This window comes from Emydura macquarii, unplaced genomic scaffold (assembly GCF_026122565.2).
Source record: "Emydura macquarii macquarii isolate MOO-44397 ecotype Brisbane River unplaced genomic scaffold, CSIRO-AGI_Emac_v2 contig_2457, whole genome shotgun sequence".
In the NCBI taxonomy this organism is placed as follows: Eukaryota; Metazoa; Chordata; order Testudines; family Chelidae; genus Emydura; species Emydura macquarii.
In genome coordinates, this window is record NW_027132594.1 from 1,959,903 (window position 1) to 2,027,657 (window position 67,755).

A 67,755-nucleotide genomic window follows, 5' to 3' on the forward strand; every position below is an offset into this window, starting at 1 on the left:
GAATCATAGGAACCAGGGATAAATAGCAGTGGCTGCAGAACTTTGGAATGGGGAAAGAAACCTTTTGTGGAACTATTGCCCTAATATGAGAGAGACATTTTGCTTGGATAAACGTTCCAATCAATGTGGATATGGTTCCCTGGGAGCTGGCAACCAACGATAATTATCACTCAGTGGAACATACAGTTGATCTGGGAACAGCATTAGGGTGGCCAGGTGCCCAGTTTTCAACTGGAAAGCCCAGTTGAAAAGGGCAGATCTACTGACTGGACACCAAAAGTTCGGTTACTGCAGGTGCGGGAGGCAGGGAGGTGCTGGATCATCACCTGCACCAGCCCCTACTCGGTGGTGGCCTCCTCCTACCTGCATCAGGAGGATGCAGCTCCCAGCCTCGGCTCTGCAGGCGAGTCCCTCCCAATTCGGACAGAGGTGGAGGGAGAGGGAAGAGTAGTGAATGACAGAGGGGGGAAGGAGGGAGAAAGAAGATGATCAAATGGGAGTGGGGCCTCAAGGGAAGGGGTGGGGCAGAGGCAGGACCTTGGGTGGGAAGAGGCAGGGCAGGGGAGGTTCCCGCACTCATGCTGGAGTGTTCAGTTTTTAAATATTACAAAGTTGGCAACCCTAGATAGCATGTGCTTATATGATAGAGATGTGTTTGTCAATAAAAAAGAGTCCTGCAGAGGCATGTGATCAAAATACAAAAATATCCCAGACATAATGGAAGGGTTTGAGCACCAGAGGAGTTTCCCAAACTGTGGAAATGCTACAGATGGAAGATGTCTACCCATTCTACGTTTACACAAGGAAGCATTGGAGACCAGGAATCAAAAGGGTTACTGCTCCATTGATGCAATCCCTGGTGTATCACTACAGCTGGTTCCTGTTGTTTACATAGGCAAGATGACCAAAATACATGAAGATATGAACCTTTATTAGAATTCCGGCCTGTTGAAGAAAGGGTAGAATGGCACATTGTTCTTACCCCACGCTAGTCAGAAACATGGCTACATTGGAGGTGAGAAGGGTGTCTCAGAATCTATTCCTTTGGCTTACACCACTGGGGACAAAAGTTGCTCCCACCACCAATTCAGGTGGTGCAGAACGCTAATTAAATGTGCCTTTGGAAAGCTCAAGACTTGATGGAGATGCCTCTGAGCAAATAAATCCACTGATTATAATCATTATTGCAGCAGGCTGTAATTTGTGTAATATTGCATAAAATACTTTTCCTTCTACACAACACAATTAATCTGTGAGACTCATTACCTCAAGACACCGTTTTGGCCAAGAGCTTAACAGGATTAAAAAAAATGGCTTGGATATTTATATGGATAATGATAACATCCAGAGTTAAATTAGAATGGATTAAAAATAACTTTGGAAGGGACATAAACCCCCATACTCCAGGGCATAATGCAGCCTCTGACTGATGGGGCATAGAAGGGGATATAAAAGGAAACTTCCTCTGCTGTTAAATTATTCCCTGACTATCTACTGCAAGGCTTCTGGTACCTTCTGAAGGATATGATACTTGCTGTTGTTGGTGACTGGATTCTGAATTAGATGAACCACTGGTCTGATTCAGTCTGGCCAAGGTTACATTCCTATGACTTTTGTAAGAGCATTGGGGAAATATTCCACAGAAAATATACAGAGCAAATGTAATACACTAGCGTAGGGCAACCTCCTGCCCCCCACTTAAGTCAGTGGGAATTTTGCCATGAACCACAATGGGAGTAGGATTAAGCCCTCAGTACACATGCTTGTGTCTCCCTCTAAAGGCTTCCCCAGAGATTAGAGCAGCCCGCTACATACTTATAGCTATAAAAGTGTTCCTTTAGCTCAAGAGAAGCCTGTAGTTTTGGTGCTGAAGGTTCTCATTGACAACTATGATGTCTTGATGTATACAATCAGCTACAGCTCATTACAGAAACAATGCAAGATACAGCATTTTATCAGTAAGAAGCCCATGGAGTTTTAGGAATCCACCACTGCTGTCAATAACTGGCAATGTAGTATAGTTAGGTATGACATCCACCAGTGCTACTGTGATTCCATGACTTCATTTTATTTACACAACTTGGACTGGTATCAAGGCAAGGTCCTGTGATGGGAGTGGTGATCGGGTGATTACAGACAAAGGCTCTGCAATGATAATTTTGGGCACTCACATTTGCTCACAGGGTGGGGATCACTCCAAAAAAATAGTACCACAGCATCTATTTAAAAATCCCCACAACTATTAAGGAAAACTAGCAAACAAAGCAAAACCCAAGAGAGGGGAGATTAACTCTATTGCTATTATCCAAGAGGAAGTGGGGACACAACCAGGCTGTAGTTCTGGCAGTTGTGCTAGGAGGAGGGTACAGCTTGTAGGAGTTTATTGAAGTGGTAACTGCTAGAGTAAAGCTGACTGTAGACAATATTTGGCTATATGGTAGGGAGATGCCATGACAGCATGGAAACCCTCTGTCATGTAGAGAATAACCATGACCTGATTTTCCAATTCTGTTTTGTGTTGCATGCACTCCTGGTTCTGGCCCTCTTCAGCTGGAGTTTTGTGCTCTGAAAAAACAGCTTCAAGCTGTCATTTTCCTCCTCCTGTATGTCTGTTCCTGCATCTCTCTCCTGCACCTTCTTTCTCCATATCCTTCACGTCCATCAGCTCCAAACATTTCCTCATGTCTCGCTGCAAAACGAGAAGGAAACCATCTCCTGACCTCTTAGTTTTCTTCCTCCCTCAGTTGGGTCAGTTGCTCTGGGCGACTCCATTTTCTCACTCTTTCAGCAGCTACTGGAGGGTTTGCAGACCCATCAGCATGGTCAATTTTTTATTTTAATGTGCATCTGCAGCACCTGTGAGGTAAGGAAAGTAGCATAGGTAAGCAAGAATAGTGACTGCAATGCTGTGTGTACATCCCCACTGCTTGCTACCTATATGAAAGGTGTAAAAGGGAAGTGGCACCATCATTGCTATTCTGGCACCAAAGTGGAAATCAACAAATACAATGTAATTTTTCCTGATTTCCTCTGGATAAATTCTTGAATTCATCCCAAAGAGTGAACCACATAAAAGACCAAAATCCACACCAGGAACACAAGCCATCATGGTAAATGCACCTTTGCAGAATAACTGAACACTTTTATATTTTAGGAAGGGAGGAGGAATACATTTTCCGGGTCATAGACACAAAGTATGGCCACAGCCCTGGTGCAGAGCAGCCTATAGATGCAACATAGTAGCATGCAATCTCCATTTCTATTAGTAATCAGATTCTTTCAACTCTGAAGCCCTGGCTGAGAGGGAGCAAAAGGAATGAACATGGGACCAAGAAGCTGATGGACTTGTGCTTCTGTACACACGGAGAGCACTGTCTCCACTTATTAGCAATAAACAAGAAGTGAAGATTACAAAAACTCAAAATGTGAAAAAATGCGAATAACCAGATTTGGCAGATGCTAAGATTTTAAAAGCAGGCGTATTTCCAGGGGAAAAAATCAAGACAGAATTCTGTTTGTAAACAAATATCCAATAATTGAAAATAACCTCATCTTTATCATAGGACAACCATTTCAAAGTGAGGAAATCTTTGGACAAGAAGTTCCATAAAAGAAAAACAAACCCTTAACTTTGCCCTTTATCCATGCTCATAAATGTCCTAGTGGGATACTATTATATTGAAACTTCAGAGTTACATATTAATAAATGTTCTAAATCACTGATTATGGACAAAAAACCAAAATGTTCTTACAGGTATGTTGCCTGCCTTCTCTCCTCCATGATAAATAAGTAACATCCTCACTTGGTTTGGTGAATGGGGTTCTCTGAAGTCTATGGCCTACAGGAATACAGTGGACTAGCTAGAAATATGTATCTGATGTATCTGGAGAATGGGATCTTGAACACACTGCAGGAGGCTGACTATAGAAGACACAATGGGATTTCTTGTCTAAGGTTCAGCAGCTCCAACCCATCAGATGTAGGCTGGGAAGTGGCAGTCCTTCCAGTGTAGTTCACATGACTTCTCTCAGCATGATATTTAACAGAATCAATAATTATTGGGGGCATGGAAGGGTAGAAAATACCTTTGTGGAAGGTATTTCCAAAACATTTGAATCTTTTCTTCTTTAGATTCCTTGTGAGCTTCCATAGCTTCTGTTTCATGCTCTTTTCCCCTTCTTCTTGGTCTGCTGTTGTAGTATCTTCAGGGATGTTTTTTTCTCTTAATTGCCTTGAACTGGACATGTACTTTAATGGGATTTCTCTGTCTTTAAAAATCTTCTTTCTTTGAACTGGCAGAGAGCTGAAAAACCTCCTCAATCTGGAGAAAGGCTCTGCTTCAGGCAAACAAGCTGTCTCAATATTTGTTATGGTGTCTATAGCTGCAATGCAGACTGAGGCTACAGGGTCATATTTAAGATCATCAAGAGCTGAAACCAAGAAGAAATGCAAGTCAAGGCACACAGTATCAATGAGATGACATTTCAATAGGCACCATTATTGTACTCCATTTTCCTGGGCTCCATGCCATATCCCAATCGCAGAAGCAGAAAATATATACCATTTCTAATCTGCCCTTTGTGCCAGGATGAGAATTTAGCCTTCCTCATCCCATCACCACCCTCAGGTCAGAGCACTGAGTCATCTCATTAAATGCCATAGATTGAGAACCATTGAGTTTAATTTGTGAAGTCCTCATTTCTCCTCTGTAAATAAAAAAGTTGGAATCTCTCCAGCAAACAGAACACATTCACACTGGGTACTCTCCTACTCCTAAAACTGGTGTTAAGAATTGTAAAGGGATGTGACTAGAAATAATGGGATGACATTAAGCACAAAACATGTAGGCCAAATGTGAATAAAATTACACATAGTGAAGTCTTTTAAACTGTAGTATAGTCCCTAAGAAAAGGGCTAGATGCCCTATGGCTTGACTGATGTTTACCATATGACTACACAAAACACTGTAGGAACAATCCTGAAATAGCTCTTTTTCCCATTTCTAATTTATTTTATAAACCTCATTTGAGTTGATTTTTAAATGGGAATAAAGACTGCAGAGTACTGAGAAATGGAAATGGTCTGCTATAAAGTCTTGCATTTGCAAATCATTGGTTCAAATTCAGCCTGGATCTACAATTTGGTAATTACTTTTCTATTGGCTAGCTTATGTGTAATGAGTTAGGAATATAATGGTCCACCTAGCCTAGTATCCTGTCTTGGCAGTGGCTGGTACTTGATGCTTCAGAGGAATGCAAAATAAAAACTCAATATGCCCTTAAAATGTAATAACATATCATAAGGGAAATAATATCATGGGCCTAATTCTAATCTTAGTTACATTGGTTTTACATCAGTGTGACACTACTGGGCTAGATCTTTGGCCTCTGTGTTCCACTCCATTGAGGGCAAAGGGGCCATAAAGGTGTCTTAATTGGTTTCCTGAGCACTTCCCCAGTGCAGGGATATTCCCAAAAGAGGAAGAGCCAGTAGTGGCATGATGCTATCCTCACCCCTCAACAATGGGGCCTGACCAAGGGAAATGGCACAAGATAGGAGCACCTTTGCCCCGGGGAGCTGGATGCAATTTAGAGCAGCCCAGAGACTATTCAAGTCCAGCCCAAATATCAGGGAGCAGCAGAGCTGATACAAACCACTCCTGCACTGCCTCCAGGCCTATGCCAAGTGCAGCTCAGCCAGATTGCAGAATCTTGATCACTGACTTTAATAGAGTTTCTCCTGTTTTATATCCATGTAAGTGGGAGCAGAATTAGATCTCTTATATTTAAACGATGGCTTTCATCCTGAAGGATCCCAAAGCACTTTATAAACTTAAAAATTAAAACACAAACTATATACAAGGATTCCCCTTCACCCACTGCTGAGATGCAATGTGGCAGCTATTTAGCACGGCACAACATCACTACACTCATTTCAGGACCAAAAAAAACCCAACTGCAACTCCAGGAGGGATTTAGATATGCAGAATGCAGTTGCTCCCACTGAAATCTGGCCAGAACACTAAAGTTAAAATAACTTACTAACAGCATCTTCAGTAGCCAGAAAAGATTGAGATCTCAGATTTGATTGAGATCTCAGTCCAACACAACATTGCTGGGCTTTTGTGAGAGCGAAGGCGATAACAAACCAAGATGAAACATAAAAATATGGTCGGTTATACACTGCAGAGCCAAGAAAATTAATTATCTTTAGACCACCTCAAGATAAATACAGTTATCTTTATTAGGAAGTGCTAAAAAGCTACTGTCCAATTTATCCCAGCACTTTTAAGTCTTCACTGAGCTGTTCATAATGACATCTAGGTCTCCCCTTCCTGAGGACTTATGGCCAATTCATAGCCCCTCAAATGTGCCCACTTTTATCTACACTTCTCCCTATCATGTTGCCCAGTTTTCTATTCTTATAAAATTCTTCTTCATTCTTCCAAGTCTTGAGTAATCTAAATGACTAAGTCACCAGCAAATTTTACCACCTATTCACCCCATCTTCCAGGAAAATATTAAACATATCGAAAACAGGTCCAAGTACTGATCCTTGAGAGACCCCAAAATATTTTCTATGTTGCTTTCAGTCTTTTAATTAGTTATTAATATATGCCAAAAATGTACTTCTCACTCTCTGGTTACTAAGTTTCCTTAACCATCTCTTGTGAGGGACTTTATCAAAAGCTTTTTGGAAGTCTAAACATATTTATTTCTTCCTTTATCTACTACTTCCTTAACTCTTTCAAACAATTCTACCAGCTTAGAGAGGCAGCATTTACCATGACAGAAGCTATAGTACCATTACAGATGCTGGATTATTTAGACATTACGCCTCTAAGTGCTTTATAAATTAACAATTTTCTGACCTATTTTTTTCAGGCACTGAAGTCAGTCACATCTATCAATAAATTCTCAGAATTTCCCTTAGCACCATTTTAAAAAATTGGTACAAGGTTGGCAATCTCTGAGTTCCTCCAGGGAAGAAATTCTTTCTAATGACATATTACCTATTTCTCTTGAGCTCTTGCATAAAACCCATCCATTTCTTGGGATTTATTGCAAAAATATAGGAATTATTTTACAATAAAAAATATTACCATCTCAGTCCAGTAGCATCGTGGGGCAGATTTCCAAACACAAGTATACAGCAAACTGCACCTTTCTACACAGCCTCATCAAAGATGCCACAAAAAGGGATGGCTCCTGGGGCCCAAACTCCAGGCTCAACCCTCAAGGTAGTCCCTTCCAGTCCAGGTTGAGGCACATTGGTGAGGCAATACAGGGTACCAATGTAGCATGCATGATTACAACTCATGCTATAGCAATGGAGCAATGGACTCACTCAATAGCACTATAGTCACTATAGCAATGGACTCACTCAATCGCACCCGGAAGCCGACTCCGTAAATCCACCCCAGCAACTAGCATAGCGCTGCATCGACGGGAGGACAGTCCCGTCGGCACAGTGCAGTGGAGACACCGCAGTGAGTAAAAGTTAGGAAGTCAATGGGGGATACACCAGTTACTGTACTTAGCTAGCGTATCTCCCATCGGCTGCCGCCGAAATTCACAGCCATTGTAGAACAGGCCAGAAGCATGCTGCTTAGCAACTCCTCCAGTGCTGTGCTTACTGCTTCTGCTTTTTGCCATTGGAAAAGCAGAGGCACTTCAGACCCAAAGTCAGGAAATTTGAAGGTAAGGGATGAAATTCTGTTACCATTGACTTCAGTGGGGGCAAGAGTTCAGCCAAGACACTTATGATAGTGCCCATGTTGCACACATTCAGATATACAGTTAACTTGCAATAGAAATACATATAGCGATGAGAATATAAATTCACAGGATACAGGATTAACTTTTTTTTTTTTTTTAAATGTCCATAACATTTTGTTATCCCTGATTTCACAGTAATTTTACAGAAAATTTCGTTTTCAATGAGAGATTTTCAATTTCCCATCTGCAAATTGCCCCACTAAAAAACCCTGTCCATGCTGGCCCCATGATAAGAGAAAACAGACAGTTCCCTAAATCTTCTCATGGAAACAAATAGGGGATAAGACTGTAAGCTCTTCAGTGCAGGGATTGTCTTTTATTTTGTGTTTATACAGCATTTAGCCCTTCATCCTTATAGGAACTTCTAGCTGTTACTGTAATACAAATAATAAACAGTAATTCTCCATGAACTTATCTAGTCCTTTTTTTAACCCTGTTATAGTCTTGGCCTTCACAACATCCTCTGGCAAGGAGTTCTACAGGTTGACTGTGCGTTGTGTGAAGAAATACTTCATTTTTTTCATTTTAAACCTGCTGCCTATTAATTTCACTTGGTGATCCCTAGTTTTTGTGTTATGAGGAGGAAATAACATTTCCTTATTTACTTTCTCCACAACAGTCATGATTTTATAGACCTTTATCCTATTCCCCATTAGTCGTCTCTTTTCCAAGCTGAAAAGTCCCAGTCTTATTAATCTCTCCTCATGTGGAAGCTTTCCATACCCCTAATAATTTTAGTTGCCCTTTTCTATACCTTTTCCAATTCTAATATTTTTTTTTTTGAGATGGGGCAACCAGATTTGCACACAGTATTCAACATGTGCGTGTATCATGGATGTATAATGTGACAATACGATATTTTCTGTCTTATTATCTATATCTTTCCTAATGATTCCCAACATTCTGCTAGCATTTTTGACTTCCACTGCACACTGAGTGGAGTTTTCAGAGAACTATCCACAATGATTCCAGTATCTCTTTCTTGAGTGGTAACAGCTAATTTAGACTCCATCGTTTTATATGTATCGTTGGGATTATCTTTTTCAATGTGTATTACTTTTCATTTATCAACAGTGAATTTCATATGCCATTTTGTTGCCTAGTCACTCAATTTTGTGAGTTTCCTTTGTAACTCTTCACAATGTGCTTTGGACTTAATTATCTTGAGTAGTTTTATATCATCTGCAAATTTTGCCACCTCACTGTTTACCCTTTTCAACATATTCATTAATGATCTGGAAAATAGTAATAGTCCCAGTACAGACCCCTGGGGTCCCTGCTATTTACCACTCTCCATTCTGAAAATGGACCATTTATTCCTACCCTTTCTTTCCTATCTTTTAACCAGTTCCTGATCCATGAGAGGATCTTACCTCTTATCCCATGACCACTTACTTTGCTTAAGAGACTCTCAAAGGCTTTCTGAAAATTTAAGTACACTATATTCACTTGATCGCCCTTGTTCACATGCTTGTTGACCCCCTCAAAGAATTCTAGTAGATTGGTGAGGCATGATTTCCCTTTACAAAAAACATGTTGACTCTTCCCCCAACAAATCAAATTAATCTATGTGACTGATAATTCTGTTCTTTATTATAATTTCACCCAATTTGCCTAGTATTGAAGTTAGGCTTACCCACCTGTAATGGCTGGGATTGCTTTTGCAGCCTTTTTAAAAAACTGGTGTCACATTAGCAGTATTCTGGTCATCTGATACAGATGCTGATTTCAATTATAGGTTACATTCCACAGATAGTAATTCTGCAATTTCACATGTTTTGGTCCTCTTACTATGTTCAAAACTCTTGGGTAGATTCCATTTGGTCCTGGTGACTTCTTAGTTTAATTTATCAATTTGTTACAAAACTTCCTATAATGACACTTCAATCTGGGATTGTTTCTCCAATTTGTCACCTAAAAAGAATGGTGTGGATTTGGGAATCTTCCTCACATCCTCAGTTCTAAAGACTGATGCAAGGAATTCATTTAGTTTCTCTGCAATAGCCTTATCTTCCTTAATTACTCCTTTAACATCTCGATCGTCCAGTGGCCCCACTGGTTCTTTAGCAGGCTTCCTGCTTTGGATGTACTAAAACTATTTTTTGCTGTTACTTTTTGAGTCTTTGGCTGGCTGATTTTCAAATTCTTTTTTGATCTTCCTAATTATATTTTTACACTTCACTTGCCAGAGTTTATGCTCATTTCTATTTTCCTCAATAGGATTTGACATCCATTTTTAAAGGATGCCTTTTTTACTCTAATTGCTTCTTCTACTTCGTTGTTTGGTGAAACTTTTTTGGTCCTCTTACTATGTTTTTTAATTTGGGGTATACGTTTAAATAGAGCCTCTATTATGGTGTCTTTAAAAAGTTTCCATGCAGCTTGCAGGGATTTCACTTTTGTAACTGTACCTTTTAATTTCTGTTTAACTAACTTCCTCATTTTTGTGTGGTGTTTCCTCTCCCCAGGGATGTTAAATTTGTTTATGTATTGTCACTATTACCAAGAGGTTCAGTATAGTCACCTCTTGGATCAGATCCTGTGCTCCATTTAGGACTAAATTAAGAATTGCCTCTCCTCTTATGGGTTCCAGGACTAGCTGCTCCAAGAAGCAGTCATTTAAGGTGTCAAGAAACTTTATCTCTGTATCCAGTCCTGAGGTGACATGTACCCAATCAATATCGGGATAGTTGAAATCCCCCATTATTATTGAGTTTTTTATTTTTATAGCCTCTCTAATCTCCCTGAGCATTTCACAGTCACTATCACCATTCTGGTGAGGTGCTCAGTAGTATATCCCTACTGCTACATTCTTATTATTCAAGCATGGAATTACTCTCCATAGAGGTTCTATGGCACAGTTTGTTTCATTTAAGATTTTTATTTCATTTGACTCTATGCTTTCATTCACATATAGTGCCACTCCCCCACCAGTATGACCTATTCTGTCCTTCTGATATATTTTGTACCCTGTTATTACTGTGTCTCGTTGATTATCATTCCCCCCCCAAGTTTCTGCAATGCCTATTATATCCATATCATCATTTAATACAAGGCACGCAAGTTCACCCATCTTAGTATTTAGATTACTAGCATTTATATATAAGCACCTAAAAAAATTGCCACTTTTTAGCTGTCTGCCATTATGTGATGTAATTGAATGGGACTCTTTCATTTGATTGTTTCTCATCAGATCCTACCCATATTTTATCCTTTTCCATCCTCTTCTCCTTACAAGCATATAGACAATCTCCATTAATAGATACTTCCCTAAGGGACCTCTCTGTCTGAACCACGTGCTCCTATGCACCCGTCGGCTTTCCCCTAGTCCTTAGTTTAAAAACTGCTCTACAACCTTTTTAATTTTACTTTCCAGGAATCTGGTTCTATTTTGGTTTAGGTGGACCCCATCCTTCCTTTATAGGCTCCCCCTGTATAGGCAATCACACACCACAGAAGTAGCAAATAGTGAATAATAAGTAAATAAATGAATAAATAAAAGCAAGCAGAGCAGATCAATAAGAACAGATAGATTGAATTATGTTTGTATTAAGAGTATTATTTGTAATTTTGGAATAATGAACAAAATCTGTACAAAATCTATGACTGCTCACAAATAATTTGAAGCAAACTACAGGGCAATATTTACTGAAAAAATTATTCATTGCAAATATAGTTTGCCCACCTACAGTAATAAATGAAAACAGGTGTAACAGGTGGTTATAATGGAGCTTTCTCCATTTATAGCCTTAATTATTTTTGTTTTAGAATTTACTCTGGTCTCTCCCCATTTCTATAAACTCCTCCTGCATTACTGCCCAGAGGACAAGTGGGTGGGGGAGGCAGAGGTTTTTTGATAACATAAATGAAGACACATTATAATTTGCAAAGGAACCTGAATCACAAGCAATTCCTTACCATTGAGCAGTAGCATCACATCATCTCTGTCAACTTGAATTAAGTTCAAATTCTTTACTATGAACTCTAGATGTGAGATAAAAACAAAGATCAGATAACTTTACCTAACTTCTAAAATTTCATTCTTCCGAAATGAAGAAAGTAGGAAGATGCTCCCTCGAGAAATCTGACAAATTCCCAAAACTTCCCTAAGAAGTTCCCAAGAGACCAATTTGTAAAGAAGACTAGAATCCAGATCCTCAGCTAGTGTAAAATGACGTCAGTGGAGCTGCACCCATTTATACCAGCTGAGGATCTGGTCTCTACAGGAATTCCCATAGGATCAGCGGAAGAAGAGTAAAGGTAGGGGAATTCCTCTAGAAGGAAGAAACTGGAGGGATTCTCTGGGGTAGCAGGAGAGAGGGAGTCCCCTAGATGCAGGAAGGAGAGGAGGTTGGGATATCAATTGCTCCAGTTTTTGTACAACCCTCTTGTTTGATTCAGTTCAGTAACTTAGGAGCCAAGGATGCAGATCTCGCAGCTAAAGGTAACAGAGCAGGACAATGACAAAGAAATGACTTTGAGGGAATTCATTGAAAAAGGAAAGTATTTCATTTTGTTTACCTATAAACCTGGCTGCTGCCTCTCGTAAAAGGGGCTGTGGATTCTTCAGGTAGGTTATGCTCTTGAGTAAGAAGTCCCCCACTATTCTCCTGCACTTCCTCACCTAGAAAACAATAAGAGATACACCATATGAAAGACTTTCCTTCCCATTTGGGCCAGGCAAGTGGGAGGACATGGAGCTCACCACTGTGTCTGGTGTCAAAGGACATCATCACACAGCTTGGATTTAAGTGCAGAGAGGGCCCATTAACCACCTATGATTGGGGGACTATTTTAATTATGCTTTCAAGCTCTGACATTCTGAGCCTCTGAACTTGGCAGTGTGAAATCTGATACTGACCAGTAGCTGCGGATGCCAGGAATGTCCCTACATTAAAAGGGGTGGTTAGAGTAAAAAAGACATCCTTTAAAAACTGGAAGTCGAATCCTAGTGAGGAAAAAAGAAAGGAGCATAAACTCTGGCCAATCAAGTGTAAAAGTATAATTAGGCAGGACAAAAAAGAATTTGAAGCGCAAATAGCAAAAGACAAAAACTAACACAATTTTTTGAAGTAGATCAGAAGCAGAAAGCCTGCCAAACAATCAGTGGGGCCACTGGACAATAGAGGTGCTAAATGGAGCACTAACAGAAGACAAAGTAGTTCTGAAGAAGCTAAATTAATTCTTTGCATCAGTCTTCACTGCAGAGGATGTAAGAGACATTCCCACACCTGTGCCTTTCTTTTTAAGTGGAGGAACTGTCCCAGACTGAAGTGTCAAGAGAAGTGGTTTTAGAACAAATTGATAAATTTAAATAGTAATAAATCACCAGGTCCAAATAGTATTCACCTAAGAGTTCTGAAGGAACTCAAATATAAAATTGCACAACTACTAACTCTGGTATGTAACCTAATCACTTAAATCAGCCCATGTACCAGATGACTGGAAGCTAGCTAATGTGGTGACAACTTTTGAAAAAGGATCCAGCAGCATTCCTGGTAATTATGGGCCAGTAAGCCTAACTTCAGAGTCAGCATGGCTTTTGTAAAAGGAAATCATGTCTCACCAATCCATTACAATTTTTTGACAGTGTCAACAAGCATGTGGACAAGAGTGATCCAGTTCATATAGTATACTTGGACTTTCAGAAAGCCTTTGACAAGGTCCCATACCAAAGGCTCTTAAGCAAAGTAGGCAATCATGGGATAAGAGGGAAGGTCCTCTCATGAATCAGTAACCGGTTAAAAAATAAGAAAGAAAGGGTAGGAATAAATGGTTAGTTTTCAGAATGGAGATAGGTAAATAGCAGGGACTCCAGGGGTCTGTACTGGGACCAGTGTTGTCCAACATATTCATAAATAATCTGGAAAAGGAGATAAAAGTAAGGTGGCAAAGTTTGCAAATGGTACAAAATTACTCAAGATAGTTGAGTCGAAAGCTGACTATAAAGAGTTACAAAGGTATCTCATAAAAGTGGGTGGCTAGTCAACAAAATGGCAGATGAAATTCAATGGTGATAAATGCAAAGTGATGCACATTGGAAAACATAATCCCAGTTCTACATACAGATAATGAGGTCTAAATTAGCTGTTACCACTCAAGGAAAAGTTCTTGGAATCATTGTGGATAGTTCTCTGAAAACACCTGCTCTATATGCAGCGGCAGTCCAAAAAGCTAACAAAATGTTAGCAACCATTAGGAAAGCGCCGCTAGATAACAAGACAGAAAATATGACAATGCCACTATAAATCCATCGTACACTCACGCCTTGAATACTGCATGCAGTTCTGGTCACCCCATCTCGAAAAAAGATATATTCGAATTTGAAAAGGTACAGAGAAGGGCAACAAAAATGATTAGGGGCATGGAATAGCTTGCATATGAGGAGAGATTAAAAAGACTGGGACTGCTCAGTTTAGAAAAGAGATGGCTAAGGGGGAGAATGGTAGAGGTCTATAAAATCATGAATGGTATGAAAAAGAGAATAAGGAAGTATTATTTACCCTTCATGTAACATAAGAACCAGGGGTCACCCAATGAAGTTAATAGGCACTAGGTTTAAAACAAACCTAAGGAAGTGCTTCTTCATATGGCACACAGTCAACCTGTGCAATTTATTGCCAGGGGATGTTGTGAACGCCAAAAGTATAACTGCGTTCAAAGAAGAATTAAATCAATTCATGGAGTATAGGTCCATCAATGGCTATTAGCCAAGATGGTTAGGGATGAAACCCTTATGTTATGGGTGTCTCTAAAGCTCCAACTGCCAGATGTGGGGATTGAACAACAGGGGATGGATCACTCGATAATTGCCCTGTTCTGTTCATTTTCTCTGAAGCACCTGGCACCAGCCACTGTTGGAAGACATGATATTGGGCTAGATGGACCATTGGTCTGACCCAGTATGACCATTCTTATGTTCTTATGTTACAGGTTTTGTGGGCATTTTTATAAGATGCTACTGTCAATAATTAATTATTCAACAAGCTGAGCTTTCTCTTTCATAGGAAACTGCTCTTGCTGCTGTGTGGAATGAAGAAGCCTCCGTGTAGCAGCATTACTTGTGTGGAAAGGGAACATGAGATTGGGCATCCGTGGTGATGGAAACCAGATTCTTGTATCCTCTTAGTGAGCCTGATACTGGGGGAAGAGGACGCATTATATTGTGTCTTGTGCTTCTCCAAACCCAGAATTGGGTGAAGCGCTACTTTGCTCCTCCTGGTCCCAATCCCACTGACAACCCAGAGTTCACTTACCAGAAATTTGCACATCTCTTGCAAGACTTGAAGATGGTCACTCAGTGTCATTTGTCTGAACAAGTTCTTGGGCTGGTTCCATCCCATTACCTGTGCGCACTCTGACAAAGTGTCCCCACATGCCTGCAAGATTAAGATTACAAGTGTTGGAAGTTGATGATTGATGAGAAAACACAACTGGAATGAAGAAGAAGGTCAAAGATTCCTGGGACTTGGGAAGTAAGTGAAAAGAGCGGTCAGATATCTCTTGCATCTTGTCACAGGGTAAAACTGAGGGTGTTTGAGGATAAGAACCTCCACTGGAACATAGATGTAGAGAAGAACTTCCACATGGCTGGAGGGCCTGAAAAGGTTCCATAGCTCTGACTCACCTTGATCATCTCATGATTATTTTCCTGCATGACAAGCATCAGAGGCACCAGGGCACAGTAGATTTCATTATGGATGGCAGGTCCAGGTTTAAATTTGTTCACATGTTTCAGCATCTTGCCAAAGGCAATGATAGCAGAAATGCGCACTCTCTCTCTCTCCTGTGAAGGACACAAAGATGGGGCAATCTCTCAGTGAAAGACTCGTGTAATCACCTATGAAATTATCTCCAGATAACATAAGTGACAACATCAGGAGTGCTGATTAGCGCAATCTTTAGATGTATACTGAGGCAGGGTGCAAAGCAGCATAATCTACATTTCAATCTGCACTACCACTGCATATGAATTGTCTTATGGTGGTAGACTCAGTCCAAAGGCCGTTTGGTCCAGTTTCCTGAGGTCCTTATTAGAAAAATCATGACCATAACTGGCACTCTTGCTGGCAGTCTACAAGGAAGCATCAAGAAGTGAACAGACCATGCAGACTGGACTCCCCTTACAGTCTTTCCAAGCCAGGACTAAGGCACATCAGCAGGACAATATGGAGCTGCTTGTACTGCCACACTGCTACCCCTGTTCTCTGGATAGAGGACTTCAGTCTCCAGGGTTGTTACCCAGATACACAAATTCCTATCTGTTTGACTGCAATTAAAAACAGCTGAAATGAAACACAGAAGTCCAGAGAGTGGAAGGGACAGAGTGGGGACAAAAAAAGCAATTGCATTCCTCCGCACAGTGCTCTGCCACCTGCAATCCGCTGCTTGCTTCCTAGTGAATTTTTCAAAGTCTACTTTTCCTAAACCAGCTGATAAGTCTGTGTGGGCAGTGTTGGGGACTTTATCCTGACCAAAATGCAGTCTAGGAGAAAAAATTATACCTTTTAAACTAGCGCTGCTTTCTGGTCAGGCTGCAGGAGTTTACCTAATATGAAAATAAAATATTCCATCCTGGTGAGACACAATGCTGAGTCTAAAGAAGACATGCTAAGCCGTGAGGGGGTAAAGGATGGTGATCTTTGATTCCTTTCTCACTTTCTTCCTTTCTCCTATCTGGAGAGGGCAGTGAAAAACTGTGATTCCTCAGACTGAACCAGGGAAGAAATTCCCACCAATATGGCTCTGTGGTCCTCAAGATTCAAGAGGGAGCCAGTAGCTGAATCCTCCTCTCTTCTCCCTTTCCTCCCAACCCTCACCTTGCACATGCTAGGTCCATGTAGAGAAGAGTGTGTGAACTGTGGGTGAGGAATGCAGTTTCACTGACTGGCGAGAGCTGGGTGCAGACAGAGGGAGTGCGTAGAGTGTGAGTAGTGTGTGTAGGGGGGAGAAAGGAAGCAAGGGGACAGATTAAAAGAGTGAAGAATGGATAGATTAGCAGAGGAGAAGAAAGAAAGGAAAGAAAGAGTATGTACAATGAGGAAAGATGAGGGGGAAAAGGTAAGGGTGAGGAAGGCATGAAAGGAAAGAGATTAAAAACAAATATGGGGGAAGGAAGGAGAGCTCACCAAAATACTAAAAGGAAGGGGGAATTAGAGGATGGAGGGAAAGAAAATATTATTAATCATTATAGAAAAATTAGCTTGAAAAAAAAATGCACCAAAATATACAGAAGGAAAGAAAAAAATGCTGTGAAAGAATGGAAAAAGAAAAGAGAAAGAGGAACAAAAGCAAGTGAGACCAAGTAGTAACAAGATCTTTTATTCAGTCCACAACACTCTGTTGCGTACTTGAAGTTCTGCTAGATCAGTGGATGTGATGGCAGAATTCTGTGGCCTGCTCAATACATGTTTCCTGGGCTCTGTTTATGGCCCTGCAAACAGATATAACTAAGGATAATGGGATGAAAGGACAATGTAGGCTGGCCCAATGGAAACATTTCCTAGCACCGAGAGTCTTTTGGACTGTGGAGGTTTCCCAAGAGAAATGGTAGAAATCTGTTTACTTTAATTATTTAAAATTAGACTAAAAAAAGCCCTGAGGGAACAAACCTTCATTTGCCCCCTCAGATATGGAAATGACCTACCAGTACTTTTCTATGCCCAGGCTGTAGGATTTTCAGCATTACTGCACCATCTGCTGTGCCTTGCTTATGGATTATTTAAATTCTGAAGAGTTTCTAACTCTTCATCAATCATGCTTTGTGAAAGTGCTCATCGTATAATGGGAAATGAGGGAACAGTACAGGCCCATACACTCAAAGTGAATTAAAAAAGTGAGTGAGTATTGGAGGCTTTTTGGTTTCAGCCACTCCATTAGCTGGATGCTCTGTAACTACCACACTCCTTTGTATAATATTGTGCACACGTGCAGAGTTATTCATGGCATTTCCTTACGTCAGTAATTAGCTCCGAAAGCGGCCTGACAATATGGCAGAATGCAACCTTGACCTCTTCCCCTTCCATGTAGTAAATGATATTACGTAGGGCTTTCACAGCCTGCTCTGCAATCCTCTCCTCTTTCTCTTTTAGGAACTCCCGGAGGGTTGAAAGGTGGTTTCTGAAATGTGTTGCCTGCACAGAAGCAGCAGCCTGTTAAAAACTACTAGAGCTGGTAGAATAGGATTATTCAAACTAAAAATGTAATTACGTTAGTCTTTGGGGGGGAGGTTAATTAGTAATTTGTAAACTGTTTCTCATTTTGGCAGATGTATTTGTTAAATTTGCAAATATTCCCTGGATTGTCTGAATAAATAATTTTCAGACTATGAGCAGTTTATCCACAGTTTGCCAACTGTCTGCTCCAGTTATCCATAATTTGGGATTTGGGATTGGTCACATGGCACTGCTTCTGCTTCCTGCCTGATGACAAACTATTTAACAGGATATCAACAAAAGAGGGAGTATCCAACCCTGAATAGCAAACTTCCATTACAAGTTTGTGACACTTTAAGGATTTATGAATACTTTCACACTAGCGGTCATTGTAATATTCACAATTAACCAATTGTCTGACATTATGAATGCCAGCTACTCAGTGTAGAGTAGTTTATTCACTAATAAATTAATAAACATGACTTTTCATTAACCAAGCAACTCTAAAGATTACCAACAACAGAAGAATTTACTATACAATGTCCTATCCTAGGTTTATTATATTCCTTATCCAATGTGTATTTTATGACCAAAAGATCATTTTTTCCTCTTTCCAAGACTGCATTGTCACCTGCTGGAGCTCATATAAGTGTTGCCCCCAAGCCATGATCAAGCCCAGTAATTTTATTTCCTCATCTGTTTCAATGACACCAATACCAGTGCCTTAGTTCTCACATAACTGTTCTGCATTTGGTTCTGTATTATCATAATTTCTAGTGTATTGTTCTGGGGTTTGTTTTGGAATTGAATAATGTCTCTCTCACCTTCCCTGGGTGGAGAGCTAAATTACTAATTCCTCGGAGTCCCAACAGCCTCATGATGGGATTTGGCTCTTGGATCCATTTTTTCAGTGGGGCCAAGATGTCGAGTTCCATACTCTGGGCCACAGAACGGTGCCAGAGAAGCTACGAGCAACACAAATCAAGACGTAAGCAAACAACAACAGGCTTTCCAGTTCTGTTCTCTATCATCATAACTAAAACGATCTTGTCCTGAGAAATAAACTTTGCCATTTTGAGAAAGCTCACACCTCATCAGTTTAAGCCAGACATTTTCAGCTCTCGGTTAAACAGCTGTCCTCAAGATCAGACTAAAGTTTAGATTTGAAGGAAAACCTCCCTTACTGAAAGGGTGGTAGTGATAGTTTTCACTGAGTTAGATTAGGGGTCATTTAATATAGAGGACCCCCAAGAACTGGAAAGTGAAAACCACAGATAAAATGTGCCATTTAATATGATCCCAGAGAACTAGAACCATCTCCATGGTGATCTGCCCCATCCCCATAACACCTGGTGTTGAAATCTTCTACTGCATATGCCCCATTCACTTTTGGAATAGGCATGGAGAAAGATGATCTTTAGAACCCCAGCTCTGCAAACAGCTGAAGAAACTTACTTGAGCATAGAAGGCCCGAGACATAATCTTATCATGATCATTCTCACAGTTGAGCAGTGGGATCAGCTTGTTAAAAATCCTATGCAGATGAAGAGGCTTGAAATGCTTCACCAGGGCACTGCAACAGGACACAAACGCGTGTTATCAGGTAAAAGTGAGCTGTAAAGAAATTTCCTGGGGCGAACACTCCAACGGATATCAAGCTGATGAATGAGTGGCTTTTGTCTCTTACCTTGCGATCTCCATTATTCCCCAATAGTAGTCACTGGGGCTGGAGAGCAGATCCCAACCTCTGTGTTCCTCCACATAGTCTAACACCTCAAAGTAACCAGCACCTGAGAACAGGGTCTTCACAGCCTCCAGGGCACAGCTAGATTCAAAACAATTCCGGTGTTACTGAGTGACGTACGTTAGTGCCACCCTAGGAACTACCTGAATCTATAGAAACCCCAAGACATGGATATTGTATTATAACTGTAGCCTGATTTTGTGTGTTTTTGTAATTTGAATGGGATTATATGCTCACCTATTGATCTGATCAGAAGATAATGAGGTTCTTGTCCCGGAATCAGACTCCAGAAGAGTTTATAGGGACCCCGGGGTGCATGACAGGAATGCTCACACTGATAGCCAAATTGGATAATTTTATACACTTTTATTAAGATAACAAAATGATAGACAAATGACTGATTAAAAGAAAATGAATAATCAAATGGATAATGGATAATACAGTTTTATTTTAGAGACTCATGTGATATATATATTTCTACAGTATGCTTTGTATTAATATACTCACACCTTTCCCTGACGACCTGGTTGAGAGAGATGTCCAGTTCCTCAACTCTTGAGTAGAAGGGTGGAGAGCTAGGCGATGTTCTAGGGCTAAGAACTATAAGGCTAAGACTAACACTACAAATAATACTAAGTATAAATGAAGGAATCTTAATACACTAACTAAAAGAAGCTTCAAGAAGGAGTAGCTGACAATCACCCCAAGTAACACGATTTGCCCCTTCTTATACCCTGAGCAATATGGGTCCTCCTTCTAAGTCCAAACTTGGATTCTTCACTCCCAAGTTATTAGGGTACACTTATTTATAGACTGGCAGGTTCGCGCATATTAATGCAATATACACATCCACATCCAGATGGTTCCAGACGGTTCATTTATTTCACCTTTGTTATTTCTAGCCCTTTTGTGGGTTCTGTGGTGTATCTGTGAAGTTTACTCAGGGCATAAAATGAGACAGCCCTCCTTCCCCCCGTTTTGATGACTCCTGACTTATCTAGGGTAAAGGCTATAACAATATATGTCTTATCCTTTAACTCTTCATTACTTATCTGGGCCAAAGGTCCCGAACATAAGTATGCTAACTGTCTTAGCTTTCATACAGGATGTGGCCTGTAAGGTACCTTGCATTACAGCTATAATACTTTAATATGAATCTATGACTCTCTTATAATAAAACAACACTTAAATCTATATGCAAGCAAGCAGGCTAGTCCTATAGGCTACATAACCCAACATAACCTCAATCCTCAGCACCCTGCGTAATATTTATTAACTAAAGAGAATGCAGAGACCAGAAGTGGGCAGGAGGAGCTGAGTGATTATTTAATCTAGGTGTGAATATGGAAGTAATGGGAGAGGGACTGTGGGAGCCATTTCTTTTCATCTTTGCTCAGATATTGCACTAAGTTTCTATGTGTGTGACACAGAGAATATCCATTTGCCCATTCTTTATAAGCAAGGGAGCCCTGCTGACTGCATGAAAATATAACACACAATGACATAACCACACAGGACTTTCACATGCTCATCGGAACAGAAATACTATAGGCGTGACAACCAGACTAATAAGACACTTGACTTTTCAGTCATTACCTGGAAGGATCGAATGCCTTGGGCCTGTGCCCCTGGCCACACTCTTTCCTGTAGACCACCATGTTCTCTAATGGGTTCTGCTCAATGACTCGCTGGACATGACCAAGCACTGCCAATAAGAGGCGGGGGTAAAGTTCCTGCACTGCATCTCTGCAGCCAGGGACTGAGAGCATCTCGCACAGCGCACATGTTACCTGAAGAGGATAAAAGAAAATTGTGGTACTCTTCTTTCTTAGAAAGAAATAAAAAGGGTGTTAAATTGACTCCCCAAGATGCTCAGAAACAAGGGTCATCTAGTTCTCAGGGCTTTCAGGAAAGGAGTGCAAGTATAAATCTGTAATTAAATGAGGAATTCTCCAGGCCCTGATGGGACTGCAGAGTATCCCCCCTTCCCTACAGGGCAGTCCCCCTTCAATACTACTACTAAACAAACCCAGCCCTAAAGGCTTTGCTTTTCCAGTTATACCTTTGCTGTAGAACAACCTATGAAATCCTAGGGTACTCACAGCAACAGGCTGGAGGGAAGTCTCTTCATCAGAGACACTGCTATTGACTTTTTGGACTGGCTTCTTCTCCAGGATTATTATCAGCAGCTGAAGAACATTGAGGGTGGTTTCTCTCCTGGTGCCCAGGAACCGCCATAGCTCAGTTGTGTTGCTAAAAATGTAGAAATCCAATAAAATAACACTCTGTACTTCTATAACAACTTCCATTCAAAGATCTCAGAAGGCTAGAGTGAAACGAGCCTCACAACACCTTTGTAAAGTACCGTAAATAAGCATAATTATCCCCATTTTACAGATGGAGAAACCAAATCGCAGAGCTGTAAAGTGATTTGCTCAAGGTCAAACGATGAGATGCTGACACAGCTAGGTACAGAACCCGGGGTCCTCATACTTAGCTCTGTGCTCAAACCGCTAGGTATGATGCATCATTCATGGATGTACCTCATGGATCAAATCTGTACTGCTATACCTCCTCTCCCTATCCAAATATAGTGGTGATGTCTTGAATAGAATCATGCTCCTCGTCAGAGAGCAGAGAAGTAAGAAATAATGTGTCCTGGTAAAGAAAAAAGCAAGGCAGAAGGGATTCCCCACCAAACATACAGAGGTGATATTGGTTCCATTTGCCATAACTGTGTGTTATTACACCATGAAAGTGGGCTGTCATCGCTGTTTCCAATAGTCAGCCATGTCTTTTCCCTACAATCAACAGCCACTATCACACAGTATAGATTATAACACATCAAATAATTAACAACTACTAGAGCTGGTCAAAAACTTTTTAAAAATTGATTAAATTTGTCATTAAAAGTTATCAAAAAAAGATGAAATTTTTTGTGAAAATTATATCCTATTTTTCAATTAGCTCTAATCACTACCCAGTAGAATAGGGAGAGTAACATGAAATCAGCATGCTTAAAATGCTGGGACAAAGAGAAAGAAGGAACATATATTTAGAAACCCAAGGCAGCAAAAACACCGATAAGCTTTCTACCTGTCCCATGGGAGACAATGTCCCAACAAGATAGGCACCACTTTCTTGGTGTTGTTTCCAGCCAAGAAGCACACTGCCCTCAACATTTCCTGCCTTGTGATGGGTTCATGGATCAGGCTGAGGCGCTGGTAAATGCCAGTCAGAGTGTCATCTACCTGCAGGAAAAACACAGTTAAATATTTTTCCTATGCTTGAGTCAGCGTGTTTGTATGTTTGGGCTGGGGGATAGTGTTGGTGTTTCCTCCTTCTGGTGATAAAAAAACAAAGTTCAAATCTCAGTGCCACAGTGATGACCACTAAGCAATAGGATGAGTATCTCTCTCCAAAGACGACACCTTCCTGAAGAAAAAAACAAGTCCATTTCTGGAGTGCAGGGCAGTCCCAGACAAATAGCAGACAAAACCCTTTTTAGGCAGCGCAGAGTTACAGTTGGAATTTTTTTGCATACGCATACACACTTAGGTTTTTGTACAAATACTTTTATACACACACACGCACCTCTATGCCCCCCCAAAAATAGAAAACATATTTCTGTTACATGGCTTATTTCAAACTAAGACAAAACAACAACCAACTGAGGAAATCTAAAGTCTTGTTGGGAGAGAGGACAGTATGACCCCTTTATAACGTTCTGCATCTTGAACTAACTCTTTTTCCACAGGAAGCTGCACCTCCCCACAGGCTAGGGACATACCCTTTACAATTAAAGATGCAGGAATTGGAATAAAGAATCATAATATTTCCTTTCACTTACACACACACATGCCATAAACAATAAGAATCTCATTAGAAGGTTGTGATTCATGAAAAAAATCTTTAGAAAAAGTCATGGAATTGAAGAAGTTAAGGATTCACAAATCACCTTAACTATAACCCTACATTTCCATCTAGTGTATATATTATAACTATTGCAAACCCTTAGAAACTTTTCACAACAGTTAATGACAATGAAAATGCCTCTTTTCTCTCCTTTGTGGGGATGTGTTAAGGCTTCAGCCTGTTTGCTGAATATTTCTGTAGTTAGGGTGGGATACAGTGTGTATCAGCTTTCCCCATGCCTTTTCCAGTGTCCTTTCAGGTGCAACCTTCTCTCTCCCCTGTCCTCATAAGGTCATTCAGATATCAACTGGGGACTCATTTTGTCTTTCTTTTCCCTAGCAGTATTATGGGGTCACACAAATTTTCTCCAGCATCATGGGTGGGAGGGTGTGTATGTTATGTCCCTACTGCAAAGTTTGCCATCACCTCAGTCCAATGTTATTCAATTTTGTTATTCAGTTTATTGAGTTTATCAGCTCACCAAAACCTAGTGAGAAGCTTTTAAACTCCATATACCTCACACTGCCCTCAATGGTTCAAATATTTACAGCTAATTAACAATACCACCTTCTAATATCAGTCTATGCACCAGACCTCACTGAAAACAAGTAGATAAAATGGAGTCTGTGGATCAAGTTGTTGTCAGAGACAAGAAAAGAAAAGTCAGAACACTTCCCAAAAGCAGAAAAAATATCTTTTTTTTCAAACTCAAATCAAAACCTATCTTGTCTGATTCACCTCAATCTTCCCCAAGAACATCCTCAGCCACATGCTAAATTTCAGAGCAAAAGGAGTGTTTTGGAGTAGTTGTTTTGAAGTGATGAGGCATCAAAATTAGGTGTATATTAGAAATTCTGATAATGCTTTGTCCTACCTATTTTGTGTCTCTGAAATTTAACCTTTAAAGATATCATCCCATTGCTTATAAGTCCCTTCATGTGTTTCTCAAAGAGCCTATTAAGTTTGCAGAGAACATCACAAAATTCTCAGATTTTCAAACTTGCACATCTTACAACTACAACATTTTCCATGTAGCCTTACTAAAAATTGTCCAAATCCTTTGTTTTCTTTACTTCTCAATATATAAACCAAACTGGCCCAAGTGTAAACAACAGAAATCTCTGGGAGAAAGGAGCTTCCCCCCCACCCAATAGAATTCTAGAAAGGCTTAAAAATTGAGCTTATAATAGAAATTGTTCTATAGCCTTAACTATGAAGTAATTATTGGGGCTCCATAATAAAACACCCTAATCTATACTTTTAACTAGAATATGAGGGAATGGCAGCCTCTCAGCAAAAACTATATCTGCCCTCGGATTCTGGTTTCCCAGAAAGAGGAGCCATTTCAGAACTTTCTTACAAAGTGCACTGGGACTAAGACAATGGATAATTTCAGCACAGGCCACTGGTAGCTACATTTCCTGTCTCCGGAACAGGGAATGCTAACAGCAGCCTCTCTCAGCATCTCTCACCTTCTCCAGATCAGCTCCCCGCTCTTCCAGAATCGCACTGAGCAGTTCTCCGGCTGCCCGAGATATTTTCTCCCTGGTATCTGTCAAACCATCAAGTGCTGTCAGAACCAGATTTGTTAGCTGACGTGGGGTAAAATATTCTGCAAAGGCCTAAAACAAACAGAAAAGACACAGTTCTTGCTGTGACCAGATCTAAAATGACCAACTAACAAAAGTCTAGACAAAATTCTAGATTCTAAAATTCTGTTTTGAAAGGAAGAAGATTTCCTAGGTCTCAGGCATGGAGACTCTCAAGTGAAATGTGAGAATTTTCTGTAAATATGTCTTTCTGAAATATTTTAAATTAGTATAAGCACTAGATTTTTAGCTGAATGTACAGCTTTTTTCTCTGTTAGAGAAACCCCCCAAAAGCTAGACACTGAGTAAACTGTCTCAAAAATGATAGTCTCCATACATTTCAAAGAATTCTAGTAAACACAGTCTAAATATTCACAGTACGTGGTCCTAACCACCTTGTTATCCACTTGCTTCACAAACACGAATTTATCCTCACAGCACTGGTATGAAGTAGGGAGGTATTATATCTCTTTTACAGATAAGGAATCAAAATACAACCATGGGACTTGCCCAAATTATCAGAGGAATTCCATATCAGAGCTGGGAACTGAACCTGGATTTCCTGAGTTCTAGTCTAATGCCTTAACCACAAGACCAGCCTCTTTCCTCATCCTTACTCTGAAAATATTCATTTTTTAAAGATAAAAATACTATTTCTGTGTAAAGTTACAAAGAATGTGAAAATAGGGCTTATAATTAGATCTAGTAGGGAAAAGATCCCCCCCCCATACAACCACTGAAAATGTAACCTGTTGAAAAATCAAAAACTGAACATTTTTGGCCAAAGATTTCCATTAGGAAAGGTTGACCCATTTCATTCTGACATTTCCAATTAAAACGTTTCATTTTGGTTTGGCTTGGATTGACATTAAACCCTTCCATGCTGCACTGGTTCCCCAGGAAGTTGTAGTTTACACGTCTCATGAGTCGACTCTCCTCAATGGACAGATTACATCTCTCAATATGAACCACCCTCTATTTTCTTGCTCATCCTCTGGTAGTGTATAATAGGAATCCTCTGGCTACATGCATCATGGGAGTAGGTTGGCCGCTGACACATCCCCAGAATACTGGTCATTACACTACTTCTAGGAATGGTGTGGACCTGCCCCCACTGGCATGATTTTGTGTCATGGAACACAAAGGATGCCATTTTGAAGAAAGCCCCACTCCCATCAGCATGACTTTGCACAAGCTGTGCATGTGAAGTCAAGCTGGCAAAGGCAAGACAGCATGCTCTTCAAAATGGCACCATCCATGCATCACATCAAATAAAGCCATGTGATATAGATATCTGGTTTTGTCTCAGTCTCCGCACAGGATACAAACCATAGAAAAACAGGACTGTCCAGCTTTAAGCCAGACAAATGGACTGCCTACATGGGAGATGTAGTTCAGCAGACGATCCCAGCACATAGGGGAGAATGAGGGCATGAGGAACCTGAACTACAACTTCAATAAGGCATTTCCAAATCAAAATTCTTGTTTTATCGCCAAAAAGTTTTGGTGTGGAGTTATTTTGTTTTCTGATGAAATTCAAAGTTTTCTAAGCAACACAGACATTTACCACAAAAAAAGAATTGTTTGGTCAAAAACTTAGTTTTTCAGTTGATTAACACTATCCATAGAAAAATTTTGAATAGTCATATTCATATTATAACAGTTATTGAGCAGCTCCAAAATCAGATTAATTTTTCATTACCTGTAACTCAAAAAATACTTTAGACCAATTTTTTTTCAAACTCTGCAGAAAAAGCTTCCTTCGCCTTCACAGTAAATGCAAAATTATTAGGAAAAAATCAGTTTTCCTAGCCAAAGTTGAAGGGAATTCCAATAGGATTTTAATTATATGTGGCTGCCTCCTTCACTATGGAGCCATGATCAATGGCTCTATACTACTTACCCAAGGAAACACCATTCACTGTTCAGTGCATTGTGTGTAATTACCTTAGCAATTTGTGAGGTGTTGTTGTAGAACACAGAGGGACTGTAGGTTCCCAGATGTTTTAGCGTGTCTACCTTCTCCACTCCATGTCCCTTCTCAAGCTCTGGAACAGATACACACATTTGTATAATTTGACATTTCTCAATTAGGTGAAATTCCTTTCTGTTCTTAATTAATGTGTCTGAATGTGGCCATGATGGTATCTGGAGACAAGTCTGTAGTTGGTTCAAAATTCAGCAGAATAGCTGGTTATGGATATAACACAAGCCTTGCCCTTGTATATAGTATATGAACACTATTCAGTGGACTCATAACAGCCTGTAAATCAATCTTGAATCTGGAAAATGGGCTTCACTCTGAGCTATTCCTTCCCTTAATATAATGTGTCCCTTTTGAAACTGAGCTCCCCAACCTTCAGGAAAATTAAACCAATCATGGCCTCCATCAGCCCTATCACACATTGCTAAAAGCCTCCCCAAAATGAGCAGTTACTCAGAGTAGACTGAGGAGATCTTCAAAATATACTTCCTCCCTTTACATACATCCAGCAGTGAAATAGTTAATGTTGACACACAAAATATCATTATTAGCACTTGAGTTAGCACTTATTGAAATTAATGGGACAGTTCACTCCTCAGAGATATTGTTTCAGGATCTCTGCAAGCTCAAGTATACACCTCTACATTGGTTATATTTGAGTCACATTGTCAAAGTTTTCTTTTTCAACCACAATGGCAAAGATTTCCCTTTTTTTAAATTTTATTTATTTATTTATTTATTTTTATTATTAAATGAAAGGGAAGATTCTGGAGAATGATTGAGAAGCTTGTCCACACTCTGCCTCTACTCCGCAGCTACTTCTTCACACCCTTGTAGGATGAGGTATCCCTCAGTTTGACAAATACTACCTTAATACTAGACACTTGTTATAAACCACTGCATATATTGTATTTCATTTCTCTGTGTACTTTGCTCCCCACTTTCATTTCCCTTTCCTTCCTTCTCCACCTCCCTCAGGGAAACATTCATTTATGTCCATGACACTTCTGGGCACAACAGCTCTGCTCTTCCACTGATAAGCTCATGAAGGCAGGGAGCCATGTCTTTTTCTTACTCTGTATTCCATGTTGGGCACCACAGGCTCAACTGCAAACATATCCTAAATAATAATAATAGCAGCAGCTGTAGCCCTTTTCGCTACTTTCCTTACAATGCGATTGCCATGCTATCGAATAATAGAAATGATTACACTAGGACTTTGAAACTAATCCGTGGGTAATAATAATAAAGGCTGGTAAGGGTTAGCTCCAAGGAGGAAGTTTTCAGTCTCCGGTGATGTAGAAAAAAGGTGTTGAATATTACTTACGCTTTTTAACCAGCTGGATACAATACAAGTTGTATACTGCCCGGGCTGCCAAGAAGCAAATGTTGTCCACTGGATCATGGCATCGAAGAGCAAGCAGCCTAACCAGACGACCCAGTCTGCTGAATTCAATTGATGTCTAATTAAAAAGAGAAGAGGCCAATTAGTGATAGATAACATAGAGTGTGTTTGATCATCAGTCAATATATAGACGCATCTGGGCCTTGTGCCAATTAACATGCGCATGGTGGAGGGGGTGGGGGGGTGTAGATTGGCTGTCCAGCACACACCCTGGAGCATATTATTGTGCTGATAAAATCTGTGCATCTTTAAACACTTAAATGTTTACAGCATTTAAATATGCCAACAAAAGTCCCATAAACAAACAGGATATACAATAGTAAAGAGTCATCATCAACACCAAGTTAAAGGCCTGATTCTCTGCTTCCCTGCACCTTATGTTTAGTCATTTATACCTGAGCAAACAAGGGCCAAAATGCTATTATTCTGACTACGGACAATTTGACACATTGGGGAACTGCAGTGTTGTTAGCAAGGTAGAAATTTCAGGGAAAAGAGGCCAATGTAGACAAGCTCTAAGAATGCAGTGTGAGCCTTCACAGTTTTCCCAATTTGTTTCTGGAGTGTGTATGGGTGTGATTTGAGACACCTCACCAATGTTACACAGGGGACTTCAATGCTCTCACTTTTAACGAACACTGCATGAGACAGGAAACAGGCCCAGAGGCTGGGGTGGTCCTATGGTAGGGCTAGTTTGAGATGTATTATTTTTATTTAATAAGAATGAATTTTGAATAATGTTTATTGTGTGTTTTAAGTATTTGCCTCCTAGTATAATATGTTGCTTCATCTATAATCTCAAATTAGAATACTGTAATTAAAAGTAAAATATTTGAAAGCCTGAATATTTGAAGTTAAGGTTCTGCACACTGTCTTCACTGTGATCTATATCTGCAACTCCCCATCCACCTAATGGAAATTCTAGTGTATTAGAAGCACTGCCTATGATGACAATGGGCAGATCCAGAGGTGCACTGGAGTACTACTTACCCAAGAACGCTAGGGATTGGTCTGGCCCCCAGCACAACTTTGAACAGCCTTAAGATTGCTCTAAGTGGGACTCATACACTAGTAGGGATTGATGGAGCATAGAATGCTCCTACCAAGCCACTTTTGTTGTGGGATAAAGCAGCGCTGTGAGGGAGTGGCTTAAAGCCAGCTCTAACAGCCTTACAGATCTCCCGAATTCCCTCATGCCAGAGGAATCTCCAGCTGCCCACTTAGGGCAGTTTTAAATCCACTGTGTGCAATTAGAGTAGTACAAGGGAATTAACAAGGCTAGGCCTGGACCAATAACTTTAGAAACTGTTCACATCATTGACTACATGTGGGGAGGATGGAAAAGGTACACAGAATAGGATTTCTACTCTGCATGTTGAAGGTGAATGCAGTGTGTTTGGGTTCTCAGGTTCACAGTGGAATAGAAGATCAAGAAGGAGGTTTCTTTGTTGTATACAGGTGAGAGATGTTGGTTTGTTTCTCCATGAATGGTCAGGTGAACTAAAAAATGGCCAAGCTGATGAGAGTTTGGTAGTAGCTGGTTTATGAATGGCAATCATCCATCTCGAAAGATGATGGTGTTAGTGCTAAAGCAGTTATGTTATTATGTGTCATGCAGCAGCATTGTGAGTGGCTGAAAAGTCCAATTCTCAAGCAACAGACCTTGATAACGCGGATGTAAAGTGTACAGCCAGAAGATGCAGCCAGAGCACTACTAGTCTGTTGTTAGATGCATCTTCCCAACTTGTGAGGTCAATGTTGAAAGCTTTCTAGTCCCCTTTGCAAATGTTTTTAAACCTGAACCTAGGTTGGCCTAGTGGCCTTTGAGTATCCACAAGTTCTCCACACAGGTGATCCTTTTGAATCCATCCATCAGGTGCAGATGACCAAACCAATAGGGATATCTGTGTTTGAGAATAGTGCTTAGACTTGGTTATTTTTTTTCCCTCAGCTACTTCAGCATCAGGAATTTGGGTTTCCTACTTGATATTTAGAACATGGTGAAGATATGGAAGGTATTTAGCCTTCTCTCATGGCTGCTCTAGGTGGCCCAGGTCTTGCCGCCATACAGCAGCATGCTTAAAATGCACATATGGTAAACCTGTATCTTGGTGTTCAGTGTCAGTTTCCTGTTATCCCACAAGTACACTTGGGCCAGAAGTGGTGGCCTCCTTTCAGATGTGAGCATTAAGCTCATCATCTAGAGATAAAATTATCCAATATAATTGATCCTAGATAGCAGAACCTTTGCACAACTTTCTGCTAGGTGCTACTATTAAAAGTTCTGGCGTAGTCAACACACCTTGTGCCATAATCATTGTCTTCTTTAGACTGATGCTTAGTCCAAATTCCTCACAAGTTATCACCAAGTATTGCAAAGTTACTGGAGTCCCTCTTCATTGTATGTGACAAGAACTGTATCATCAGTGAAAATAAGTTCTCTTATCAGCAGGTGTTTGATTTTGCTTTTTTCTCTTAGGCTTAGCACACACTTACTGGGAAATTCGGTGGCAGTCACCAGGAGTTATGTAAGCTATTCTGCATAGCTTGAGTAGCTCCTGTCGACTCCCTATCTTCCCTTTAGCACACCGTTTCCACTGTGCTGCGCTGACGGGAAATGCGTTCCCATTGACGCAGCACTATGCCTTTTGAGACAATGGTTTAATTGAATTGACTTCTGGATCAATTGAGCAGGTCTTCACTGCCGCTCAATCGATCCGGATAGATTGATCTGACGGCAGCGAATTTTCCGCCATCAGTGTGTACATACCCTTAGACATACCATGTTGAGGAGTTTTCCATCTGATCTTGTATGGAGACATACATTCTTGGTGCTAGATGAGAAAGCATGATGAAGCAGCAGAGAGAAGAATATACCAAAGAGTACTGGTGCCAACACACATCCCAATTTGACACCTCTGCAGTTTTCAAAACTGTCAGATTGATCACAGGCATACTGGACTTTTCACCTTCATGCCATCACAGAAGTATTGAAACAGAGCGAGGAGGATTGAGGGGCAAACAGTTATCTCTAGCAGTTGGAAGTGGTCCTTTCTGCTGACCAGGTCAAAAGCTTTTGTAAGATCTATGAAATTCATGTAGGGAGGTTTTTCTGGTTTTTGACGCTTTTCGTGCAATTGCCTCAGTGAAAAGTGATTCTTTGGATATACATGACTCTCTGGATATAGCTGGCTTATAGACTGGTGATTACTACACCTGGACCCAAACCAAAAACCACCACACTGTAAACTTTGGGCTCAGATCCATCTTTATTATGCACAGAATATGATATGAGGTTTTGTGGTTACTACTGGAAATGTAGAGGAGATGCATTTTGGAGTGAAGGGGGGGGGGGGGTTGTGGCTAGACGGAGATGCATGTTGATAATGGGCCATATTTAAAGTTGTTGACAGAAACTTGTCTCAAACATTTTATGTAACTCTGATGTTACATTTAATTGAATGATGTTTACTTACAATTTTACTTTTATATTGAAGTTTTTTGTCTAGCAATTTAGAAACATTTAAAACCAGTGATATGTGAGAATTTCTTGTAGCAGGTTCTGCAGCATCATTCAGTTCACTTAAGGAATACCAATATATTTTGGTAAAGTATTACACAAGGCAACAACCAGTTTTGTGGGTGATTAATTTCCATGGTAAAGCTGGTGCTACAACTGCCGTAAATATTATTGCAAGACAAAAAGATTAAACAAAATACAACCTAAACAGGTGAGGAAACAACAGTTTTTTCTTGCCCTGAGAAATTTTTAAAGACCGGTGCTGTTTGCACTGAAGTTACTTTGGGGATTACACGGAAGTGAATAACTTCTCAAGGGAGAAGTCTGAGCAGACCCATTGCCAGGAAGGATTTCAGGGTAGTTTGTCAGAAAAATAAGATCTGTCAGAGATCGGGTCCTCTGAAATCACTGGCAAAGCTCCTACTGACTTCAGTGGATGCAGTATCAGATTCCTACATTTTGTTTGTATTCTATGAATAGTAGACTCCTTATTTGGGCAAGAGTATGCGCTGAAGAATTGTTCTTTATTGTGTCAGGTCAGTAGAGATGAAGGGTTACTCACATCAAAATTGGGAAGTTTGGCCACACATCTTAGGATTCGTGCACTGCACCACATTGCCCGTTCCCGCTCATGATCCTTTCTGGAGATTAGCCAGGGCTCAAGGTACTGTAGTGAAAAACAAAGGAGATCGCTGCTCACAAAAAAGTAAACTCCTAAAAGATTGTGACCCAAATCCGTAGTTCTTGTAAACTGGGGTAGCTCCACTGACTTCAGGGAAACTACAGTACTCTGATTTACACTAGCTGAGGGTGTGGTGGCTCCTTTGTCTGATCCAAAATGTAGAATTCTCCTCTATATGTAAATAAAGTTTATGAGTTTTCTGCAGCAGAGTTCTCTTCTGTGTTTTACAGAAATCCATCCTATAATAATATAATTATATAATATAATCCTGTGAAGGAAGTCTGGCATCATAATCTGCTCTGTCAGAGGGCTGCTTCTTCCTTTCCTCTGGATCTCAATCAATGGATTCTGACTTTGGTAGGATACAAAATGAAGTCTATTTTTATATCTGGAAATGAGTGTAACACCACTTTGGAGGTTTATCCCTCCCCATCTTTCTAGGGACAGTGAGATTTAGGAGGATGGAAGGGATGTCTCTGCTGTCTACAAGTCAAGATTTGAGGGAAAGAGATTCAGAGAGGGAAGTATAGTTCTCAGTTATTATAAAAGTGCAAATATTTCTTTTACGTATATTCAATTGTTCTAATACCCAGAAGATATTACAACCTCTCTAACAAATATTCTCTGAAAAGACAAGAGTATTGGAGACCATCTCTGACAGGGCTAATTAAGACATAAGCACTATGGCCCAGATTTTTAAAGGTATGCAGGCACTGCTGCATTCAGCATTGCAATGCGTAATTGATTTCGGAGCCTACATATCACAAGGGATTTAAGCACATAGGAACCAAAATGTCAATGGACTCCTAAGTGCCTAAATCGCTTCTGAAAATGAGATGCCTAAATACCTTTAAAGATTTGGGCCATTGGACTTGCAACCAGGGCCCTAACTTTTGGAGTCAGAGGTTGAGGGCAGAAGCTTAGCTTTCATGATTGTCAAGACAAGTTTGAAAATATGACCTGAGCAGAGTGATGTAGAGATGCCTGCCCGAGTCTGCAAAGAGCCTGAAACAACAGCTCTCAGAGGTGTGAACTGCCCCATGCATCTCAATGGGGGTATTTACTCCAAAGGAACACAAACCATCCTGCCAAAACAGCCCCAGCAAGGGGCTCTATATATGGTGGAAAGAGAAGTGTGGGCCCAGACTACCCACCCAAGCAGATAGCTCAGCAGCCAGAGTGTAAGTATGGGAAGGCCCTTTGCACCCACCCCTTTCTCTCTGGGATGGAAAGGGCACCCCTGCTTCTCTCAAGAGAAGTGGGTCTTGATGCTAATTTTGAGGGGCACAACTATCCCATATCACAGTCCCTGCCTTTTTTGGGAGGGAAGAGGGAGCTCCCTGCCACTGCCACTCCCTTTGATGGGCAGGGTAGAGTCCAGATGCTGGAGCTTAGGGCTGGAGTCATTGGGTTCCCATCTTGTGGTGTACTTGGGGTCCAATTGTCTTAATTCAGCCCTGAACTAGGAGGGGATAGTCAAACCATGACTGTTCAAGCTCTCTTCTATAACCCCCTTCTCATCTCTTGCATGCCCCACTGCTGCTTACCTCCAAAATCTTCTGGGTCTCCACAGGACATTCGAAAACCAAACCCTCAAGCATTCCTCTCAAAGCATCTATAGTTTCCTTATACAGAGTCTAAAAGAGGAGGCAGTGCAACAGTTAGTGTCATGTAACCTGACAGTTTACAGGCAATGTGAGGTGTAGGAATACTTCTTTAGAGAGACAGGATGAGTCCCTTAGGGAACTGAGACACAGAGAGGCTATCTGTAAAATGGGGATAAAAACATTTCCCTACCTCACAGGGGCTTGCAGGGATAAATACATTAAAAATTGTGTGGTGCTCATATACCCTGGTAATGAGGGCCATGTAAGTACCTAAAACACACAGGAAAAGTTTTCTGACCACATAAATAGGCATAATAATTTCTATCATTCAGATATATGCACTCACTACTATTTTCTGAAGATCTGCCTTAAGCTCTTGCTAAGAGCAAGATGTGAAATGAGTTTGCCCTTCTTGGCAGAGGTTCTGATACAAAGTCAAATGAATAACAGTGAAATTGCTGCATAGGCACTGGGCTGTGAACATTGTCCAAAAACAAAATCACAAAGTAAGAACAAGAATTCATCATTTAAATAAGAGATTGTGTCACCAGGATAATAATATTTTTCCCTGTACTGTTTCCCAAGCTAAGAAAATGCTGCCTATGATTATGGAACAGTTCTCTGCTAAAGAGCCAACACCCTGATAAATTTTGTATTGAGAGATTCCATTATTTCCTTTCATGTGATAAACATGCAAGAAACAAGTAGTGGTAAAGTAATTTGAGACTATGCAGAACAGATGCACCCTCAGCACACAGTCCCAGGTGTGCATACACTGGCCGGGCATACACTGTCATGTGTTACCTATTACTAACAGGCTTTGTCTCTTTTTAATTAGACATCAATTAAATTCTGAAGACTGGGTTGCCTAGTTAGATTGCTTGATCTTTCTTGCCACCATCCAGTGGACAACATCTGCTTCTTGGCATCAAAAGCTCATATTCAACTTATAATGTATCCTGGTAGTCAAAAAGTGTAAGTAGCACTCAACATTCATTCTCTAGATTTCAGAATGAACCTATTTTATCAGGCTCAATATGTCCCCATCCCCATGGGGACTGTTGAATTAAAGACACATGGGGCGTCTCTTATTGACTGGATTTTTTTTTAAAGCCAGATTACCTCTGAGAGTTGGCATTGTGTATTATCAGATGCCTCTCCTAACATGATCTCTATTGGAGGCAGAGAAAACACACTTTTGTAGCATGCCCGGAGTAGAACAGCTTTCTTCTCAGACTTCAGTGGTGGCTTCAGCTTTCTGATGAAAGAGAGAAGCCCCCTTAATGAGAGTCATGACAATGTCCGGAAGCCAAGGTAAAAAAAAAAGTATATCATCCATTATTCTTTAAACACTATCAAACTTAATGGGATTTTGCTCTGACCATACTAAGCAATGTGTCTCTGTGTGTGTTTTGGTAGAGATAACAACTCTAATATCATGCACCCAAACTGATTTTAATAAGTGCCTGACTTAGGGACAAATTCGTAGCCCAAACATAGGAAAATTAGTTTTTCCTCACTTTCTTTCATTAGAGTTCATAAAGCATATCCTCTGATTGTCAATAAATATTGCTTATAGATAGATCTTGGTATAAACTAGGGAACAAACTAAGTGTGAACTCTGAAGTCTTTATTGACATTTAAAAATATATTTTTCTTTGCAAACCACAAGGCTTCCATTGTTTTAGTCAGAAATTATGGAGGCACCATCTAGTGGCCACAATATTGTAACGACTTTCTTTGCACATACATATAGCATGCTGTGTATATGTGTCTGCCTGTCAACCCAAAACCTATACATTGTACAGCATGTATAGGCTTGGAAGGATTAGATTTTTATCAGTAAATGACAATAAATGTTGATTTCACCACACACAAACACAAACAAGTAAAAAATATTTCTATTGATAATAATCAAAATGAACAGATAGGCAAAGTAAGAAAAATGCTGCTTGAAAACTTATTAGAATTTGTTTTCAGTATACATTCTTTCTATATTTTGGCATGTGATGTTGACAATTTGTGTTTTAACTGTTATAAAGTTTTAACTTATTGAATCTCAACATCTGTGTGGAATGGGTTACTAGGGAGGTGGTGGAATCTCCATCCTTAAATGTTTTTAAGGCCCGGCTTTATAAAGCCCTGGCTGGGATGATTTAGTTTGGCTTGGTCCTGCTTGGAGCAGGGGATTGAACTAGATGACCTCCTAAGATCCCTTCCAAACCTAATCTTCTATGATTCTATGATCTACTGTCATTAAATAATTATCGTCTGATCCCTCATAATTTCCCACAACTGTGAAAACTTAAATCCATAAAAATAAAGTACTTAAAATAAGCATTGATATCTGTCAAAATTATAAAAAATAAAAATTGAATTCTGCCCAGCCAAAGAGTATGTCTACACTGATGGTGGCAAAGTTGCCGCTGTCAGATCGACTTATCTGGATCGACTGAGCAGTCAGTATAGACCCGCTCAATCGATCAGGAAGCCAACATACTAAAACCACATCCTCAAGTGGTGTAGTGCTGTGTCCTCGGGAACGCAGTTCCTGTCAGTGCAGTGCAGTGAAGACACCGTGCAGAACAGAAGTACAGCAGTCAACGGGAGTTACTCAAGCTACTCTGCGTAGCTTGCGTAACTCCCATTGATTGCCACCGAATTGCAGGGTAAGTGTAGACTGAGCCTAAGTATGCACCATTGCTCTGAACTACATGGCATGTGTAAGTTGATCAAGTGTGTGGTAATTATATCAGCCTCTGCTAGTTCTAATACTATTATACAATTATGACAGTTTCATGGGTTACAGCTGGTAGATGTTAATCACTGTGTAAACTAATGCTTCTAAAGTGTTTGCCTTAAGCTTTCAGTGCTAGTAATATCTTAGTTCTGGAGTGCACTTTTATTTAAAATTCTTCATATCCTTTTTCCTCTGCCAAACTGGCCACCATATTTTTAACAAAATTATATTTGCCATCAACATTATTTTAACAATTCTTTGTTGAAAGAGTGAAATATACTGTAAGCATACTTTTAACAGGCTAACAACCAAATTAATGCAACATATGCAGTATACTATATAGGTGAGCAGCACATTAAGTTTCAGCAGGTTAATTAACACTCAATGAGTTGAAGCAATTTCTCATAACATTTTATGAATGACTAGTTTGTGTCCTGAAGCTCATTACCCATGATTCTATGCATCTCTATCACAAAAAGTTTGTTTCAACTTCATAGCAAACTTTGGACTAGACTGTCTATTGTGCTGAGTTTCAACACAGAATAGAATTGAGGGTGGCCATCATGGAGCTGGTTATCTCCTCATTCTCTGCCTAGCCCTGGCTGCAGAGGTTAGAGTAACCTGAAGAGTTGTTTGTCATCTGAGGGTAGTTGGAGTACAGTACACTCTGCCCACACCCTCTCTACATCCTGATAAACCCATGATGCTGGGGATTGGCATAAAGCTTCCTGGATATCTCCAGTCATGCACAGTGACCATGTCTGCTGCTAAATTTTGTGAGTGCAGAACGTGATCCTACCATGGTCTTTAGCTTCCTCCTTGCCCTCTTTGGGGTGATTTGTGCTCCCAGGGACACTAGGGAGTAAGAGTCTGTTGCGATTTTGGCTGGCCCATGTGCAAGTGGGCACAAGGGAAGGGGAGAAGGCTCTTTACTCCACTTCAGTGGAGCCAGACACAATGTGACTCCTATTGTATCTGTAGCATATGCAGTACTAGTTTATGTCTCTGTGGCTCCTGTGCTTTGTATCAGACCTTTAAACAGGAAAAAGGTGCGTAGAATCTGAACAAACAGAATGTCTCTACTGTGATCTCTATTACTGATCTCTCCCCAGCCTGTGCAATCAGGCACTGTTAGCCACATACACCACAGTATCTGTTTCAGAAATGCTGCAATAAATTTACAGAAACTTTGACCCAAACCCACAGGGAAACCTACTGTATTATAGGTTGTTTTTTTTAGTTTCTCCCAGAGAAATTCTTTACTTTAAGAAGTGCTTGGATTCAGATCACTAGAGCACAAAGTGAAATAGGTGAGCAAAAAAAGAATTAATATTCCTGCTTCCTCCCAAATAACAACCAGCAAACAGGACATGACACAGGAGCCAATATTTCTGGATTTAGTACTGAGCAGTGACTCAAGACTGAAATCTGATGGAAAGCTGGTTGAACTTCCACATTACCTCAGGTTAGTAATAACAATCATGGCCAGCTGGAGCACGGGGTTAGACAGCAAGTTCATTGACTCTTCTTCAATAAGCTTCTGTAAATCAAAGAGGAGACAGAATAGTAGCAAGTGAAGTCTGACTTTGCCCACCAACACTCCATCCTTATTCCCCCAGCTCCTGAAGGACCCTGACACAGGAATGTTATAAAATTCTGCAGCATCAATCATTATAAACTCCAGAGGACACAGAAGGGCTATTTAATCTCTGGGGCTCTCTAGACCTCAGCTGTAAGAAGAATTTCTGACTATAGAAGATCATGTGACTAAAACGGTATCAAGAGTTTTTTTAAAGGAGGAAATCTAGTCAAAACCCTGATACATCTCATTTCCCATATGCCATAAAACTTTCTTAAACTGGCTCAGCCAATATCACCACAGCAGACAGACAGGCAGGGCTTACAGGTGTTGTAAAAGGCATGTAGGTGCCATGACAAGTTCAGTACTGAGAGTGGTGAGAGGCTGACAGCAGCGTTGGTGGCTGTTGATCTGTATTTTGGAGTGATAGGGGCAAGCATGACATGTGTTTAAATGCTGAAAGGAGGTCTCTGTAGGAGATGGGCATTCACTCAAGACATGACTGTAAATCGGGGTAAGCCTCCAATCACAGCAGGCAGGGTTAGTTCTGACAGGCCATGGAATCTATGGTCACTGAGTATATGTCTGCACTGCAATCAAAAACCCATGGCTGTCCCATGCCAGCCGGTTCAGGCCCAGGGGCTGTTTAACTGCAGTGTAGATGTTTGGGCTCCAGCTGGAGCTTGGGCTCTAGGACCCTGTGAGGTGGGAGGGTCCCAGAGCTCAGGCTGCAGCCTGAGCCCAAACTTCTACACTGCAATTAAACAGCCTCTTAGCTTGAGCCCCCTGAGCCAAAGGCACCTGGCATGGGCCAGCTACAGGTGTCTAATTGCAGTGCAGACACACCCTAATGGTTCCCTAGAGAGAGGTAGAGAGTGGGAGTTCTGTGCAGGCTTGTTTTCCTCTCCTGCTCCACATAGCACATATGGACAGTGTGTGAGAAAGCAGAGCTGACCCTGTGCTGGGCCTCATGGACCCAAAGACAGCATGTTCCTTCCCTAGATCCTGTGAAGTCTAAAACTGCTCAGTGTTGAGAACACCTCCCCTCTCCACCAATCAATGAGACATAAGGCAGGCATGAGAGGAAGTGGCAGCGGGGAAGGGTATATCTGAAGTTTTGGTGGGAGAGTAAGTGTTCTTTCCTCACCTGCTACTCTCAGCTGGATTCTTCCTCTGGGTTCCTGCCCACTCAGCTATTTCATGCTGCCTCACCTTGGTGTTTCCTCCAGACTCCCAACCTCCTGGCCATTTCATGCTGCCTCTTACTGTGTGGCTTCTCTCCCAACTATTTCCTCTGTTATATCCCAGGTCTGCTGCCCATGGCTTCCTGCCACTCTATGTTACCCCTACCCAATGTTTCCTCCAACGTCCGTCCCCCCCTTTATTCCCATACACTTAACGCTGCTTCTGACTGCTTGTCAGGAATCAGGGCCTGCAGGAGAGCCAGACTCCAGGCAAACTTATAGAACGAGTACACCTGGCCTGCTTGATTGGCTACACTGCCTGATTGGTTGGAAGAATCTGCAGTCCAGCTCTTAAGCCCTTCAGCTGTTCAGCAAGTGCTCAGAGCATTTGTCCATGGCTGTGATAGCTCCTGTGCCTGCCTTGTTCCAGCCTTAGATGCCATCCTTCCTCACTCCAAATAATCCAATTCTGAGCTTCGGCTCCAAAACAGGACCTGTGACTTTGGCTGTGACCCCTGGCTCTGGCATCTAGCCTCTGAATCTGACCCAAGGCTCCAATTCCTTGCAACCAACTCCTGCTCTAACCACTAGGTAAGGCTTCCCACATCTCGATCACTGACACTTTAAGCAGCCCCAATACAAACAATAAAGAATCTAGAGTCTACAAAGGCCAATCTCTCTCTGACAGAGAGAGTGGGAGCCCTACAAACTTTGCAGGCCCAATTTGTCCTTCAGGCAAAGAATGCAGTTCTGCAAGTTCAAGCGACGCCATCTTCATCATCTCCAACCCCAGCCCCACCTCGAACCCAAGTTCTCTCTGTCTGACAAGTTCAATGGTAATCACATCAAATTGTGTGGGTTCCTATATCAGTTTTGGCTCTCATTTCTGCTCTGCCCACAGCTGTATCCCACTGACTAAACCAGAGCGGAATTAATTACCAGCCTCCTTATTGGGAAGGCCCTGGCTTGGGTGTCCCTGCTCCTTTTTAAAAAAAAAAAAAAAAAAATCAAGCCCATTTCTGGGACAATTTGAGGACTTTGTTAGAGCAAGCATATGGCTGAAGCCACACTTCAAATGTTGTGGCAGGGATTCACCAGTGAGTTGCTAAATATGCAGCAGAGTTCTGATGCCTGGTAGTAGAGACTGAGGGGAATACTTGGGCTATATTGTTTTGCCCCAGGGATTCACCATGGACCAGCATAAGATGTCTGAAATGGACTGGATCTGCACTCAAGGATATGCGCCAGGTGCAGTGATTCTTGGGTTTTGCCAATTTCTACAGGCAATTTATTAAGAGATTCTCTAACCTGGTTGCATGCATAACAGCACTCCTGCAATAGGGAACCAGGTTGACCTGGTCTACAGAGGCTCAGTGGCCTTTGATTGACTGAAGAGGAAATTCACCTAAACTATTTAGTGAATGGTTTAGTGGGAGAGAATCCCACTAAACCATTTACAATTGAGGCCAATGCCTCAAACTTTGCCCTAGCTGCAATATTATCTCGATAGGTGGGGTCCTGCAACCAAATCCATCCCTGTGCTTTTTCTTCTTGGAAGCTAACCTCAGCCAAATAAAAAAATATTTGGGAAAGGGATCTACTGGCTATCAAGGTGGTTTTTGAAGAGTGGCAACCCCTCTGAAAAAAAGCCTGATTCCTGGTCCAAGTCCATTGTTGCCATTGACACTGCTAACATTTCATGCTGCCTGCTGCTTCCTCTTCCTGTCCTTGCACCTCTCACCCTCCAAATCAACCCACCCCACCTTCTCTGCAGCCCTAGCCAAGCTCCCAGGTACCCACAAATGCCCCACCTCCAGTTACCTTGCCCTGATTTATAGGGGATGTATGCATTACTATAAAATAAAATAAAATAAAATGACAATTATATTTATAAGTGGGGACAGAGGAGCGCAGGTTCAGTGGAACAACGGGACCATGGAAGATCCTAGATGCGCTTGGACTAGCCTTGCAACCAGGGTCCTGCAGGGGTCGTTGATTCAAATTGCTCTGTGAATGGCTACTATGTGCTCAAAGTATAGGAGCTCTGTGTACAAACTCCATCACGCCCAGCTTTTTACTGTCACGATTGCTCAGAGTTTTCTACAATTGCTCATTAATTTTGGCCCTAGTTACAGAGACTCTAGGCCAGATTCTGCACTCATTTCCAGGGTGTAAAATGTGACTTACTCCAATGACCTCATTGGAACTTCTCCAAGAATTATACAGTTGTAAATGAGAGCTGAAGTTGGCCCCATTTATATATTTTACTCACCACCATAAATGCCACGATCACTGCTTTCTGTAAGAATTCATGGGTTTCTTTTGCTTTCTGGGTGATGTCACCAACAGTTCTGGTGAATGCAGCCATTGACCTCAGAAAGTTCAGCTTTAGATCTAAGTTCTAAAAACCACCAGGAACAGGGAGAAAGATAGGTTAGTGCATTAATGACACAGAATTCAATGTCAGGAGAAATAAAGCAGTTTAAGTCTTGTCTAGACTAGAATATAAAGGTGTGACGTTAGATCCAGCTAGCTAGCTTCAACTGGGAGAGTAAAACATTTACACCTTCCTCCCCCGGCCTTAATTCAACCAGTTTATCATGTTCTCAAGCACAATGACTTTATCATGGCTAGAGTTTTAGAAGATGTTAATTAGACCAAGTTAGCTAACTCTATCTAATATCATGCCTTTACATCCTAGTCTAGATAGGGCCTTAGAGTACTCGCGTCAAAACATATTCTAATAAGATACTGTCCCTTACCCATCCTGCCTGTTCCACATTCTAAGAAATGTTCTCTCTCTATCCAACTAACATCCAACATCTGTTCTCCTTGCCTGAACTAAGGGGCAAGGGTAACTATTACGTGTTGAGACCTTATGACCCACTGACATACAGGAATGTAAAGAGAGGCCCATATGTATTTAGTATCTTCATACAAGTATCATTTATTTAATGATCATGATTAACAGAACATTTTATTAAGGCTGTAACTCACCATGTATGGTGATAATAATCACTCTAACCATTGGAATATGAATCTGAAACATCAAAAACTACATCAGAGGTAAACCTTTCAGTTTAATTTAAATAAGAAGGCAGCCACTTGAAATTGGCCTGTCACCATACCTATAAAAATACCCATTAGTAACACTGATCACAGCCCCCTACTTTCCATGATCAGATAGAGAGAGAGACATTTCCTACATCCTCCCCCAGCTCTTGTGACCAAAAATTGGACAAACCTCCTTCTCCGCCCATGACACACTAAGAAGGCAAACATCAGAAAAAACCCTCTCCTCCCTAATTCTGGTTCTCATGACCAAGAGACAAGTGAGATCACTATATTTGGACAATACTTCAGAAACCTATCTTGCTAGAAAAGATTACTGCCAATCTCACATACTAGTCTCAGAAACATCTGAAAATAGACAAACAAGAGGCACAGGGAGTGTAGGGAGAAGGAAGCTGGTAACTGTACCTTATCTTTTCATGGAGCTGTTTTTCAAGCACCGAACAACACCCAACCAGAAATCCTTGTTCTGCTTAAAGAACTATTACTATCTTTAAAAAAAGAAATGATCTTGGGAATGGTAGAACAGTAAGTGTTACTTCAGAATCAGGAAAATGGGTTAGATGGATTAACTATGGCTATCCCTGTGTTCCTATGCTGTGGATGCAATGCAGATATGGGGCCCTTAAGGTGACCTCTTTCCAGAAAATTCACATTAAAAGAAATAATGTTATGATGTTTAATGTCCCAGCAGACAGTTTCCAGTCAGCTTCCTAGTGAAGAAAAGCTGAGCCCAAAACAAGGATTGCTGCATCCCAAGTTTAAGGAGGAGAAAAGTATCCATAGCAATAGGTCCATGTTCATCGTACCGTGGCTGAGGCTGTGCAGTGGCAGTAGTGGTATAACATTTGAGACAGGATGTGGTCCACCCAGGGCAAGATATTGTCCTGTGTTTCCTTGGCTACCTGGTCATAGCAAAGGTGAAGGGTGCTGCATGCCATCCTCCACTCACTCTGCTGTACATCCTATGGTAGAAAGGGAGATAAATGCAAACTCATCTCTCCAGATCACACTCCCATGGACAACCCACCTGTCTCTCTCTCTATTTCTCTCTCACACTCACTCAATCACCACACATGCTCCAGCAGAACTGCTCCACTGTCTAAATATTCAGTGCTAGAAAATTGTCTACAGATAAAAAGAAAACTTGCAGATGAAGGAGATGTTCTCAGAAGAGCCGAGATTCATAGACTTTAAGGCCAGAGGTAAGCATTCTGGTCATCTAGTCTGACCTCCTGTGTAGCACAGCCCATAGGATTTCACCCAGTGATTTTTGCAGTAGAGGAGGGAATTTTTCTTCCCTACTACATGAGTGAACCCTACTGAGGCCAATAATTTGTGACTGAACTAGAGCCTAGCTAGTCTCTCTCTTAGAAGGACATCCAATCTTGAATAAAAACTCCAAGTGAGGAATTTACAATAGATGTGAAATTGCAAGAGAAATATCCAGGGTCAGTGTAAGCAGGGTCTGAAAAAGCTCTCTCTTGACATCTAGTGATGAGCTGTGGGCGGGGTGGGTGTGGGGGGAGACTTCAGGACCAGACTGTATTTACATGAATACACCTACTCTGCATAGGTATTCAGCAGACACAGCTGTGTGGCCGAAGTAATCAATTTTGAATGGTGTTGGGTCAGCACCACCCTATTCTCAAAGCCCATGGAGAGTACTCATATGAGTAAGGACTACTCTCATGACCAAAACTTTGCAGAATTGGACCTACAGTTGGTATCAATCACCTAATCAATTAATGCAACATGAAGGCTGAGAATTTAAATCACACAAATGCAGAAAATTCAGGTTCCCAGAACAACCTTAACTCTCCCCTTGTACATTTGCATTACAATAGAGTCTGTGATGGGGTGTACAAACAAGGTGCTGTGGGTGCAGTCAGCCCTTGCCCTGGGCACACTGTACCTGCACTAGGTGTCAGGCTTGGAGGGAGGAGTTAAAAGGGAAAATCACTTAGACTTAGAATCTTCTGGGCCTAGTGGCACATGAGGCAATACATTTCCCACACTGCTGTCTGTCCAGAACAAGATGTTAAAATGGGACAGTAAAGCTCAGTCAGGGGCTGACTGGAAGAAGCGTGGCTCTCCATCTGTGAGAGAGACCTGGCTGAGGAAAGGAACTTACTGCTGCCTACCTGAGCCTCCCTGAAGGAAGGTAGGCCTGATGGGGGACTATTGTTTGACTTATCACCAGTGACCTATTTCCTGGTGCTGAACAAGTCTGCTACAGGCGGTGCCCTGCTTGAAGGGGGCAACAGCTAAATAAAAGGCCTTTTGTTTCCCCACACTGGACTGGGGGCCCTGCAGATGTTTGTCCTAAGCCCAGAAGTGACCAGGTCCCGTCTTTCCTAAAAGATCACACGTCATCAGGTAGTGTAACCCGTTATTCTACAAATATAATTCCTATTGGAAAAAGGCTGCACTCTCCTCTGTAACTTTAGACAAATAAAATAGACCACAGAAGTGTCACTGAAAAAAAGGGACAGAGGGGAGTCTGAGAAATTGGTTTGCTTTGCAAGCCTCACCCGAGCCCTGGTTTCACAGTAAAATAACACATCTTAGCAGTACCTCACTGGATGAGCTCTCATCTGGGTTCAGCATGTTAATAAATTCCTGAAGCACCACCAAGGTGTCCTTGAGGTGGCGGGTAGCTACAAGACTGATGGCAGAAGCAATCCCCTAGAACATAGAGTCATGCTTCAGCATGGAACACTTCCCTTTCCTTGTTCCTTGTTCCTCACCTGTACCCCTCCCCTGCCCAACCTTTCCACCACACATCCCTTCCAAAGCTTTCCAGAGAATCAGGGACCCTTCCATTCCATTCTTATAGGGAGACAAATGCTAGCTCTTCCATCATTACCCTCCTTTCCCCAGTCTGCTTGGAGATCTTTGATAGCCTTTTTATTCCTTTCCTTTTCCCCTTCTCTACTCCAAGATTACATAATTTCTCCCCTTTTAGTTCACACCAAGCTATTTGGTCACTCTTCCATTTCTCTCTATGTCCCTCTCGCCAATCTATAGAAATCTTCATTAGTCCCTTTCTTTCTCCACAAAGATGCATTGCTGACCCCTCCATTTCGCTCACTTCTCTCTCAGCTTCCTCCTGCTGAGAAGTCCGCAGTATAATGCTGAGGTATTCCCTCACCACCTCTCTGTCTCTTGATGCCCGTAGGACTGCCCCATAACATTTATACAGGAAAAACTATAAAAAAATACAGAATTATCATTAAATACAAGGGAATGATTATTCCCCATTAGTAGAATTTTAGAGCTCACTGTTTACAATATATAATAAGAAATAATTTATTTGGTATTTTTATATCTTTGAAAGAACTCCACATCGTGGACACCCCAAGGCTATGCATAAAGAATGGTGTAGTCTTTTGGAGCACTAATTAGAGCCAGTTACAGTCTGACCTCCATCCGCTGTAAAATGCCTAGCAGGGCTCTTTTTATCTTTGCAAGATAAAGATTTTGTTTCCCTTCACATGTCTTATATGGGAAGATCACTGTTTTTAGGATCTGGAACTGGCCATGATCCAGAGATAGTCTTCAGAGATAGCCTTCAGAATGGAGGCTGCCCAGGTCATCATACTGATCTCTTTACTAAGGCTGAGATTTTAAGAAGTGGGTGCCTAAAATTAGGCTCGCAAATCCATATTTAGGCACCAAATTAGTGCCTTGAGTCTCATAAATGATGAGTACCAGCTGCTCCTATTTTCAATGGAGCTATACTGTTTTATACCATTTGAGGATCTGGCCCCATAATTGGAGAATCACAGAAGAGAAGACAGAGTAATGGGAATACTATACCTAAGCAGCGTAATTTGTCCACAAAGAGTAGATTAGATATGCTGAGTTATTAGCAACTATTTTGGTAGTCCCACTGCAGCACACAATATTCTACATACATTTTTTGGGTGGACCACCACCTAAGATTTATGGCAGAAGTGTATTTTTAAAAGGCATCGGAATGAGGAGAAGGTAGGCATTTAGACCTCGATCCAGCAAAGCACTGAGTTACATGCTCAACTTTAAGCATCTGAGTAATCCCACTGACTTCAGCCGGATGGGAATTTAAAATTATTCTAACAGAGAATATTAATTCCACTTTATCTAACAAATAATCCTGTATTTTTGTAAGTTTTACCATATAAATTTGATGGTGAAATCAACAGGACTACACGTGTGCTTAAAAATAAACATGTGCCCAAGTGCTTTGCTGGATCAGGGCTTTGACACACAGGACTGGAAGACTCTTCCCTAGCATAAAGGACAGCATAGAAGAAGACACAAATACAAGAACAAGACATGAAATCAGAGAGTGTGGTTAAATTAAATGTTCTGAATAGTGAAAGGAGTAGGGTGTAGAGTGAGTAGAAATGATCTGTTACAGTAGAATTCTACTGTGTCAGGTATTCTGGTGCCATCAGGGACAACCGCCCCATTGAACACGTTGTTCTAATCTGCATAATTTACAGATCCCCATGGAAAAAGTTCTAAGATGTATTTCTTAAACACTGACCCTGGGCACCTTGTAATCCAGCCAGTCTGGCATACTTTCATCTCCCCAGAAATTATTCCTAACACAGGTAGACTGCATTTGTTGTTTCACTCTTATTCATTAAACTCTAAACATAGAACTGACCTTATCTTGGGGCCTCTGAGAATAGATTTTGCTTTTTACAACAATCTCATTTGCGAGCTCACAGGACCATGCATCATCCATAATAGCTTCCACTGACCTTTCTAAAAGCTGATCAGGGGTAGGAAGAAAGCCTCTGTTAGGAAGAATATTTATAGCTCTTCAAACTCATTGCTACCTATTTTCAAAGTATGTGAATATCCCAATATTTAGAGACCGCTAGTCTGAGGGTCTTTTATTGAGGCAAGACATTAGGAACAATGGAATTGCCAGAAGGCCTATTTAGTCTGGTATTCTGGCACCAACAATGACCAGACACTTCAGAAATAGTGTAGGTAAGGTTAAGATAGGGTGAAGACTTACCTTTGCCCCCATAGCACACTAACCAAGAATAACCGTGCCAGTACAATGAGTGAAGTATGTTGCACTGAATATTGGCCCAGTGCAGGGTACTCTCCCCCAAGGGTAGTGAGAAAAATAGGGTGCTTCAGGAATCCCATAATGCACTGCTACAACCATTCTTGTAAAGCATGCTGTATGTGGATGCACCAACATGGTTTTGTTGGTACTTTGGTGCACACAGTTGGTATGGGCAGGTGAGGCAACCAATCATTTTACATTACAGATTATCCTGCAGTGTTTCCCTTGCTTAGTATAGACACATGCTGAGTATAGGCAGAACACACTAGGCACATTGTTCAAAGAGCTAAAGGACACTAGAAAGGATTAATGTTACCTGAAGCAGCTTGTCGTTCCATTTCTCCTCTTCCAGAGTTCCTTCATTATGTGCTGGAAGGGGCAGAAATGCAGCTTGTCATACGAATATCATATGCAAGAAAAGTATTTAACCACTGGCACAAACTACCAAAGGAAGTGGTGGATTCTCCATCAGTTGATGTTTTGCATCCCGGCTAATAGCCATTGATGGGCCTATCCTCCATGAACTTATCAAGTTCTTTCTTGAACCCTGTTATAGTTGTGTAGGTCTAGAAGATCTGTCTTGACACAGATGCATACTACTTCCATGGGACCAAGCAATTGTACTCTGAATCAACAGGAGAGTTGACTGAGAGCCTGTCACACACACCAGATGTTCTGGGCATCCACCTCCCACTTCCTTACCTTCTAGATACTGTATAAGCTCAGGAATCATCTCCATCCACAGCAGTCCCAACACCGAATGCATCACAGGATGGAGAGAGTTGAGAGGGTGGAGGGCACGTAGTAGTTGAAGGGCAACAACCCCACAGCCTTCATCTTTGTAGGGATGCAATGAAATCACCTGAAAAATGAAGAAAGAGAATTCAATTCAAGGCTCTAGCAGCAAAAGGTTTTTAAGGTACGGCTTGACAAAGCCCTGTCTGGGATGATTTAGTTGGGGTTGGTCCTGCTTTGAGCAGGGGGTTGGATTAGATGATCTCCTGAGGTCCCTTCCAACCCTAATCTTCTATGATTCTATGAAAAGGAAAGGTTGGGAGATTGGACTATAATGCTTCACTTTGTCTCTTAAAAGTTTGCTTGTGCTGAGATGGGGATCAGGGTGGTATGAAACACGTTTACTTATTTATAGGATAAATGGCATCTGCAGGTCCCCTTGTGTCAGGGATGGCCCACAGAGGCCTGCTTTCAATTTCCTGTTGGCACACCAGCCATCACCAGAGACCCCAAGTGATCCAGCAAGGATGTGCAGACAGATCTAGGAGATAATCCTTGGAAATGGTCACTGCCCATGACCATCCAGCACAATTTAAGAAAGGTTCAGCTGGCCCAATCACTGCACACTTTGGCTTATATAAGACATATTTTAAATGTTTTATGATTTATTATTGAACTAAAGGCATCCTGGACCAAATGGATGAGTTACGGGAAGAACTGCTTACCAAAATGCGTAGCAGGAGGGCCTGAGGGGTCGGGAGTTCAGTCGCTGTCATAAAAAGAAAAAGAAGCTCATTAAGTGAGTAAATTTCTGGTACAGGAGAGTTGGGGGGCAACACACTGAGGTGCAAGTTAGAGGTTAGACAATATTTTTTCCCCCTGTAGATAGATCCCATTGATCAATAAGGTCATTCTCTAGCTTGTTATAAGGTCACTCTTAGACAGGTGAGTATGACCAATAATAAAACATCTGGCCAAGTGTTCAAGACCCCTGTCAGCATATGAGTGACATAGCACTAAAACTAAAGATACTTAAAGTATAAGAGGTGAGATGTATCTGGATGGAAAGACAACTGGATAAGTAAAAGACGCATCCCCTCAGGAGAAACAAAGTTCAAAAACATTATCAAGAAAGGATGCTTGCAAAACAGAAAACAATTGTGTAGATTCTGGAACCTTCTGAACACAATTGTCTTCATAAAAAGAGAATAATGGCAGCTCCAGAGCTTTTGTATGCCTCTTTGAGCTTTGCTTTGCAAACTTTAGCTATTTAGGGGACTCATTCTAGTCTACTCTATAATAAAAATATGAACGTAGGAGACAATCCCATTCAAGATCTTAAATAAAGACTTGTGTTGCTCTTCAAATAGTTAAAGGTAGAATCAATATAATTGGTCATCATTTCCACCTCCCTGGGAAATTTCCTTGTACACATGTGCTTCCATCTAGGTACATCTCCCTGATCATAAGGCTCTTTATTTATAGATTTCTAGCATTGAGAGCTTGAATGCTGACAAGAGTCTTGGTCAGTGTACGAAAACTGGATTGAAACGCAGCACTTTCATTGGTTGCTTGCGTCTCTCCATATGTAATGTAAGAGTATACACAGAGGAGCTGGGTGAGTTCTGTGACTGTATGAGAAGATTCTACAAGAATTGGACCTCTTGCTAGAAGGCTAGGTACCTTACTAGTGTCAGTCCGGTAACCTTCTCTAACAGAAAGTGTCATTCATATCTTATATTAGGAAGGAGATTTAGTTAAACATAGCTGTTCTGATACTAACGTCGTCTGTGTAATTCCCCCAGGTAAGGAGATAGGCCTCCTTTCCCTGACTTTATGAACAGAGATGTCAAGGTCTTGCAGACTGGGATGAAAGCGTTGACATACTCCAGAGGGCACACAAACTGCATTAGCATTTTCCAGGGCACCTGAAATCAACAAGGAGAATAAGATTGGTCATCTTTATACATGCAACTCCTTGACTCCCTTATGACTTTTCTTCTATCAATGGAAAAAATAGCTTCCTCTTAACCAATACTTCAGAGCACCAACCTCTTACTTAATGGCAGATGAAAATGCTTTTCTCTGCCTCTCACTACAGCACATCCAAATCTAAACTGTTTTGTTTGATTCTTCCTTCTCATTCTGGGCCTGATTCCTTTGGTATGCTAAATACCACCAATGAGCTAATGTGTATCTTTGAATGCCAAAGAAATTTAAGGGGATTGAGCATAATAAACATCTCACAGGAAGAACACAGCACTTAGCAGGATCAAAGGTACTCCTTCCTCTCTTCTTAGCCAGTCACATACGCCTCTCTTTGTGCCTGACCCAGGCTCTTTTGCATATAGTTGGCTCTCCTGAGGAACACATCCAAAGGAAAATCCCTTTGAGACATGTCCCAACTGGTGCATGCAGGTGAGAACTTCAGGGTGAACCCTTTGAGTGGAACTACTGGAAGGTTTTATCATCCTGTGTATTCATGCTTACCAGGTTTAGGATGTTGATGCTATACACCTGGACCACCTCTTCATCCCAGTCACCTTCAGACTTCTATAAATAGATGAAAAATCAGGACTAGTTAGACTATTTGGCATCTAACCTCATTGAGATGAAGGGGAAGAAGGATATAATAAGTACTTGGTGACTGCAGATGTCTAGGGAAGTGTCTGAAAAATAATAATTTGGGTCAAATGCAGTGATCCTTGTTCAGGAAACCAGTATTAACGCACAATTAAATTCCCTTCTTTCTCCCAACTTGCCCTGCCCAAAAAGCACTTCTCATTGACATTTTTTAAAAGTGAAATCATTCCCAGTCACATTAAGGTGTGTAATTTTTTTGTTTTTACAAAAAACACAACATACATTTTGGGGTAAAATATATTTGACACTATGCCTTTGACTTAAATAAATATAATAGATGGATAACGATGAAGACAGCAATAAGGGTCAGAAAATTATACAGAAAATAATATATTTTCTACATCAATGGTTCATAGTGGAAAGGTATAGCAGAGTTTGAAAGGTCCAGGGAAAGGGAAACAATAATTGTTACAAGGCCAGGAGGATTAAAAATAAGGGGAGATGTTTTTCTGTTTCTTACCATGGTGCAGATAGGGTGCTCACACTGCCGAATGAGAAAATCCACAAGTACGTTGCCTCCTGGCAGGGTGAGATACCCCCAGCATGCAAAACTTCTAATCAGCTGCAAGAGGGGACTCTTCACCTGAAGGAGACACCCAAATGAAGAGAGTCAAAGTTATTTAAAATCCCAGCAAGCACCACATATGCACTTTCTGAAATGCTCATCCCCACAATAGATTTTTCACTTTGTGCTTCTTAAGTGGATGATCTGGTCTTGCTGATGATCAATGAGAAATCAGAGAATGCAGGTGCAGCTGCATCAACACTGTTGTCAGAACCACAATGCAAACAATCTGCCCCAGCCCAACAGGCAAAATCCTTCCCATTAGTTACACTGGTGATTCTATAAATTCATCTCCCACCCTAAAACATGTCTATTCTCAGATGTTTGAAGGTTCTCTTACCAGATAGTTGTTTTCTTGTATGAGGACAGCCACAGATTGCACCATGATTTCTTTGACTTTGTCCATATGGGGAGCTGAAAGGAACACAGACATGGGGTTTGACAGGCTGGAGTCTATCACAAGAAGCTCCTCACTCTTTTTAACTTCCTTTACCAGCATTCTTGCCTTTTTGTGGATTAGATAAATGTTGGGTTAACTCCTTTTAGACATTCTCCTCCAAGACTGGCTATGTAATCACAAACACAATCATATCGTAAGATTAAATCACCACTTCATGATGTGCCATCATGACATGGCAGCATCACATCACTCCAGGGGTGTTTTGAGACTCTTTCAATGTGTTGAAGAGTTTCAGAGGGGTAGCCGTGTTAGTCTGTATACAGCAAAAACAACAAGAGTTCTGTAGCACTTTAAAGACTAACACATTTAATTTCAGCAGGCATAAACTTTCGTGGACTTCAGCCCACTTCCTCAGATGCAGTTGGTAGAAATAATGCAGCAAATATCGGCAACATATATAGGAGGCAACATATACATATCCAAAGGCATAGACAACAATGGGGTAGGTGGATGAAAGCCGGGTACTTGAGGCCTAATGACAACCATTGAGTAGGAGGTGAGAATAGGTGATCAGAGCAAATTACTTCTTGTAATGAGATAGCTCATTACAAACTACCAATTACTTCTTGTAATGAGACAGCTGGGACACAGTGCCATTGAAGCCAGGCAAGGAAGGACCTGGTCCATGGAATTGACAGTCAGAGGCACCTGGATAATTCGTAACATTTTACAGTTATGCATTCATTTGGTACTCATGAAAGGGAGGAACTGATTGCACACGCTAGTGCCAGAGAGAGTATAAGCAAGTGGTAGACAAGCTCCCCCACCACTGTTCTGCTCTTGCGCCTTTCTTTCTTACTTACGCTCCTGGGTAACTTCTCTCAAGACTGTGAGAGCTGCAGTGCACTTCACCTCTTCTGCACCCTCCATCTGCTTTCTGAGGAAAGCCATAACTTCCTCTTGATAAACAGAACCTAAAAGAACAGAAGTCTGACTAATAACAAGCCATGTAAAGGGAAGAAAACCCAGCACCTTTCCAAATGAGGTTTTTCAGAAGAGTCAGGAATTTGAGATCCTGCTACCGTTATTTCATGTCAGTGTTTCTTTCTATTCTTACCCAGAATCTGGAAGGCTCGCAATGCAGAGGTTTGGTTCCACTCACTTAGCATATCAGATACGTCAGTTGTAGCGCAAACCTGAAAACAGAAGGAATCCCTGTCACCAACACATGGTGCAGCAGCAAAGGAGGATTTGAAACATTCACAGAAGCTGGAAAATATGGACCTTCCGCTGTAACTACCCCAGCAAGGACTAGCAAAACCAGCTCCTCAAAAAGAGAACGAGCATATTGCTTCACTCAGGCCCACAGGAGTGTCCCAGGATAGTCTCTGATATGTTTGTTAGTTTACAACTGACAGAAGAACAAGAGTCTGTGTGACCTTGATGGATGCATCAGAAGAGAAAATTTCTCCAAGAGAGGTTGTCAGATTCTTACTCTTAAGAGAGGTCCTATGATGCACCTTTCCTCTTGAGGAGAAAGCAGCACCCACTTCCTGACCTGAGTGTAGCGAGTAGGACAAAGCACTCTAGAGAGAAAGGCAGTGATAGAGAAAGGTACCCCACGTGATAGAGAAGTGAACACCAGATGAAGAGGGACAGGTCTGTGATGATAGAGAAGGGAATAGTAATGCCTCCATCCTCTGAGTGGGCATTCCCCTGTCAATGGAATAGCAAGCCAAATCATTCTTATACATTTCAGTCTTGATGGCCCTCTGCAGAAATGTTTAGATTTTTCATCCTTCTTTAGGGTATCTGAGAAAAAGAAACAGCCCAAGACAAGAGACAAGGAAGTGATGGGGAACAAACAACTGCAAAGAGCAAAATCAACTAACGACCAAGAAGGACATCTGGAGTAAAGTGACATTATTTTCCACTCCTGATTGGAGTCAACCTCCTTACCTGTCTGAACAGAGTCCTTAGAATATTGTCCAGAATATAGTACAGCCGCTTACTCCATTTCCTGTGGCACAGTACAGCATCCAGAAGATGGCATAGGCACTATGGAAAAGAAGAGCAGAGTAATAAGGAATTATCTACTGAACCAATCACCTTGGAACTCTCCTTCTAGTTATGAAAGGTTTCTCACATATCCTATCAATGGCTGAATTTACCCCACACCTCTCTCTGTACTTCCTGAATCTCCAGGGACAAGATTTAGACCATATACTTCATTCCATAGGCCTCTGAATTTAACTGTCACTTGCTATCATTTGAGATCAGGCCAGTGGTTCATCTGGTTGTATCCTATTCTGAGGTTTTCTTCTGGTTTTTTGAAAGATTTCCAACCAGTTCTTCATCTATTCCTTACTCTAGATACCTGTACCTGCCCAGCTCCTTTCAGACGTAGCTTAGATTGGAAATCAGCATCTCCCTACAATATGGAAGCAGCGGTTCTGTGGTAATGAAGAGCAATCTAACTCCTCTAGTCACTAATCACAGATATACCCTTAGATTGCTCACCTCTGTGACATAAAAATGTTGTATCCTGGTCCCATACTGATGCAGGAGTTCTGTGATCAAACTCTGAAGATGATTTTTCAGTGTTTGAATAGACATGATGAAAAACAGCTGGCCAATTACATCCAGAGTGGCTTCCATCACCTACACAGGAAGAAGAAAAAGGCAAGGAATAAACATTTGCCAGGTGAGATTCATCATAGTTACCAATATGTCCAGGTATTTGCAGTGTTGAGATGCCCAGAAATATCTACAATTTTAACAGTGATATCCGACCAAAACTTTCTAGAGAAGGTCTCTCACTTCTGAAGTCTGTGATAGGATGCTTTCTGTGGATCCAATGCCAAGTCTCACTAGCTTATACCTGCTGTTTTACGCAGCAAATTTTCAGCTAGTTTTGCTCATTGTCACACTGACATTTGTTTTAACATTACTCCTGCACTGAATATCTGGATTTCAGATTATTTGCTCCTCCTGACCCGCCAATGTGTATTAGCTTGCTTTAAAGTAGGAGCAATGTGATGAGAACTGCTGTCATATCCCTCTGCCCAGGCTCTTGCTCTGTCCACTTCTGTTCCTCTTCATGGTGTCTACTATCCCTTTGTCCCTTCCCTGTGACTAATTTAGAGCCTAGGTCCTGGATGTTGTTAGGAGTAATATAATTCCTGAATAACTTCCCACTATTGAAATCTATCAGGATGCGAAAGAGTGTCCCAGCAGAAATTACATAATTCCCATTGCTTAGGTTATTTCACATTAGACAAATCTTAGGAGGTGGCCACGTAGAGAACAATCTTGTATTGGTACCAGGAATAAGTAAAATGACCTACTGCATCTTTTCCACCGTTAACTTCTATTTATGATAAAAGAAGGTTAAGGTTGCAAATCAAAATACTAAAAAAAAAAGCTGGGAAATTCCAGAGTTAAGGTTGCATGTGCAATCCTAATTCCACTTTCTTGTATGTATACACTCTGACACAGTCTTTATTGACATAATCACAGGATCCCAGGATTTTTTCCATAGGACTCCTGCTTCATTCACTGAATTTTCCACAGGCTTAGAACTTGGCCAAATTTGGGTAAATTTTCACAGGAACAGCAAAATGCAGAGCTCTGATAGCAAGGTGACCCCCTTGGCAGAATTTCAAGCCCTAGCTCCAAAGACGCTCTAGAGTTTTCAGTGAAACAATAGTATTATTTTTTTTAACATGGGCAAAATGTATTTTCCCTAAACTTGTTTTGAGAAACAGTTGAACCATTTTTGCTGAAATTCCTGCCCCTAGCCCCATCCCATCGCAAAGAAAAAAAATTCAGATTTCTGGCATGGCAAATTTCAGCCTAAATAGTTAAAGTCTGGCAAAGTTATAAGCAACTGAAAACCTGCCTTATAAAGGAAAATCTCGATCTAACTTACCTGTGTCACCTATAGCCCAACTACACTTGATAAGTGTGTTAATTTTAGTATTAATCTATCAACTTTTAAATAGTTAACAATGTTGACATTTGAATGGTCATGATTAGGCTTCAGGGACAATGACCAGATAAGATAAAAAGGACAACTAAAACCTCACAGAGATATTGTTTTAAGCTGTCTGTCAACTCAAGGACACAGTCACATGTTGGTTCATGCCTGGATTTTCACTATCATTAGGGCTAGAAACGCTGTCTTTTTCCAAAAAGTTAATGCTCAATTCTTGCAGACAATCACGAAGCCATGAAACAGAATGGTGTCCTAGTCCATCCTCACTCGCTTCACACTTTGCTTTTTTCTGCCATGGTGGATTCCTCCACAACAAGAATGAGGCCACATTTTCAGAGGCAGAGAGAGATGTGAAGGAAGCTTGTCCTGCTGTCACCCGGGCTGTAACTCTACTGTAGATAAATAGACACTTCAGCCTATAGCATTGGCTTTCAGACTCCTTTTACCTCCAAATTCTACACATACAGCAAAAAACACTCAGTGCCCAACATGTCTTCTTCTCACCTTTCCCTTTGCAGTTGGGAACCATTTGTTGAAGAGCACCAGGAAAGTCACATAGGCTTTGGCAGCTGCAGTTTCTCTGGTAATGTCCAGCTCCTCAGCTCCCTGTGGTGGCTGTGCCAGGTACCTTGATGCACACCTGGAGAGTCCTCTTAGTACTGCACGGAGAGTGAAAGAATTTTATTTTACTCCACAATTTGAAATAATCAGCATAGTTTTGGAAAGTTCTGAGAGGTCTATAATTGAAATAAAGAATATCCACACTTTTCACAAATTCAATTTGGAAAACAACCTTCCTGGAATTCATAGCTCTAACCTCTAGCCCTCTAACTCTGCCTGAGATCCCTGACATGTTTACATGATCCAGCCTTTGCAAGTTGAACAATCAACAGGAAATGGGACATAGCCAGTCTGCACCACACAGAAAAAAATACATGACAATTCTGAGACCCAACCTAACTTGGTAAAGGATTCTCACTGACTGAGGATTTCATAGTGAGAGTTTATCTTTAATCCCTCTGAGACTACAAACAAATGGCAAAGGGTGAATCAGTGCACCTGCCTCATGAAAGTTTTACGTACAGAACAAAGCCAAGTCACTAAAGAACTGATTTTGGAACATTTACTCCCCATGACAGGTACACATCCGAGGGACTAGTCTCCGTGGTTTCCATGGGCTATAACAGTGAGATAAAGGGTTGCAAAATCTGGCCCTCGACACTGAATCCAAGTGACTCTTTTGCCCAGACATTAGGACCATATTATCTTCATCCTCTCTCACATTCACAATCTTCCTAACCATGGCTTCATGCTCTGTCAATCTCCACTGAATTCTCTAGCCACCGTTCTATATGTTTCTTAATCCAATTCAGTATATCCTTCATGATGTTTGAAAATCTCCCTTGGATTCACTTCACCAAACCTCTCTGACCTGTATATTCAGCTACTTCCCCCTGCCTCATCCCTCCACTCTTTCACCCTTGCACTAAGCAAGCATATAGGTTAGCTTGGGGTCAGTAGTAGCTGGGTCTCAGTTGGGGAAGAAGAGGGAATAAAGAACTTCCCCTCCCCACCTGGTGTGCTCTATGTAAGGCTAGGCAGAATTGCATTCCTTGTGCTCAGGCAGGCACCTGCTAATTCTCCTCTCCCCTCCTTCCTCCTGATGAATCATAAAGCCAGAAAGGAAAATCTGTGGGAAATGAGATCTAGACCTGGGAACAGAAAAAATGCCTAAATACAAGGAAACTTGAAATCCTCACCATCATTAAATACCAACATATGTTCTTCTGATTGGACCAGGGGCAAGGTTGGCAGGACACAGTCCCACATTGCACCTATATAAGGAGCCATAACTGAAAGAGAGGAAAGGAAAATGCACTTAGCTTTGTTTCCAGCTGGACTGTTGCTTTTGTCCCATGGAGTTCATCTTCAGTAAAGGACGAAGGGAGATCTGCTTAAGGGAATTCTATTTGCCAGCCCACCACAGAGCAATGTAGTGTGTGCTTCATATCACATACGTAAAGGGATAGCATTTTTGACAGATGTAGTGCAAGATCCTGCTACAAGCAGAGGTTACACATGGGCAGTTCCAAATGGGCTGATAACTTGATAAACAACTTCTCCAGCAAGTCATTGTTATGAAAAGCCAAATGTCAGGAACACTATAACATGAAGGACTCTCTCCCCTAACATACAGAGTACAAAAGTTGGCTATGTATTATAGATCTTCAATGTATGGCCTGCAAATATACCCAAATATCCTCTCAAAAGAGAAATCTTATGGAATGCAACATTTTTACAAGAAAATTATGTTTGCAATTTGCACAGGTGTGGAAAAAAAATTTACGAAATAAATCTGTAGTAGAAATATGTGTAGATGAGGGAGAGCAGAAGGATGGACTCCAGCTGTGTAGGTCCAGGAGATATTGTGGATCCATATATACCTAGCCATCTATACCCATACCGAGACAGTGGAGCAAAGGGGGCAATTGCCCAGGTATCTGGCGATTTTAAAAGGACCCAGGCCATGGGCAGTGGGTGAAGCTTCCCCTCAGAGAGGCTAGCTCCCTCTCCTGCCTCTTCCACCCATGGCCCTGCCCACAGTCCACTCTGTTCTATCCCAGGCCCTGCCCCGTCCCCCCTCACCCGCTGCTCAGTCCCCCTCCTCTCTTCCACACCCCTCCCTTCCCTGCTTGGTCTCCCTGATGCCGCATCCGTCCTCCCCACTCAGCCCCTCACCATCACTCACCGCCTGGGGCAGAGCAGGAATGGAGTGTGGCGGGGCCGTGGGCAGAAGAGGTGGGACGGGGAGCTAGCCTCCTCAAGGAGAAACTTCACCCACTGCAGATGATTATAAACCTCACCCATCCCTTTCCAGTGGGGCAGGGGTCATTGACTGTTCTGCTCTGGGGCTCGGAATTGCTGTCTGCGGGCCTGCCTACACCTTCTCACCTGCCTACACCTGCCTACACCTTCTCACCTCCTCTTCCTGCGCTCCCCAGCAGCAGCCACTGGATCCCTCCTCCTCCCACTCCTTCTGAAACTTCCCTTTCTGGCCCCAGAAGCAGATCCTTCCCCTCAAGCCCCTCAAGACCTCCACCTCCAGCTGTCAGTGACTCCTGCAAAAAGCCAGGATCAATCATTGGAAGATATGGTCTCTGCCAAACTGGTGTTCCTGCTACCGACAAAAGCATGAGCTAAACCAAATGAGAGTATAAAAAAACAAGGTTACTTACCAGTAACTGTTGTTCTTCGAGATGTGTTGCTCATATCCATTCCATTATAGGTGTATGCACGCCCCGTGCACAGATTCCCGGAACTTTTTCCCTTAGCACACCTGTGGGGCCGGGTGCGGCGCCCCCTGGAGTGCCGCGCTCATATCGCGGTATATAGGGTGCTCCTGGCCCCGCGGGTCCCCAGTCCCTTCTTTCTGCCGACTCCGGCAGCGGGGATGGGGGGGGTGGTTTGGAATGGATATGAGCAACACATTTCGAAGAACAACAGTTACTGGTAAGTAACCCTGTTTTCTCTCTTCGAGTGATTGCTCATATGCATTCCAATTTAGGTGATTAAGTAGCCATACCCTTGGCGGCAGGTAGGAGTCACTGGCGAGCAGCTCTATTCAGCACAGCTCTGCCGACTGCTGCATCGTCCCTCGCCGCTCAACAATGACGTAGTGGGTCGTAAAGGTGTGCACCGATGACCAGGTCGCTGCTCTGCAGATGCCCGCAGAGGCACGTTCTCTAGGAAGGCCGCAGATGAGGCCTGGGCTCTGGTCGAATGTGCCTTCACCGGTCCTGGCAGGGGCACTTTCGCCCGCTCATAACAGGTCTTAATACAGGTTATGATCCACGATGAGATTCGCTGGGTGGAGACAGGAGAGCCCTTCATCCGGTCTGCCACTGCCACGAACTATTGCGTCGATTTCCGGAAGGGCCTGGTTCTCTCCACGTAGTATGCCAGGGCCCATCTGACATCCAGCAAATGCCATCTTCGTTCGTCCGCCGACCCATGAGGTTTAGGGAAAAACACAGGGAGGAAGATGTCTTGATTATAGTGGAACTGGGACACAACCTTGGGCAGGAAGGCCGGGTGGGGCTTTGTCTTTATAGAAAACAGTATATGGGGGCTCCGATGTCAATGCTCTTATTCAGAGACCTTCCTGGCCGATGTAATGGCCACCAGGAAGGATACCTTCCAAGAGAGGACCAGTAGGGAACATGTGACCATGGGCTCGAAGGGGGTCCTGTCAGCATGGTGAGGACCAGGTTTAAATCCCAGGGAGGGATCAGGTCCTGAACCTGTGGAAACACCCTCTCCACCCCCTTGAGGAATCTGACCGACATGGGGTGGGAAAACAGGGAACGCCCCGCTATCGGCTGGTGGAAGGCTGAGATGGCCGCCAGGTGTACCTTCAGGGAAGCCAAAGCTAGGCCCTGGATCTTAAGGTGTAGAAGGTATTCCAGAATCATCTGTATGGGCGAGCAGCCTGGCGTGATACCCCTGGCCTCCGCCCAACCCGTAAAGCGCCTCCACTTAGCCCGGTTTGTAACCTGCGTGTAGGGTTTTCTGCTACCCAACAGAACCGGTTGGACCTGTAAGGAGCAGGCTCTTTCTCCCTCTGTCAGCCAGAGAGTATCCAAGCTGTCAAGTGGAGGGAGTCCAGGTCCGGGTGCAACAGGCGCCCCTGGTCCTGGGAGAGCAGGTCGTATCACCTGGGGAGCGTGATCGGTGTGGCAATGGATAGGTCGAGCAGCGTACTGTACCAGTACTGTCTCGGCCATGCTGGGGCAATCAGGTTGATATTCGCCCTGTCCCTCTTGATCTTGAGAAAGACATGAGGGAGGAGTGGAATGGGGGGAAATGCATACATCAGGCCCCCCACCCATTCTATTAGGAATGCGTCGGACAGGGAGCCCGGCTTGCGACCTCGGAGCGAGCAGTATTTTGGGCACTTCCTGTTCCAAGATGATTCAAACAGGTCCAGCTGGGGAACACCCCACTCTCGGAAGATTGAAGCCGCTACCTCCTGGTGTAGCGACCACTCATGTCGGGGTGAGAACGACCTGCTGAGGTGATCCGCCTCATCGTTTCTGCTCCCTGGGAGGTGAGAGGCAAATAAATGAAAGTCGTGCCTCACTGCAAATTCCCATAGACGTGTAGCCTCCTGGCACAGAGCTGAGGAACGCGCTCCCCCCTGCCTGTTCATGTAGAACATGGCTGCGGTATTGTCCGTGAGGACCTGCACCACCCTGCCCCTCAGGAATCTGAGGAAGGTCTTGCAGGCCAACCGGACTGCTTTGAGCTCATGAACGTTGATATGTAGGGCTCTCTCCTCCGGAGACCATAACCCTTGGGTGCCTAGGTCTCTGCTGATGTGGGCTCCCCATCCCACATCCGAGGCATCTGTGATAAGAACCACTGACGGAATCAGGTCTCTGAATGGTACTCCCTTGAGCACCTCCCTCGGGTTCCTCCACCAATCGAGGGAGGACAGCACCTGTGGGGGAACCGTGACCACCTTGGTCAGTAAATGTCTGGAAGGTACATAAACCGAAACTAACCAAGCCTGTAGAGGCCTTAGCTTGAGACGTGCCAGCCTAACCATGTACGTAGAGGATGCCATATGTCCCAACAGCTGCAGGCAATGCCTGGCTGTCGTCATGGGGGACCTGTAAAGTTCTGAAATAATGGTACCCATCGCTTGGAATCGGGGCTGTGGCAAGAAGGCTCTTGCCCGAATGGCATCCACGGTGGCCCCTATGAAGTCTATGCGCTGCACCGGGGTGAGTGTGGACTTCTGCTCATTAATGAGCAACCCCAGTCTGGTGCATGTGGCGCAAGTCAGCTCCAGGCTGTTCTGTACATGAATCCTGGATCTGCCCTTAATGAGCCAGTCATCCAGGTAGGGGAAGATTTGTACCCCGTTGTGGCGCATTTACACTTAGTAAAAACCCTCGGGGCCAAGGACAGGCCAAATGGGAGGACCATGAATTGGTAGTGGCCTCCTTTTATCATAAATCTCAGGAACCTCCTGTGTCCTGCCAAAAAGGAGATATGAAAATACGCATCCTTTAAATCGAGAGCAGCGTACCAATCCCCTGGATCTAGGGCAGAATTATAGAAGCTAGGGAGACCATATGAAATCAAATTCATCCGATAAACCTATTCAGACGACGGAGGTCCAGGATAGGCCTCAGGCCCCCCTTGGCCTTGGGGATCAGGAAATACCTGGAGTAAAATCCCCTTCCCCTTTCTGCATGCGGAACCTCCTCTACCACGCCGAGCCTCAGAAGGGAGTGAACCTCCTGCATGAGAAGCTGCTCGTGGGCTGGGTCCCCGAAGGGAGACGGGGTAAGAGGAGAGTTCGGGGGAAAGGCCGTGAGCTGAAGGGCATATCCGTTGAGGACCACCCCCAGTACCCAGCGGTCCGTAGTAACTGTCTCCCAAGCCTGATAGTATGGCCGAAGCCTGTTTTCAAAGGGTCAGTTAAGATCCAGGGGGAAAGGAAGAGCGCCACCCTCGAAGTCGCTGTCAAAAGCATTTATTACCATTTCCGGATCCAGCCTTGCCGCCTTGCTGTGCCCACGCCGAAGAACCCTGCCGGTCACGGCGATTGGGCCGTCTAAACTGTTCTCAACCCCTCCTTGGCTGAGGGGCCCTAGGGGCTGGCCTTGGCGGGGGAGGTGGGCATTATTGAGGCTGGGGGCGAGACTGACGTCTCGATGTCTGAGGGGTGTATAGCCCCAGGGACCTCAGGGTAGCCCTTGAGTCTTTTAGGGCATGCAACCTGTCATCCGTCCTCTCTGAAAAGAGGCCGGAACCCTCAAATGGGAGGTCCTGAATTGTTTTCTGGACCTCTGGAGATAACCCAGAAGCCTGCAACCATGAACAGCGGCGCATGACGATGTCTGCCGCATCACTCGCCGACTGTAAGGCTGCCTGGGCCACAGCCTCTCCCTCCTGTGCCACCGTGGCCAGGTCTGCAGCTTGATCTGGGGGAAGCGCTGCAACTAGACGGTGCAGGGAGGCCCACAAGTTTTGATTACACTTTCCCAGGAGGGCCTGGTGGTTCGCTACCCTCAACTGTAATGCGGCAGTGGAATACACCTTGCGGCCAAAGAGGTCTAATTTTTTCCCCTCTTTGTCCTTGGGGGTGCTTCCCTGACCCCCCTGGCGGTCCCTTTGATTAGCCGCATCCACCACTAGAGTTCCTGGGGCAGGGTGATTATAAAGGAACTCAAAGTTTTCCTTTGGCACATAATATTTCCTCTCTGTTCCCTTAGATGTTGGGGGAACAGAAGAAGGTGTCTGTCAAACCGCCTTGACTATTTTCATGACCCTTTCATGAACTGGTAGGGCCACTCGAGAGGGCCCAGAGGACCCTGAAGGCCCAAACATGGGATTGTCCTCCTCAGACATCTCCTTAAGTGGTAGACCCAAATTACTGGCCACCCGCTTAAGGAGGTCTTGGTGCGCCCGAAAATCAAAAAGGGGCGACTTGTGGTCTCTTGAGGTCCCTTCATCTGGAGATGAAGAGGAGGATAATGGAGTGGGCCCTGTGGAGGGACCCTCATCCTGGTCAGACTCCGCTTCAGAGGCAACATGCGGAGCTGGCTGAATTGGGGGGGCTGGAGGCTGAACCACCCCCGAATAGAGCGACTCAACTCCTTATGCTGGGTGGGCGCTCCATGGACCCCAGTATGGCCCTTGCCAAGGCCCTTGAGGCCAACCCAGCATAGGAAATTGAGGGGCCTCCACGTGCCAACCCCGGTGGCCTGAGCCCATGGACCATTTCTTACGGCCTTTAGGCAGGGAGCGGCTTTGTGAAGAAGAGGTCGAATGGTGTCAATGCCTGCGGTGCCTTCTGGAGGAAGACCAGCTAGAGGAGCTGGTAGACCTCCTGTGTCTATGGCACGACCTCTTATAGCGCTGCTTGCCACCTCGGGAGCGGGAACGGCGGTTCCTGTGGCTACGTGCTGGTGACTCTGAGTGAGAGTGTGCCTTTCCCGCCGTTGCCGCGCCGCTCGGTACCGCGGTAGGGTCGAGCGTAGTGTTTGCCGGTATCATCGGTGCCGAGTGTGCTGGTATCATCGGTGCCGAGTGTGCTGGTGCCGGTATCATCGGTGCCAGCTGTGTCGGTGCCGATGTCATCAGTGCCGAGTGGGCTGGTGCCAGTATCATCGGTGCTGAGTGCCCCGGTATCATCGGTGCCAAATGCGCTGGTGTCGGTATGGCAGTGTTGGGTATGGCGGTGGCGGGCATGCCGGTGCTGGGCATGCCAAAGGCATAGTCATTTGGCCCGATGGTGCCTGGGTCCCCAGGAGAGCCGGGGGCATCAGTGCTTTCCCCGTCAGGGAGGCTGACGGTGCCGTAGCGGGTGGCAGTGGCGGTGCCGATGCCGCTGTGGTCGGTGCCACATTGAAGGGGACTGGCAGGACCTCCTGGCCCATTGCCATCGCTCTGCGATGGTGACCCAGGCTACCGGTAGGCGAGCCAGTGCGGTGCCGCGATGCTTCCCGCACCGGGGTGCTCGAACCCGAGTTGCAGTTGGTGCTGGAGTCGGCGCTGAAGCTCCTGCGCCGGCCCTTGGGGCCTCTTGACCGCCCCCGGTGCCGCAGTGCCGAGGCACTCGACAACTGAGAATTGGAGCTTGGAGGGGATGGGCTCTCCACCCTCCGCGACCATCCGGGTGAGGATCGGGAGCAATGCTTCCTCCACCCACTGGGGCCACTCAGCGCGGGTTTGCCCCAAGACACAAGTCCCAGATCCCTTGGCCGAGGGGGGGACAGAGGCGTAGGCAAGGCCATGAGGGCCCTTGGCGCGGCGAATGCCTCCGGCATTGACAGTCCTTGTAGGGGCGCTCCCCCACCCCCAGGAGTCGGGGGAGGCTCCCTACAAGGAGACACCGGTGCCGGAGGAACCTCCACAGCACGTGGCTGGAGTGTCTCCTGAACATCTCCCTGCTTAGCTGGTCACAGGGAGGAGTCCATAGAGGTGGTCTCAGACCGCTTCTTCTTCTTAGTCTGCACCGACGACTTCGGTGCCGGTGCCGGAGGTGCACTCTGCACCGAGGATACGCTCGGTGCCGGAGATCTCGATGGCTTGGAGGCCGGGAGCAGCATGGACTCCATAAGTAAGGCCTTCAGCCTCGTGTCCCATTCTTTTTGGGTACGGGGCTTGAACGACTTGCAAATCCAGCACTTATCTTTTCGGTGCTGCTCTCCGAGGCAATGAAGGCAGCGATCGTGAGGGTCAGTCACGGGAAATTGCTTGGTGCAGAGAGCACAACTCTTAAAGCCAGTGGAGCCAGGCATGGCTCCGCCGAAGCCCTTAAAGACACTTAACAATCTAACAGTCACTAATTAACTCTTTTAAATGACAAAAACTAACTTAGCAACTACTTTGGTGCTCTAACAAGAGCAATAATGCTAAGGACTGCTGCTTGCAATAGCAAGGGGCAGAAGTTCCAGCAACCGTCAGAGGCGGAAAGAAGGAACTGGGGACCCGTGGGGCCAGGAGTGCCCTATATACCGCGATATGAGCGCGGCACTCCAGGGGGCGCCGCACCGGCCCTGCGGGTGAGTTAAGGGAAAAAGTTCTGGGAATCTGTGCACGGGGTGCGCACACACCTAAATTGGAATGCATATGAGCAATCACTCGAAGACAGAATACAAGGGTACAGGATTTACTCTGAAGTGTAAGAGCCAGATTGAACCTGTAAGGCACATGCCCAAGGTGGAGGCAGTATGGAGCTGCACTGTCCCTTTGGATGGTGCAGCCTACTCAGGTCTGCAGTACAGTGCAGAGGAGGGACAAGGCCAGGCTCCTTTCAGGGCCATTTGCAACCCTGGTGGTATGTGGAGAAAGCAGCCCCAGTACTCTACCAAGCACAAATACTATGATTTCCTGAGCCCAAACGCCCTCCGACCCCTAACAAAGCTGCAGTAGGGCTATGGAAAATATATCCCTTAAAGGATGAGAAGAAGCTCCTTCAGGAGTGAATGGTGTAGAGCAGAGATATCTGAAATCCTAGTCTCTCCCCTCCTCCAATAAATTTTAAGTTTTCAGCAAAAAAACCCCAAACCAAAAAGAAACCCAAAATCCAAAACCACCACCCTCAAAACCCAGAAAGTTTTTAGCTGAAAATGGGAATTGAAGTGCCTCATGGGAATTGTAGTTTGTTTTTCATGTCCCCATTCCATTCTCTGTGTTGGGATCCCCAACTGGACTAAATCCCCTAAAATGGCCAGGGTCTCGACATTACACTATCTTCCCTTACCAAGAGGGGAGGCCATGACCCATTACAGAAGATGTAGTCAAGAAACTGACCCCAGCTCATAGAGGAGAATGGAAATATGAAGAGCAAGCTACAACTCCAACAAGTCATTACACTCTCTCATTTTTTGCAAAATCTTCAGGTTTGGGGTTTGAAGGAAAATAATTGTCTGCTTGACCACAGTTACTCCATTTTAGTTTTCTTTAGTGTTCTGCTTTCTGCTGAAGATCGCCCACCCCTCCTCTTCCGCTCTTACAGTGCTTATTTTGTGCCAGGGTCAGAGAGAAGTTTCCTAGAAGAAGCAGGGAGATAGCCCCAACTGGTTTTTGCTAGTTATACAGCCTTGAGAGATAGACCAGGCAACTCTGATAGATAAGCTGAAATTTTCTGTTAATATGTTTTTTGTTATGCATACTTTTATAATTAAAAAAAGTAAAAAAGTGTAAGCCAATAGCAATGGTAGTAATAATTTTGAATGTACCTATAAGCATTAAAAATTTATGCATATGTAATTCCTTTGTCTATGTTTGTATAAATATGCAAAAAAGCATGCCTTCGGGGTCTCACACTGACCACTTGCTGGGAAGTGTCTGACCTCTGCAGAAATAAAGTTTGGAAACTGCCCAACTACCTGCGTGGATCTCTTTTCGGTGCAGGGTAAACGAACTTCAACTGAAATCTTTTTCCAACAATTTGGCGACCGTGGCAGGACTGCCCTTGCAAGCCAACCCTGAGTTCTGCACCAGCCAATGCCCCCGCCAGCACTAGGGTAAATTCACCCCGAGGGCTTCTGGACTGGGGTTAGAACTCAAAGAAAGGCTGTAAAGCAGTTGAGACCCCTTGCAGTCTCACAGTCTCCAAGAGATTCAGGTACCTGTATGTTTTGTGTGTTCTCTTTTGTTTCTATTCTTTGTTGGTTGTTTTGTGTTGTGTCTGCCAGGTTTTCTTAGAAGATTCCAAAACGGGCACCCTAGCACTGTCTTTGACGGTGGCCATGCACTGAGCCTAAGGGTTCATAACGCAGAAGTCCTGGGTGGCACAAGGTTCTTTCGTGCACGGAATCTCCTCAGCTTTTCTATCTGATTTGTCTAGGACCAATTATCAGGTC

At 42.9% G+C, this 67,755-nt stretch overlaps 1 protein-coding gene across 1 annotated transcript; it reads right to left on the reverse strand.

The window, feature by feature from the left end:
* Positions 1–2,053: 2,053 nt before the first annotated feature.
* Positions 2,054–45,592, reverse strand: LOC137162737 (maestro heat-like repeat-containing protein family member 7). The gene is made up of 23 exons (XM_067562648.1): positions 45,532–45,592; positions 43,764–43,919; positions 42,155–42,283; positions 38,580–38,659; positions 35,502–35,637; positions 34,320–34,409; positions 32,653–32,757; positions 28,493–28,628; positions 27,129–27,229; positions 25,065–25,214; positions 22,774–22,928; positions 21,780–21,930; positions 21,274–21,467; positions 19,621–19,758; positions 19,389–19,506; positions 18,758–18,898; positions 17,736–17,912; positions 15,407–15,565; positions 15,036–15,158; positions 12,301–12,403; positions 11,698–11,763; positions 4,087–4,431; positions 2,054–2,856 (listed from the first exon to the last, which is right to left on the reverse strand). Exons 1-23 carry the CDS (start codon positions 45,562–45,564, stop codon positions 2,837–2,839), a joined length of 3,006 nt encoding a protein of 1,001 aa, XP_067418749.1. The 5' UTR covers positions 45,565–45,592; the 3' UTR covers positions 2,054–2,836.
* Positions 45,593–67,755: the final 22,163 nt, after the last annotated feature.

Coding starts and splice junctions, on each gene's coding strand:
- LOC137162737 (XM_067562648.1), bottom strand. CDS start 45,564: ATGCTGAACCCAGATGAGAGCTCATCCAGTGAG. Junction 22,929..25,064: donor GGGGAGCTGATCTGGAGAAG/GTGAGAGATGCT, acceptor TTTTTCCTGCAG/GTAGATGACACTCTGACTGG. Junction 17,913..18,757: donor TAGCTCTCCACCCAGGGAAG/GTGAGAGAGACA, acceptor GCTTCTGTGCAG/GCAACACATTTCAGAAACCA.